Source organism: Semicossyphus pulcher, unplaced genomic scaffold (genome assembly GCF_022749685.1).
Source record: "Semicossyphus pulcher isolate SPU_LCO1_2020_fin unplaced genomic scaffold, fSemPul1.0.p SCAF_14, whole genome shotgun sequence".
NCBI classification, from domain to species: Eukaryota; Metazoa; Chordata; class Actinopteri; order Labriformes; family Labridae; genus Semicossyphus; species Semicossyphus pulcher.
The window spans coordinates 1,810,017-1,871,699 of NW_027211648.1; the positions used below are offsets into that span (position 1 = coordinate 1,810,017).

General features: G+C 42.2%; 1 protein-coding gene across 2 annotated transcripts; it reads left to right on the forward strand.

Moving 5' to 3' along the window:
• The first annotated feature begins 8,693 nt into the window (after positions 1 to 8,693).
• Positions 8,694 to 60,150, forward strand: LOC138590817 (protein NLRC3-like). Of its 2 annotated transcripts, XM_069661202.1 has the most exons (10): positions 8,694 to 8,762; positions 9,071 to 9,239; positions 9,537 to 9,656; positions 12,510 to 12,745; positions 14,114 to 15,917; positions 18,578 to 18,751; positions 20,594 to 20,767; positions 23,781 to 23,954; positions 26,968 to 27,141; positions 35,838 to 37,455. In XM_069661202.1, the coding sequence occupies exons 2-10, from the start codon at positions 9,109 to 9,111 to the stop codon at positions 36,055 to 36,057; spliced, it is 3,207 nt and encodes a 1,068-aa protein (XP_069517303.1). In that variant the 5' UTR covers positions 8,694 to 8,762; positions 9,071 to 9,108; the 3' UTR covers positions 36,058 to 37,455. The 2 variants fall into 2 exon arrangements, with proteins under 2 accessions (XP_069517303.1, XP_069517302.1); XM_069661201.1 differs by lacking the exons at positions 20,594 to 20,767; positions 23,781 to 23,954; positions 26,968 to 27,141; positions 35,838 to 37,455 and adding exons at positions 55,468 to 55,641; positions 59,480 to 60,150.
• Positions 60,151 to 61,683: the final 1,533 nt, after the last annotated feature.

Genomic DNA, 61,683 nt, shown 5'->3' on the forward strand with positions numbered 1-61,683 from the left:
TCGTGGCTCTTGATGTTAGAGGTTCAATTGTGGTTCATGAGTGTCAGTCAGCTTGTCTGGGTGTGTTCAGTCTGTCACACCTGCACTCATATTACTTCTTCACTATAATCCCTTTTTCCACCGCAGGACCTCGGAGGACGGCTTCCGTCTGGAAAGACGAGTTCTTTAGATACTGGAACGACCATGGAGATCATTCTGACTGCGCTGACAATATGTGCATAACATATCAACATTCAGTCTGAAATTTAAAAAAAAAAAACTCTTAATGTGACAAAAGGTAATGCAATGGCCTTAGATAGAAAAGTACTTAATATAAGGACACAACATTTCAATTAATGAGAAAGGTTTTAGTTATTTGACAACCAAAGACCCTGCAGATAAAACATCGAGTCCTATCTAATATTGCAGAAACAATAAGACCGCCACAAGAAAACAATACAACAAAATCACTGAATTAAAATATGATGCTGAAGTGTAAAATCACAATGACAGTGCTGTCCTCTACGTGGGCGCTGTCGTACCCCTTTCCCACCAAAATTAACGTGTTGTCGCAGGTTTTTCAGAACCGGGAAGACCCGCTAATAAATGCAGTGTCTTTTTTTCCTATGGCCAGTGGAGTTTACTACTTTCGATCTCTTTTCTGCTGCGTCACCGTCTGATCACAAATGCACCAGACAGGGTTAGTAAACAGTGAAGATGTTACGGTGGTTACGTCTTTATTGTAGCTATTACTCATTCAGTCTGTGTATCAAACTCGGCGGCGACAAATTTGGAACGATGTTGGAGCGTTGCTCGGACGGAGACGTGCGGAATTTGTGCCAGAAAGGGGGCGGAGATTAGCGTGTCGATTAGGGGTTTTGTGTTCCCATCAATGCCGATCAGAGCTGAGGCGATAATTACCCGGGTCTACTGCAGAGTCATTTGACCCAGGACTGAATGCCGATCGTAGCCTTTCACACTAAGCTAAAGAGCCAGGTGTTAGCGGTTGTAAGCTGTTTTTTTGACCAGTGGGAAAGCGGCTTTGGAGGAAGAATTGGTTTGTGTTTTTCCTCTGCAAAACTTAAGCTAGGTTTTAGCTTAACTTAAAACTCTGCTCATATCTCACCTGCTTATTGAACTGGTCTCACAGTCAATATTCAACATGTTCTAGTGATTGGCTGAAGACTAAAAGGGAACACTCGGCTTGTTCGAGTTGAGCGAGGCCTGCGCAGAATCGATCGCCGCCTTGCCAAGCATGTTGCATGACGGTTAGATTGTTGTCCGACTTGCTCTGAAAACCTGACTGCGTGAGGCTTTGACGTCCCGCAGGAGCAAGGCGGCCGCAGTTTTCAGGGCCAGGCGCCGCAGTTGCTCTCCACCGACTGCACAACGCTGTGCATGATGGTAAACGACTTGCTCTGGTTTGAATGAAGCACCTGTTGGCTGAAAAAAGCTTTGACACCCCCCACAAGGAAGTGATGAGACTTCTGTCTGATTCATCATTATTCATTAAACTTAATGAAGTGTCAGACAGACACCAAACGGGTTTATCAAAGTACTGTCATTCACATTGTAATGCTTTACTCATTCTTCATGAACGTTATCTTAATAAACATAAACACAACGACGTTTATATCAAAAGCCCTAAATAAAGTATAAGGATAACTTAATATTAAATCCAATTAAAATAATAATGATAGTAATAATAATAATAACAACAACAACAAATGAAGACTTTATTCACTTCAATTTACAGTGAGGTGTTGGTATTATACATGCTTGACGAGGCGAGCAGCAAACTTGTCAACAAAGAAGTGTCCGACTTTATGACTCCTCCCCCGACTGCAGTCAGCTACTCTCGCCTGTTGTCGAGGCGAGCCGGCAGTCATCTCGAACAAACCTATGTATAGGGGTTAGGCCAAACCAACTCAAACACAAGGGGTAAACAAAATGGACACTAAGTTAAACTTAATGCAAAGCTATACTAACTAAACCAAAATCCCCCCATGACATCAGAGCATTTGGTATCTTCCAATTAGCTGGCTCCAGCATGAGAGAGTTCACAACCCTTGGCCACGCCTTTTGCTCCAATCAGGAAGTGCCATCCCCCAACAGTCAGGTAACTCAAAGACAAAGAAAAAATGTTTAGTTTAACAGAAATGTGTGTCTCATCTTACAGGGTAGAAATGTGCGCGCTAAATTTAAACTATGTAAGATTAAATAAAAATAAACTAATACCAAATCAAACTAAGTGTATACATTGTTTGTGTGGTTGACTACAAATAAAAAATGAACAGGTTCTGTTAGAAAACCAGTGGGGTGAGAGGTGAGAGTGTATGTGAAGGGGAGGGTGATATTACCCTTGTGTGGCTGTGGCCATCACCGTACCTGTGGGTCAATTTAAAACGATCACATCTGCCTTTGTGCGTAACTGTTTTTAATTGTGTTGTTGCCATTCTTTTTGTATTTGTGCATATTGATTTTGTTTTGTTGTACTCTCGACATCATTGAAAATGAAGGTAGCCCTTAATGATTCCTCGAGATTTAAATAAAGTTTGAATGAATGAATGAAAAAAACAACTGGAATGTTTTTGCTCGGCCTCAGTGGGCGGCTAGTGTCTGGTATCGGGGATATTCTTGAGAGCTTGGTGTGGACCATCTTTTTACCTCTAGGTGATGGAGTTTTGTGCTACCGTTAGCTGTTAGCGTGAGAGCTACCGTTACCTGCCAAGAAGGAACAGGGCAGCCTCTGCGTGGCTTCGCTCTTCAGCCTCGTACACTCCCACTCGTCTGATCGCTCTTTTTATTAAGGGCTCTCTTTGTAGCATTTTTCTCCTCCAAGCTCTTCCTTCTTTTTGCTTCTTTAGCAGGATATGCCGTTGTCGTCAAAGGAGGAACCGGAAATGTACCGCAAGTTGCCGTAGCTCCTGTCTGACACAACCTCTGCGTAAATTGCCAACAGAAACTACAGTCTTTACAATACACATGTGGTCATGGACGCACTCAAACTAAAAAAAGAAACGCATCAACTGAAACTTGGACAACAACAAGAAATCTGTGCACGCTACAAATCTGATTGATTTAAAGAGGAGAAACACTGAATTCCTCTTATTATCGCTGTTTACTTTATTGTTGATCTGTTAATCACTGTTCTATTCTCTTTCTCTTAACCTCTTAATTTCTTCTTGTCATTACAGTTATACATTTTTATAAAAGGGAAATAAAGTGGACGGCTAACAGGTTTCAGCACAGAAACGCGTTAAATATTGGATTTAGTCACCGTTATGATTTTAAGTCTCATTAAAGACACTGCTGTAAATTGAGGATGGCTTAGGAAGCTCATGAAAGACAGACGGATGATTGGTCAAACTTGCAGAAAAGTTGCGGCAATTGGCCTAAATTGCAATGTTGAGGAAAAAGTTGCTGCAATTGGTTGAATGTGGATGAATTGGCGGGAACCTAACATCGCAACTTCCTGGAGGGACTGAAAGAGGGCCCTCTGTGTTTGGTGCTTTAGTTGAGGTGGTCCAATGCATCCTCTTTTTTCTCTTCACTCTGTTTTTAGTGTTTCTTTCCTTGTGCCTTTGCTTTGGTTTCCCCCGTGTGTTTTTTGTGATCAGAGGCTGGGTGTGGCCTTCAGGTGCTGGAGCTCCCTGCATGCACACCTGTGCCTCATCACTCAATCACCGGCTGCAGTACTTCTACACTGGCTCTACTCTTCCACACTGCCAGATGATTTCCGCTTTCCCAGTGCCTCCTCCTGCCAGGCTTCAGTGCCTCACCGCCCAGTCTCTCTGCTCCTTCGCCTCACCTTCCCTTCTTTGACGCCTCGGCTTCGAGCCAGCCTGTCCATTCAGTGCAGTCTTTTTTACCCAGCTCCCTTAGTCTGCCGGTCTTGCTTGCGGGTCCAATTAGCAACCTTAACATTAGTGTCTTCGGGTGCAGTTCTTTTAATGGAGGTTTGATGGTGTTACCAAGAAAACTGAGGCTGTATTGAAGTGAGAGGAGATCCTGACTTCCTGTATCTCTAGGAGCACAAGAGGCAGCCTCATCTTTTCTTCTTTGAGAAAATAAAATGTAATTGTGTTCTTTTAGGAGGCAATCTATTTATGATTCTTCTCCTGTTTAGTCTGTGTCATTAATTAAAAGCTCATCGAATATAAGGATGCAACATGAAGGTGTTCTTGTATTTAAAGACACTTTTTCAGAGTGGACAGGTTCAGGTTCAGATAGTAGAAAGTAAATCAGATAATTTACTTCTTTTTTTTTATTCAGTATGCAAGAGGCGCCCTCTGCTGTTTGTCCTTGGAAGTGCACAGCACTGGAAAATCCTGCTGCATTAAAGGGTCATTCAGCTCATATTTATCCTACTTTACTTCTCACGCAACATTCACTCTGCTTGCAGGTCTGATATGACAAAAATCATGAATTAAAAGTTTCATCATCATCTCATGTACCTGCATTAATGTTTAGTTTTGTGGCTTTTTAATGCTATAAACATTCATGAATTTTCAGTATTCGTATGTGCAGTACAAAGTGAGCAAGGAGACATGTTTGTGTTTGCCTGTTTTGGATAGAACAGTAAGTTTGATGTTTTTTTTAATCAACTCAAACAAATAAATATAAAGAATTAATAAAAATTCCTGACGTCATCATTCACATTAGAGACAAGACACATGTACATGGCTTGTTTTGTTTACATATAAATTTCATAGATTTTTAGAGCGCACATCAGGGGTCCGTTTCACAAAGCAGGTTCAACAAACTCTGAGTCTAACCCTGAACTCTGGGTCGATCTACTCTGAGATAGGAAACTCTGAGTTTTCGGTTCCAGAACAGCTGATCAGAGTTAGTTCAATCAACTCTGAGTCGGTTCAGCCGGAGTTAAGTGCGTGCACGCTGACTATAAAAGTCAGCATTCATGGAGCCCCGATACCACGATTCACCATGGCAACGGTACACAAAAAGAGGTCCTCCTACGTCACACCAGTGGAGCTCTAAATCCTCACGCGGACGTTCAGCGAATACGACCATGTTTTTAGAAACATAAAGTAACACGGCTGCAGCTGCAAAAGAGAGAGAAGCGGCGTGGGAAGAAACTGCTGCTCGAGTTAATGCGCTAGTTTAAACTGGTCTATTTATTTAATACTTAAACACGACCGGAAGCTAAAATTTATATTAATTTAGGAGCAATGCAGCGGGAGAAAAAAAACATACATGGAAGCACTTCAATCATATTTTAAATATTAAACTAATTAAATATAATTCAGTGGCTGTTTTAATGTGCATTAGCTTTATCCCTAACATGATGCTGACTTCGCATACATTATAATTCATGTTGATTAAACTGAATGTGTTAGTTTAAATAAATAAAAAAAATCCAATAACTTAAGGTGTCTTATTTGAGCGCTCTCGGCAGTGGTGTTGGAAAATCTAAAAATGATGACTTTGACACAGATTTGTTTTTTGATTTTTTTTATCATAATTATAAAAGACTTTTGCAAAGGGGTCAGAGCAGCACAGAGACGCTACGTTTCTTCTTTTAATTCGGTAACCGCTTAAACACACGCGTGAGACGGGCTGAATGAATGAGGAAGTCGAATTGATAGAATATAACAGAGGGAGGAGACAGAGCGAAACTCTGAGTTTCCTGAAGAAAACCTGCTCGCGACCAGGTTAGGTTCATAGAGTCTGTTACTACGGTAACTGACCGAGAGCTTAAATTACCTCCCTTTGTGAAACGGAAAACTCAGAGTTTCCCTCATTTCAGGGTTAACAGACTCAGAGTTTTCAATAAACCTGCTTTGTGAAACAGACCCCTGTTTGATTATATATATAACCACGAAAACAACAAAATAACATTGATGGAGCAACTTTTACTTTAGCAGAAGTAACAAACCCACAGTGTAGAAATACTCTGGTTCAAGTTAACTTTGACCTCAGTGAGACAACAGAGGTATTAACATCAAAATATACTCATATAAGTCATTTGGCTGCAGTTACTTTATATCGTGCTCGGTAATTTATTCTAATGCAAAATTATTAAACTGTGTTTTGTATTAATATGCTGAATCTTACAAATATTGACTCAGTACATCTTTAAAATAAATTAAGTATAAAGTGCAATATTCCCCTCTGTACTCTAGTATTGTGTAAATATAAAGTACTGTAAGTTGTATTTAGTTAGTATACTAAGTTAAGATCAAGTACGTCAAATTGTTGGTAAGTAGGCCTACAGTACCTGAGTAATTGTCCTTGGTTACTTTCCACCTCTTCCTTTAGAAGAAAAGATGAAAGAATATTTCTCCGACAGGAGTGTCTTCTCTTATGAAATAGTTAAGTTAGTTACTTGCTGTAAATATAATAATAATAATAATAATAATAATAATAATAATAATAATAATACATTTTATTTCTATAGCGCTTTTCATGGTACTCAAAGTCACTTTACATTATTAGGAACAACTAAAGAAACAAAATGAGAACAGAAAAAACACAATAAGAGGAACTTTTAAAACAAGGAAAAAAATCAGCATCAGAGGTTAAAAGCAGTTAAGGTGGGTCTTGATCAGAGCTTTGAAGGAAGTCAGGCCGGTGCAGTCTCGGATGTGTTGGGGTAGAGAGTTCCAGAGGGAGGGGCAGCTATGGAGAATGTTCTGTCACCCCAGGTTCGGAAAGAGGAGGTTTGCATCAGAGGAGAGGAGGCTGCAGGAGGGAGTGTGGCGGTTGAGCAGGGGTCCGTTTCACAAAGCGGGTTTAGTGAAAACCCCGAGTTTGTAAACCCTGCAATGAGGGAAACCTCAGGTTTAGCGTTTCAGAAAGAGAGGTAACTTTGACTCTGAGTTGGTTACTATGGTAACTGTGTCTGTGGACCTAACCTGGTGGGGAGCAGGTTTTCTTCAGGAAGCTCAGAGTTTCGCTCTGTCTCCTCCCTCTAGAATATAAAACCCTCATTACTTCCTCATTCATTCAGCCCGTCTCTCGCGTGTGTTTGAGCGGTTACAAATAAAAAAAACGTAGCGTCTCTGTGCTGCTCTGACCCCTTTGCAAACGTCTTTTATAATTATGATAAAAAAATCAAAAGACAAATCTGTGTCAAAGTCATCATTTTGAGATTTTCCACCACCACTGCCGAGAGCGCTCAGATGAACTCAAACTCAAAAGACGCCGTAAGATATTGGAAATGTTTTAAACTAACACATTCAGTTTAATCAACATAAGTTATAATGTATGTGAAGTCAGCATCATGTTAGGGATAAAGCTAATGCACATTAAAACAGCCACTGAATGATATTTCATGAGTTTAATATTTAAAACATGACTGAAGTGAGGTTCAGCCATGAGCCTGTTCTGCCTGAGCCGCACCTTTGAATGATGTTCTGGTGTTTTATTTTTATCTGCTTCCATGTACGTTTTTCTCCCGCTGCATTGCTCCTAAATTAAGATACATTTTAGCTTCCGGTCGTGATTAAGTATTAAATAAACAGACCAGTTCAAACGTACGCGTTCACTCGAGCAGCAGTTTCTTCCCACGCCGCTTCTCTCTCTTTTGCAGCTGCAGCCGTGTTACTTTATGTTTCTAAAAACATGCTCGTATTCGCTGAACGTCCGCGTGAGGATTTAGAGCTCCACTGGTGTGACGTAGGAGGACCTCTTTTTGTGTACCGTTGCCATGGTGAATCGTGGTATCGGGGCTCCATGAATGCTGGCTTTTTATAGTCAGTATGCACGCACTTAACTCCGGCTGAACCGACTCAGAGTTGATTGAACTAACTCTGATCAGCTGTTCTGGAACCGAAAACTCAGAGTTTCATATCTCAGAGTAGATCGACTCAGAGTTCAGAGTTAGACTCAGAGTTTGTTGAACCTGCTTTGTGAAATGGACCCCAGGTCTGTGAGTTCTGAAGGGGCCTGGTTATGCAGGGCTTTGTACAATATAAACATTGATCCTACTTAATGAAGATAGTACGTTACACTTAATTTACACTCTGTACATTTGACTTGTTTCGCTGAACAATATGTAAGTACGTAATTTTTCCGAATTAGCAACACGAGTATGTGCTACTATGCGCATGCGCATCAACGGTCAGCGTAGCGCGCGGCCATTAACCACTTGAGTTCAACTCCTTCAACTGCTCTATAAACGGTTTATAAACAGTTTCAATCGGCTCTGATGGTAATGTTGGTAAGTGTCGAGATTTGGCGTGTGATATTGGCAAAGACTTGTTATTGTTATTATAAATTATACAGAAACAGATGAAAGCTGAAAGTTTGAGCTAACGTAATGCTAGCTCTAACTTTAGCTAGACTGCTGTAGAGTTGTTTCCGTGACGACCAGCCAAGGAGGAGAGACTCGTTTTGATTCAGGTAACGTTTAAGAATGTGACATATTCTACCTGGCTTGTCACCTGTAGTTTCCTGAAAGCCAAAGCTCTGAAGACTTGTATAAGGTGTAGGATCGGTCCTTTCACTTCTTGAGATTTCTGCACAGAAAAGTCTCTTTTGGACTTTTTTGATGATGTAAATTTAACACCATATAAGGGGATTCTGACTTGTTGCACCTGTTGGGTTTTGGATGTAACTACTTGTGGACTACCTGCTCCCAGTCATTGTGCTCCCTTTGTTGACACTCAGCTTATTTCCTGTAAGTGGAGATGGGAGGAGCGACCTGGTCATGTGATCCAGGCTCATGAGAACAGGGCGGGAACATGAAAGTGAAAGTGTCTCTTCAGACTCCATTTTGAGTCTACGCAGCAGAATAACAAACTGAAGGCTGCGGCAGGGTGAGTGGTCATAAACATTTGTATCATTTGACTGTTAAAGTCTGTGAGTCACGTTTCTACCTGCGGACTGTAGAGGAAAGAAAAGTTAGAAAAACTCGACAGTTTTTCATCTGTGGACACAAAGTCTGGATTGGCTGAATAATTGACATTAAAGCTTCAGTAACTCAAGAAAACAAGCAGAGATATAAAGAACACCGAGCAGGAGGAGCGCTGACTGGTTTTATTATTGGTTTTAACTGTATTCTCTCTCTGTCTCTCTCTCTCTGCCTTTTCCTCTCTCTGTGTCACTTCCTGTTCTCTCGTCCTAGCGTGTGACTCTTGAACAGACGTGTTTTTTCTTGGTAAGATGAGTGTTTGTGTGGAGGAAGAGGAGGACAGAGCAGAGTCTGTAGTATTCAGCTGTCTGTCTCTGAAGAGTGACTGGTCCAAAGATGAACCTCTAAACTTCAGTAATGAACCTGGACCCTCAGACACAAAGTAAGAGAACTGACACTAAATAAATTAAATGTTTTATTTCAGTAACATCTGAAACACCATGTTTTCTGTAGATTTTGGGTTGGTATATTAAACAGTTCCATTAAAATGTTGTGACATTCAGGTAGATCATTTTACCAGTTTTTTGTTAAAAGATGATAAAAGAATTCAAAAGGTTAATGAAACGTTTATTATCAACAGCAGCAGTAGTTTGAGCATTTAGATCTTCTTAAATGTTTGGTAGTCTGAGGATTTATCAGGAGTCATGTGATAAGAATAAAAACATGTTGTGTGTTGCAGAGTTCAGCCCAACAGACAGAGAGCAGAGTCTGCAGTATCCAGCTGTCTGTCTCTGAAGAGTGACAGGTCCAAAGGTGAACCTCTAAACTTCAGTAATGAACCTGGACCCTCAGACACAAAGTAAGAGACTGTTTTTACTGTAAACTGACCTGACAGACGATGATGCATTGAGGAGGAATATTAAATGTTTTGCTAATAGATTTATATTCATGATGCAGAAACGGTTTCACACTAAGGTGGATGAGGGCTGCTTCTCATGTCTCTTTTTTGATATCTCCTCGCTCCTCGCTCGAACCGGAAGTAGTTCCGGAGACGGCATATTGAGGATCGTCTCAAAGCTCTTATCGCTGCTCCGAGGAGCGAGGAGAGAGGAGCGAGGAGAGAGGAGAGAGGAGGGAGACGGGAGAGAGGAAGGAGTTCAAAGGAGCGATAAGCGAGGATACACGAGAGCAGCCTCCATGGAAGTCTTTTACTGGCCGACACGCCCCCTTATTAGATATCAGTTAGTGATTGGACGCTGCAGCAGATCAGACTCATGTAAAACTTCACAACATCACCGGAGTTTCATATCGCAGAGAGGAAGAAGCGGACCTTTAATCAGACTTTACAGGGCGCCTTGAAACCGACTATAAACAACGTCGGTATAATGAGTTGGTATTTGACAAGCTGTGATCGTTTAGAAGGAAATATTGATCATAACTTGTCGTAAAATATATAAAACGCAGTGAATAACTGCAGATTTGATTTGTTTTCTGAGTCAACATCTGAGTAAAAATAAGTGAATTGTGTAAAAATCAAAAGCAGCAAAAACAGATTCATTTCTATTAAATGTAATAATTAAAAAACCCTCTAGTAATGATCAGTTATTCCCCTGCTCACTTTTAACACGGATGAATGAATGAATTCAGAGGGAGCAGGAGAGTCTCTCTGTCAGCAGGTAACACTACGTGTGAGAGTGATCATCAGTGAGGTCGGGTTTGATCAGCGTGACGTGATTTCTATTTATCCTGAAACTTTGAGCCTAATCAATAATGTTCATAGTTCATGAGCAGACAGTATTTGGGCTTATTAAATAATGAATTCAGATCAGATGATCAGTGATCGAAAATGTAAATAATGGATGAATAATATAAAGACATAGTGCTGGTAAGAAGTGTCCGTATGGCTCTGCAGCAGGAACACAGACTGCAGCCTGTTCTTCATGTGCAGGTGTTTGTTACACAGGTAACAGGACACAGAGAGGAAACACTGTTACTGTGTGTTTATTAGAATGAATACAGAGCACATGTGTGCAGACACAAACAGCTGTTAAAACAGACTGACAGCTGATCCAGCGGTGATCAGCTGACGCGATCATCACAAACGGACGTCGCTGCACGTGACGCTTCATCGTCTCATGTCTCTTACAAAACATTCCCTCGTTTCCTCTCTCCTCTCTTGGTTTCCTCGCGTCTCTCCATGCATCTCTGGTGGGAGGGACTAAGACGCAAGTGAACGACGCAAGTGAAGGAAGCATGGATGCAACTTAAGAGACATGAGAAGCAGCCATAGTCTGAGTTTTACATCCACAAACGATGTTTTTCTTCCAGAAAATATAGGATTCATTACCAATCAGAATGTTTGGCTCTTTTCGTATCAGCTGTTCTGATCTACCAGGTGCCATCTTGAATCAGTTCATATAATAACATTGTAGTGTGCTGTGTTGGCTCCAATGATCACATGAGAGAGGTGAACACACGTCTTTACTCAGGTCATAACAGCTCACAGCAGGTTACAGCGTGTGTAAGCAGAGGACACTCGCTTATATGTTGGCCAACCATAAAGTAACATCACAGCTGCATGTGCGCATGTAAACCAGCAGGTGGCGCTCTAACACTCTGATACAAATACTTTGACTGTCAGTGTCGACAGTTTGCTGTTTGTATTTAGTTTTCTGAATTGTGGTTTTCTGGATTTATGATTTAAACTGTTTCTTTGATAATGTCTGTGCATTCAGATAAGACGAGGCATGTGCAATATTTCCAATCTGTTTTGAATCATTAGTTTTATGTGGTTTGTTGTGTTAGCAGATCATCAATACAGTAAGAGAGCGATGAGGACACAGCATTTAAGGACACTGGATCACATTTTTATGTTTGGTGTGAGATTCCTGCCCAGTCCGTTTTACACCATGACATTGATTAGTCTGTAGGTATTTATCACAGATTAAATCAAATCAATAAATGAATCAGAATTCTGTTTGGCCAAACACTAAAGTTATTTCCACACATGTTTGATGAAGTGAAAGTATCCGACCTAACTGCAGCTCCTGACTATACAACTGAAATCATGTGTATCATTGTTACAGTTTAAGAGTTGTGCTGTGTGTAGTTGTTGCATTAGAAATAAACAGGAGGCACCGACAGCGTTTCATGTGTTCAAATAAATACATTGATTTATGTATTAACACAATATATTTCTGCTGCATTTCTCTCTTGTTTTATTCTTAGCAGCAGTGTTGTTTTTTACCGTAATAACTTTTATATATTCATCATCACTTCTCATTGAAACAGTGTGACTGAAGCAGACGGCTGATGATCGCTCCTATAAGGGCGGAAGAAGCTTCGTAGTTCAGCCCTCTGGTCTACTTCAGTTTAATTTAGGCCCCTTCTGACCTCAGCTCAAACATGACTCACTCGAGCTGAGCCGCCCACAGTGACGTTAAAACAGTAAAGGACATAATGAGCTGTCTTTAATGGAAGGCTTTTACTGTGAAGCAGCTGCAGAAAGTGTTGAGTTTGTATTAATAACAAACTACAGGCAGATCACAAAATGTTTAATAAGACTGTCAGACAGGAAAGCAGTTAATGAAAGGACAAACACTCTTACTGCTCTCTGTGAGCTCTCACAGCTTCTAGACAGTGTCGATCACATGGTGATATTTTTCTAGCAAAGTCAACAAATCATTTTAGTCATAAAGAAATGTCTTCACAGAGAGAAGAAGAGGAGTCATGTTTCTGTGGAGGAGCAGCCGTCCTGCTGTGCTGTGTGTCAGGACGTCCTGAAGGATCCAGTCTCTACCAGCTGTGGACACTGGTTCTGCAGACAGTGCCTCCCCTCATACTGGGACCGGTCTGGTTCATCAGGAGACTCCTCCTGTCCCCAGTGTGGAAAAAGATCCAGAACCACACCTGGACTGCAGACAGCCAGTCAGACCAGCACTTTCCAAAGTAAGAGCGTCCATCAGTCTGCTGATGTCATCACGTCTGAAAACACGGCTTGTTGTTTTAATACAGAGACATTTGTTGTGTCATTCAGCACCAACATTAAGATCTTTATAAATACCATCACATGTGAACTGATTTGTTCTGCTCCAGCAGACATATCTGCTCTGTGTCACGTGTCCCGTGTTCTCCTTTGAGGAACAATCTCATTTCATTTATATTTAACATGTTGTGATTTTATTGTAGCGCCCCCTGTCTTTGCTTAAAAACATTACAGTGCTGCTTGTGCTCCATCAGGATTGATGGAAATGGACCTTTTAAACCGCTGATGTTCACCATAGACTGTATATAAGAAGAGGGACGTAGCCACCGTGACATTTTGTTTTGAGGCCATGCTAAGCTAACAAGCCAGGTATTGTGTAGACAGACCTCTTAGACGGCCTGTTGGTACAATGAACCGCACAGCAAGACATTTTATTTGTGTGATAATTGCATGAAAAATCCTCCAGAAGGCACCAACGTGGAAACATGGCAGAGAAGTTTATTTCATTGATGAAAATGAGCTAAGCTGACGGCCAGCAGGCAGCAAGCAGCATCCACCTGTCACTCAAAGAGTTCAGGCCCTCAGTGATGCAAAATGATACTAAATATAATTACAATGGGTGAGTCACATAAAGATTCCCACATACAGATGTCATAACGAAATGAGCTGTAAAGAACAAATCAGTTTTTAGTACCAGGCTGTAAACATGTTTATCTCTGCTGTAAAGTTGGGATTGTAACATGGGCTCTATGGGGATTGACTCACTTCAGGAGCCAGCCTCAAGTGGTCATTATGGGAACTGCAGCTGCTTTTGGCACTTGTGTTTTGGTTGAATCTTTCAGCTCCTGAGGTTTCTGTCTGATATAAACACAACATTTCCTGTTGCTGCTGCTTCACATGAAAGTTTTCCATCAGCAAACCAGCAGGAGGCTTTTATTTTGGAGCAGCTACAGGAAACGCAGTGTATTTGTTCCAGAGATTCTCAGTGCTTTGTTAGTGGTTGTAATCATTAAAAGAAGATCTACACAACAAGATGTGAACATGTTCTGCAGGATTTTATCAGTGGATCAGTTTTAAATGTTGCAGTGATGAAGAAACAGCCACAGTGAGCTGTTTAGATGAAGAGCTGCAGACGAGCTGCTGAGGATCAACCTGTTCTCTCTGCTGTCAATCAAACACGTACACTGACACACAGTCAGAGGCTGATTTGGACTTTATAACCTGTAACTCTTTATATTTTCTTACATTGATCTTTTTCGGCAGTAAGATAATCACCAGACTGTCAAATGTTCTTGGTTTCATCTCACACTTTTTTCTCTTTTGTGTGAAAGGTGGTCTGCAGGAGGTTTTAGATCAACATAAGATCAGTCTGAGGACGAGATGTGAACGTGTGACTGAAGGAAGTGATGAAACAGGAAGTGGAACCCTCCTCAAAAGCATCTACACTGAGCTCTACATCACTGAGGGACAGAGTGAAGAGGTTAACACCCAACATGAGGTCAGGCAGCTTGAGACAGCTTCCAAGATGGAGACCCTCCATGACACTCCAATCCAGTGCCAGGAAATCTTTAAAGCCTTAAAACCTGACCAACAGAGACGCATCAGAGTGGTCCTGACGAACGGCGTCGCTGGTGTTGGAAAAACCTTCTCAGTGCAGAAGTTCACTCTGGACTGGGCAGAGGGCTCGGAGAACCAAGATGTCAGTGTGCTGATTCTGCTTTCCTTCAGGGAGCTGAACCTGATCAAAGACCAGCAGTACAGTCTTCTCAAGCTGCTCCATGTTTTCCATCCAACATTACAGAAGCTCACAGCAGAGACGCTCGCTGTCTGTAAACTGTTGTTCATCTTTGACGGCCTGGATGAAAGCAGGCTTTCACTGGATTTCACCAACCATCAGGTTGTGTCTGACGTCTCTCAGAAGTCATCAGTCAACGTCCTGCTGATGAATCTCATCGAGGGGAAGCTGCTTCCCAAGGCTCTCGTCTGGATAACTTCCCGACCTGCAGCAGCCAATCAGATCCCTCCTACATGCGTTGACAGGTTAACAGAAGTACGAGGCTTCACTGACGCCCAGAAGGAGGAGTACTTCAGGAGGAGGTCCAGGGATGAAGAGCTGTCCAGCAGAATCATCTCACACATGAAGACATCCAGGAGCCTCCACATCATGTGTCTAATCCCAGTCTTCTGCTGGATCACTGCCACAGTTCTGGAGCACATGTTGACCACAGGCCAGAGAGGAGAGCTGCCCAAGACCCTGACTGACATGTACTCACACTTCCTGCTGGTTCAGACAAAGAGGAAGAAGCAGAAGTATGATGAGGGACATCAGGTGAGTCCTCAGGAGCTGATGGAGGCTGACGGGGAAGTTCTTCTGAAGCTGGGGAGGCTGGCGTTTGAACATCTGGAGACAGGAAACATCATGTTCTACCAAGAAGACCTGGAGCGGTGTGGTCTGGATGTCACAGAGGCCTCGGTGTACTCAGGAGTTTGTACTGAGATCTTTAAAAGAGAGAGTGTGATCTTCCAGAAAACCGTCTACTGCTTTGTTCATCTGAGCGTTCAAGAGTTTCTGGCTGCAGTCTACATGTTCCACTGTTACACCAACAGCAACACACAAGTACTGAAGGCTTTCCTAGAAGAGGACAAACACATCTATGATAGACAGAACACATCCCTGGATGACGTTCTGAGGAGCACCATGAAGAAATCCCTTCAAAGTAAGAGTGGTCACCTGGACCTGTTTGTTAGCTTCCTTCATGGCCTCTCTCTGGAGTCCAACCAGAGACTCTTAGGAGGCCTGCTGGGCCGGACAGACAACAGTCCACGAACCATCCGGAGAGTCATCAACAACCTGAAGAAGATGAACAGTGATGAGATCTCTCCTGACAGAAGCATCAACATCTTCCACTGTCTGACTGAGATGAACGACCACTCAGTACATCAGGAGATCCAAGAGTTCATGAAGTCAGGGAGCAGATCAGAGAAACAACTCTCTGATATCCACTGCTCTGCTCTGGCCTACATGCTGCAGATGTCAGAGGAGGTTCTGGATGAGTTGGACCTGGAGAAGTACAACACATCAGAGCAGGGACGACTGAGACTGATTCCAGCTGTGAGGAACTGCAGAAAGGCTCGGTAAGTCCAGATGTGATTAACGTTATAAATCAGCGTTCATAAGTAGTTTAGTTCTTTAAATATCAACATTATAATATTTGTATTACTCTGAAATGTATTATGAAATAAATATTTAAAAATGTGTTTATTTTAAAAATGATCTGTTAGTTTTATTCGCTCACAGACGTTCTTGAGCTGTTTCAAATGTTTTGAATACAAAAATGTTTTTCACTCCGTTTTGTTTCTCGCCGTCAAGTTCATGAAAGAAAAGCTTTTCTATTGATTTCTAATATGTGTCACATTGGACATTTTCTTTACTATACAGCATTGGTTAATGAAGGCGACACGCAAACCTGGTGCAACAAATACAGGACTTAAGAGTTTGTTGTTGAGCTTTTATCACAGCAGCATTGAATCACAACATATAGCAGTATTTTACAGTTATCAGGGAAATGATTACTACATGAGTAGATTGTGCAAGGTGTGCTATATAATCACTAACTATAACCACTGTTCTTAAACGTTTAAAATAAGATCAGTTTCATTTTCTAAAGCAGATTTCTGAAGACAGAGAGAATTACTTTCATGCAGTTATTTCTGTCATGTTTCTGGTGATGGTTTTGGATCCATTTCAAAGTGAGGACAGAGGATGTTCGAGGACGCAACACTCTGCTTTCATTTTCTATTTCTACAGTGCACTTTATTTGATCTTGTGATGCTCTGTATATATCCAGTATTTCTGTTGTCAAAGCACTTTGTCAACTTATTTCTACAAAGTGCTGTAGATAAAGGAGAAGTGTTATTAGTGTTATTCAGATTGAGTATCTCATGTTTGCTGCAGCTGTTGAAGAACATTTTGAAACTTTGGGATCAAATGTTTTCAAGTTTTATAGTCAAATGTTTTGTAGTAAGTTTTTATAATCCAATGCTTTAATGCTCTCAAGTAGAATCTTGAGCTGAGCGACTCGCTGGGCTCATTATAAAGCCAGGTGCTGATAAAGGGGTGGGAAGCCAGCTGTCTTATCTGATCTAGAGATAAGAAACCAGGTGTCCCCCGCTAAGGAGCCCCCCCCTTATCTGATGTACAGCGTGAGAACGCGCCTAATTAGCGTTTGTATGGAATTGTCCTGCTGAAAAGTTGTAACTGTGTCCAACAAAAGTGAAAGGAAACCGCCTGAGGGCAGAGAGCCAAAGTTTGGGAGCTGAGTGCCAGCAGGAGGTGACACAAGTCTGTCTTTAGCAACATACTTGAACTCATTAGGCAGAGGACTGACGATGAGAAGAAGTGTGTCCAAGCCCAGCGAGGGAGGGGCTTCAGAGTGTATAAGACCGAGCGGCGAACATGTTTGCAGTCTCATCTGGATGACACTCATTGATTTATTGATGTATCAGTTTATCTGTGCTCAATAAAACTTTTGCTGCATCACATTTTGCTATATCTCAGATTCTTTTTGAAAGTTTTTTTGACCTATTTTGAAGAGTTTTTCTAGCAAGTTTCACGATCTATTGGAGATCAAATGAAGTTGCTGACAAGAGGGTTTTGGGAGCTTTTTGGCCACAACACAGCCGCTGTGGCCACAGGTGCAAACTATGGGATCATGTTGAGTGCTGTAACACAGTGATTTGGTAGCACGAGCAGAGAATCGTCATCAGACCTGCAAACTGATTCAGTGATGTCAGTTACACAACAATATCTCTGTACAGTTTGCTAACATTAGCTAACATTAGCTTCTGTAAACTGCTGCTCATACGACAAAGACTGTCACAGTAACACCCCTGAGTGTGTTGAACTGAGCTGTGGTGCATTTAGTTGCTCATGAATTCCACATTGTAGAGAGGGAGGTTGTGTTACATGGCTGTGTTTGAAGTGTTTCCTTATATTCTGTTACTCACAGAAAGAAGCTGACAGGTGTTTCTCTCTCTTGTTGCTGTAGAGAAGAGTAGGAGCAGGAAATGCACAGCTTCCACCAATATTTAAGGTGTGATGAATATCTCAGAACATTCTGGTCAAATTCACACTTTCTAAGAGATCGTATACACACCAATGTTATTTCTCTTAATACTGATACACTGAGAACATCTTTCTGAGGACATCATGTTCACAATAATGAAACCTTACCGGTTTGTTAACTGTGTTTGTTTGCTGAATAAGTTCTTCAGATGCTCACAACAGAATGTAGACGACAAAACTTCATGCACTCAGCTGTCACACACATCAAAATGTTTGATTATAATATTATTTAAATATGTTCAGGTCTAATACTGTTAATAGTTTCCGTTCGTTTCTTGACACTTGACAGCAGTCACTGAATTTTCCCACGCACGCAGGTGAACCTGAAAGCAGCAGGTAGCCAGCAAAGACAGATCGTCTTTCTCGACTGTAAATCTGAACTAAGTTTTAAAAATGGTTTCTAATCAAGACGGCCTCATGCTAACTTTTTGGAGACAGACATTTTCTCCTCCTTTATCTGCATATTAAAGCAAATCAAAGGTTCAAAGTGTGCAGGTACGAGAGGGAGTGAGGAGGAGGATTGTTTCATGTCAAACACAGATCAGATGAGCTGAACCCTGAGGTGAACAGCACGTTTAGATTATTTAGTCTGATGTGTCAAACTGTCATGAAGTCAACACAAAGTGTCTCTTTCATTATAACATATCATGTCATTTATGTGTCATAACAGACTCTCTAAGTGTGGACTGTCAGAGACTCACTGTGAAGTTGTGGCCTCAGCTCTGAAGTCCAACCCCTCCCATCTGAGAGAGCTGGACCTGAGCGACAACAAGCTGCAGGATTCAGGAGTGAAGCTGCTCTCTGCTGGACTGCAGAGTCCAAACTGTAGACTGGAGACTCTAGAGTAAGTTTACTGACTGTAGCATGTAGTTGTTGGTGTTCAATTCATGTCCTCGACTGAGGTGTTAAAGTTTTGGTTCATTCATCTTCAGGATCGACCTGATCACAGATCTGAAGAATTGTTTTCAAAAATGTTCTGTCTTTCCAAACGGCTGAACGACAAGTAAAGAAAAGAAAAGAGAAATTCAACGTTTGAAAGTTTCCACTCGACTCACATTGGTGTCGATCACACAGTGAAGATGATGTCAGTACTGACGAGGCTGTAGTGTGTGTGAGGGACGTGAACGATGTCGTAGATCTGATGATGGCAGATGAAAACAGGCTGCAGAGAGTTTGAGCTTCTGTGTGAACAGACAGAGAGAGGGGGTCGATAAAGAAAAGAGAGACATGAATGCAGAGCTCAGTAAAGCTGAAGGTAGGAACTGTGATGATCTTCATGGTATCAGAAGCTGACAGCCCACACAGCTGCTGTGGTGTGGTGTGCATCAGAGCAGAGCTAAGAGTAATAAACAGCAGCCTAACAGCAGCCACAACAACACAACAGAGCAGGATTCAAGGTCTGTTTGAAGGGTTAAAAAAGGACTCTGATGTAATGAGGACAAAACTATCAGTCATAGTGTTTGTGATTGACAACATGAACAGACTGTAAATAGATTTTATTGATCAAAGTTCAGTCAAACTTTAGAAGCTGGATAAAGATGAAATGACACATCAAAGTCATTTGAACAGGTCAAAAGGTTCAGCATCCTTCAGATAAACAAGTGTTACAGCTGCTTAAAGCCACATGAAGTGATGATTCTGAGTGACAGCATTAAGTTGGAGTTATCTAAGGTTCTATATTATTTCCTGTTATTCTTTCTAACAGATCAAAGTGTTGCTTTGTTTTCATGTCAGCATTGAGGAATTCTCTGAAGAAACAGACCTTTAGATTTCAGCTCAAACAAATCAATAGTGTGCACCAGAAACATGTTTGTCTTAATGCAGAGGTTCATATTGATTCAAGTCAGTCTCAATACAACACTCCCATTCCCACATGCACATATATTTCTGGAGTGATTTAATGTCTGTCATCATTCCTTCTGTCCATACTGTCTGTGAAGAAGTCCTCTTCTAACCTGACTCCAGTGTTACGAGATGGAGGACAAACATTCACAGTGTGTCACTTTACAAAAATGACTTTTACAGTTGAGCTTAAACTAATAAGAGGCTTCAGCAGACTGAGCGACACATATCAAGTGTTTAGTGTTTGACTGTCTGCTTGTTGAGCTGCAGTGGAGGAATAGTGACTCAAAGAGTGAATTTGGTTGTGAATAGTTTGAAACGTTGGTGGACACACACTTGATTTGGCTGACTCAGACTGCTGAAGCTTCATATTAGTTTCACATGAACTTATGGAGTTTCTCCTGCTGTGTAGTTTTGTTAGGAAGGGACCACTTCACACTCACTGGGGACAGTAGGAATCATTACTGCCACTAATGAGTCTTTAATGTGCAGAAAGCATGTGGCTGTTATTTTAAGACTTCAACAAATGTGGACATGTCCTTTTTATTCCATAGACCTACTAAGCCCCAAATACAGTAAGAAGAAGGTCATTTAATAAATGAATGAATGAACAGTGTTTAGTCCAACATGTGTGATGTGTTCATGATTCTCTAATTACAGACGTGACTGAGATCAGCAGCATGTTATGAACCTGTGCTGACATGAAAAGGTGTTTGAATGTTCTGTTGACATTTGGATGATGACTGCAGAAGGCTGACGTTATGATGATCCACATAACACACTGGAAAAGTCACTCCACTCATTTGAAGGAAAATCTGCATTTTTATCTTCATTATTTATTCAGATTGTGGTGCTGCAGGTTGTCAGAGATGAGCTGTGCTTCTCTGGCCTCAGCTCTGAAGTCCAACCCCTCCCATCTGACAGAGCTGGAGCTGAGCCACAACGAGCTGCAGGATTCAGGAGTGAAGCTGCTGTGTGGTTTTCTGGAGAGTCCACACTGTAGACTGGAGACTCTGAGGTCAGAAACCATGTTTTACTTCTGTGCTGAGATTAATATGATGTGAAAGTTGTGTTGACACTAAAGTGCAGACATAAGGCTGATATTATACTGATCCACACTGAGTATCTTAATGCTAAAGTCTATTTTCTTCTTCACTGCTTTAGTCCATTGACTGTAGCAGAGCAATGTTGAGTTCCACATTTAAAAGCTTGATAGAAGAAGAAAAATCCTACACTGTATAATTCACTGTGAACCTCTGAAACACCTGATTTCATCTTTTATTCCACATCATGTTTTGAAATCAATCAGTAATAGATACATTTATTAATGATTTCAGTTTGTAGCAGCAGAAAATAACAAATATATTCAGTATTTTCTTTTCCAACATTTAGATGCAAATATTTGTTTGTTGTAACGACTGAAAAGTTTAAAGTGAAGATGCTTTGAGTTTCTGGCTCCACTATTTCTAAAAGAAATACTGTCCATGTCTTTGTTCACATTCCCCAAAATTCATTGGGACATATTTGGCATCTTGGAAACTTTAGTATTTTGAGTGGACTCTTCAGTTGTTTTCTGCTGCTTTTGATTGTATTTCTTGTTTATTGTGTTTGGCTGCACAGCATGAGTTTGTATAGATGGAGCCACTGGTGCTTCTTGTGTTCCGCCCTGAACAATGAGGAGAAATAATCCCACAGTGATTGGGTGATGTTTCCTCAGAGACATCTGGAGTGAAATGAGGAAAGTGCTGTGATTTCCCGGTACGAGGGTGGACACAGAAGCAAACCATCTCACACTTTCAAATGAAAAGACCCTGAAATGTTTGAAATGGGTCAAAGTATGAGGCCACAGTGGCAGTTTTTCTTGAAGCACTATTTTTAATGATCAGTCACAAGGGGTAGCAGGTTTCTGGATGTTTCACAGAACAACCTAAAACCAATAGGTTATCAATATCAGATCTTCATCATTCTTTCTACACATATAGTGTAGACTCTTACAATCTCTCTTCAAAAAGAATTCTGATCATGCATTAGTTTGTCTTTTTCCAGTCTTCATATTTTGCAGATATTAGTGACATTTTCTCTGGTAATGTCAGCTGCAGCTGATTCAGAACGCTGCTGCTAGAGTCCTCACTAAGACCAAGACAGTAGATCACATCCCTCCAGTTGTGAGCTCTTTACACTGGCTCCCTGTCTGCCAGAGAATAGATGTCAAAATACTACTGTTTACAAAGCGCTGATTGGTGTGGGGCCAAAATACATTTGTGATCTACTGACACAGTACGAACCATCCAGACCAGTCAGGTCGTCCGGGACAGGTCTGCTTTCTGTCCCCAGAGTCAGAACCAAACATGGAGAAGCAGCGTTCAGTTTTTATGCTCCGTATATCTGGAACAAACTCCCAGAAACATGCAGGTCTGCTGAAACACTCACTTCTTTTAAACCAAGGCTGAAGACTCACCTGTTCACAGCTGCCTTTTGTTACATTATTTTAATACATTTATTTGAATCACTATTTTTGATATATATTATTTATATCTGCACTGTAACTTCAACTCTGATATTTTAACCTTAAATTCTTTGACTTTAATTGATATTTATTGACTTTTAATTGATCGTATATTTGAACCTATCACTTAATTCTTTTAGCTGAATCAATATTTAATTAGGAAGGTCAGGCGAAGGTCAAATATAGCAGCAGCAGCCTAACAGCAGCCACAACAACACAACAGAGCAGGATTCAAGGTCTGTTTGAAGGGTTAAAAAAGGACTCTGATGTAATGAGGACAAAACTATCAGTCATAGTGTTTGTGATTGACAACATGAACAGACTGTAAATAGATTTTATTGATCAAAGTTCAGTCAAACTTTAGAAGCTGGATAAAGATGAAATGACACATCAAAGTCATTTGAACAGGTCAAAAGGTTCAGCATCCTTCAGATAAACAAGTGTTACAGCTGCTTAAAGCCACATGAAGTGATGATTCTGAGTGACAGCATTAAGTTGGAGTTATCTAAGGTTCTATATTATTTCCTGTTATTCTTTCTAACAGATCAAAGTGTTGCTTTGTTTTCATGTCAGCATTGAGGAATTCTCTGAAGAAACAGACCTTTAGATTTCAGCTCAAACAAATCAATAGTGTGCACCAGAAACATGTTTGTCTTAATGCAGAGGTTCATATTGATTCAAGTCAGTCTCAATACAACACTCCCATTCCCACATGCACATATATTTCTGGAGTGATTTAATGTCTGTCATCATTCCTTCTGTCCATACTGTCTGTGAAGAAGTCCTCTTCTAACCTGACTCCAGTGTTACGAGATGGAGGACAAACATTCACAGTGTGTCACTTTACAAAAATGACTTTTACAGTTGAGCTTAAACTAATAAGAGGCTTCAGCAGACTGAGCGACACATATCAAGTGTTTAGTGTTTGACTGTCTGCTTGTTGAGCTGCAGTGGAGGAATAGTGACTCAAAGAGTGAATTTGGTTGTGAATAGTTTGAAACGTTGGTGGACACACACTTGATTTGGCTGACTCAGACTGCTGAAGCTTCATATTAGTTTCACATGAACTTATGGAGTTTCTCCTGCTGTGTAGTTTTGTTAGGAAGGGACCACTTCACACTCACTGGGGACAGTAGGAATCATTACTGCCACTAATGAGTCTTTAATGTGCAGAAAGCATGTGGCTGTTATTTTAAGACTTCAACAAATGTGGACATGTCCTTTTTATTCCATAGACCTACTAAGCCCCAAATACAGTAAGAAGAAGGTCATTTAATAAATGAATGAATGAACAGTGTTTAGTCCAACATGTGTGATGTGTTCATGATTCTCTAATTACAGACGTGACTGAGATCAGCAGCATGTTATGAACCTGTGCTGACATGAAAAGGTGTTTGAATGTTCTGTTGACATTTGGATGATGACTGCAGAAGGCTGACGTTATGATGATCCACATAACACACTGGAAAAGTCACTCCACTCATTTGAAGGAAAATCTGCATTTTTATCTTCATTATTTATTCAGATTGTGGTGCTGCAGGTTGTCAGAGATGAGCTGTGCTTCTCTGGCCTCAGCTCTGAAGTCCAACCCCTCCCATCTGACAGAGCTGGAGCTGAGCCACAACGAGCTGCAGGATTCAGGAGTGAAGCTGCTGTGTGGTTTTCTGGAGAGTCCACACTGTAGACTGGAGACTCTGAGGTCAGAAACCATGTTTTACTTCTGTGCTGAGATTAATATGATGTGAAAGTTGTGTTGACACTAAAGTGCAGACATAAGGCTGATATTATACTGATCCACACTGAGTATCTTAATGCTAAAGTCTATTTTCTTCTTCACTGCTTTAGTCCATTGACTGTAGCAGAGCAATGTTGAGTTCCACATTTAAAAGCTTGATAGAAGAAGAAAAATCCTACACTGTATAATTCACTGTGAACCTCTGAAACACCTGATTTCATCTTTTATTCCACATCATGTTTTGAAATCAATCAGTAATAGATACATTTATTAATGATTTCAGTTTGTAGCAGCAGAAAATAACAAATATATTCAGTATTTTCTTTTCCAACATTTAGATGCAAATATTTGTTTGTTGTAACGACTGAAAAGTTTAAAGTGAAGATGCTTTGAGTTTCTGGCTCCACTATTTCTAAAAGAAATACTGTCCATGTCTTTGTTCACATTCCCCAAAATTCATTGGGACATATTTGGCATCTTGGAAACTTTAGTATTTTGAGTGGACTCTTCAGTTGTTTTCTGCTGCTTTTGATTGTATTTCTTGTTTATTGTGTTTGGCTGCACAGCATGAGTTTGTATAGATGGAGCCACTGGTGCTTCTTGTGTTCCGCCCTGAACAATGAGGAGAAATAATCCCACAGTGATTGGGTGATGTTTCCTCAGAGACATCTGGAGTGAAATGAGGAAAGTGCTGTGATTTCCCGGTACGAGGGTGGACACAGAAGCAAACCATCTCACACTTTCAAATGAAAAGACCCTGAAATGTTTGAAATGGGTCAAAGTATGAGGCCACAGTGGCAGTTTTTCTTGAAGCACTATTTTTAATGATCAGTCACAAGGGGTAGCAGGTTTCTGGATGTTTCACAGAACAACCTAAAACCAATAGGTTATCAATATCAGATCTTCATCATTCTTTCTACACATATAGTGTAGACTCTTCCAATCTCTATTCAAAAAGAATTCTGATCATGCATTAGTTTGTCTTTTTCCAGTCTTCATATTTTGCAGATATTAGTGACATTTTCTCTGGTAATGTCAGCTGCAGCTGATTCAGAACGCTGCTGCTAGAGTCCTCACTAAGACCAAGACAGTAGATCACATCCCTCCAGTTGTGAGCTCTTTACACTGGCTCCCTGTCTGCCAGAGAATAGATGTCAAAATACTACTGTTTACAAAGCGCTGATTGGTGTGGGGCCAAAATACATTTGTGATCTACTGACACAGTACGAACCATCCAGACCAGTCAGGTCGTCCGGGACAGGTCTGCTTTCTGTCCCCAGAGTCAGAACCAAACATGGAGAAGCAGCGTTCAGTTTTTATGCTCCGTATATCTGGAACAAACTCCCAGAAACATGCAGGTCTGCTGAAACACTCACTTCTTTTAAACCAAGGCTGAAGACTCACCTGTTCACAGCTGCCTTTTATTACATTATTTTAATATATTTATTTGAATCACTATTTTTGATATATATTATTTATATCTGCACTGTAACTTTAACTGTGATATTTTAAACTTAATTTCTTTGACTTTAATTGATATTTATTGACTTTTAATTGATCATATATTTGAACCTATCACTTAATTCTTTTAGCTGAATCAATATTTAATTAGGAAGGTCAGGCGAAGGTCAAATATAGCAGCAGCAGCCTAACAGCAGCCACAACAACACAACAGAGCAGGATTCAAGGTCTGTTTGAAGGGTTAAAAAAGGACTCTGATGTAATGAGGACAAAACTATCAGTCATAGTGTTTGTGATTGACAACATGAACAGACTGTAAATAGATTTTATTGATCAAAGTTCAGTCAAACTTTAGAAGCTGGATAAAGATGAAATGACACATCAAAGTAATTTGAACAGGTCAAAAGGTTCAGCATCCTTCAGATAAACAAGTGTTACAGCTGCTTAAAGCCACATGAAGTGATGATTCTGAGTGACAGCATTAAGTTGGAGTTATCTAAGGTTCTATATTATTTCCTGTTATTCTTTCTAACAGATCAAAGTGTTGCTTTGTTTTCATGTCAGCATTGAGGAATTCTCTGAAGAAACAGACCTTTAGATTTCAGCTCAAACAAATCAATAGTGTGCACCAGAAACATGTTTGTCTTAATGCAGAGGTTCATATTGATTCAAGTCAGTCTCAATACAACACTCCCATTCCCACATGCACATATATTTCTGGAGTGATTTAATGTCTGTCATCATTCCTTCTGTCCATACTGTCTGTGAAGAAGTCCTCTTCTAACCTGACTCCAGTGTTACGAGATGGAGGACAAACATTCACAGTGTGTCACTTTACAAAAATGACTTTTACAGTTGAGCTTAAACTAATAAGAGGCTTCAGCAGACTGAGCGACACATATCAAGTGTTTAGTGTTTGACTGTCTGCTTGTTGAGCTGCAGTGGAGGAATAGTGACTCAAAGAGTGAATTTGGTTGTGAATAGTTTGAAACGTTGGTGGACACACACTTGATTTGGCTGACTCAGACTGCTGAAGCTTCATATTAGTTTCACATGAACTTATGGAGTTTCTCCTGCTGTGTAGTTTTGTTAGGAAGGGACCACTTCACACTCACTGGGGACAGTAGGAATCATTACTGCCACTAATGAGTCTTTAATGTGCAGAAAGCATGTGGCTGTTATTTTAAGACTTCAACAAATGTGGACATGTCCTTTTTATTCCATAGACCTACTAAGCCCCAAATACAGTAAGAAGAAGGTCATTTAATAAATGAATGAATGAACAGTGTTTAGTCCAACATGTGTGATGTGTTCATGATTCTCTAATTACAGACGTGACTGAGATCAGCAGCATGTTATGAACCTGTGCTGACATGAAAAGGTGTTTGAATGTTCTGTTGACATTTGGATGATGACTGCAGAAGGCTGACGTTATGATGATCCACATAACACACTGGAAAAGTCACTCCACTCATTTGAAGGAAAATCTGCATTTTTATCTTCATCATTTATTCAGATTGAGTCGCTGCAGTTTGTCAGAGATGAGCTGTGCTTCTCTGGCCTCAGCTCTGAAGTCCAACCCCTCCCATCTGAGAGAGCTGCAGCTGAGCGACAACGAGCTGCAGGATTCAGGAGTGAAGCTGCTGTGTGGTTTTCTGGAGAGTCCACACTGTAGACTGGAGACTCTGAGGTCAGAAACCATGTTTTACTTCTGTGCTGAGATTAATATGATGTGAAAGTTGTGTTGACACTAAAGTGCAGACATAAGGCTGATATTATACTGATCCACACTGAGTATCTTAATGCTAAAGTCTATTTTCTTCTTCACTGCTTTAGTCCATTGACTGTAGCAGAGCAATGTTGAGTTCCACATTTAAAAGCTTGATAGAAGAAGAAAAATCCTACACTGTATAATTCACTGTGAACCTCTGAAACACCTGATTTCATCTTTTATTCCACATCATGTTTTGAAATCAATCAGTAATAGATACATTTATTAATGATTTCAGTTTGTAGCAGCAGAAAATAACAAATATATTCAGTATTTTCTTTTCCAACATTTAGATGCAAATATTTGTTTGTTGTAACGACTGAAAAGTTTAAAGTGAAGATGCTTTGAGTTTCTGGCTCCACTATTTCTAAAAGAAATACTGTCCATGTCTTTGTTCACATTCCCCAAAATTCATTGGGACATATTTGGCATCTTGGAAACTTTAGTATTTTGAGTGGACTCTTCAGTTGTTTTCTGCTGCTTTTGATTGTATTTCTTGTTTATTGTGTTTGGCTGCACAGCATGAGTTTGTATAGATGGAGCCACTGGTGCTTCTTGTGTTCCGCCCTGAACAATGAGGAGAAATAATCCCACAGTGATTGGGTGATGTTTCCTCAGAGACATCTGGAGTGAAATGAGGAAAGTGCTGTGATTTCCCGGTACGAGGGTGGACACAGAAGCAAACCATCTCACACTTTCAAATGAAAAGACCCTGAAATGTTTGAAATGGGTCAAAGTATGAGGCCACAGTGGCAGTTTTTCTTGAAGCACTATTTTTAATGATCAGTCACAAGGGGTAGCAGGTTTCTTTTTTTTTTTTCAATAGATTTTATAGATTTTTATCGAAACCAAACATAAACAGCATACAAGTGCTCTCTGTATTTACAAAGATGTCAAAACAGGAAAATAAACCACCATCCAAACCAAAAGGACTTCAGGTAGCTCACGACTGTCCTCACCCCAAAAGATAAAAAAAGAAAGATACAAGTTCACGAGAAGATAACAGGGTGGATGACGTTAATAAAAATAAATAAGTAAGCAAAATAAAAACAGATGAACAATAAAATTAAATTTAAAATACCTAAATTAATTAAATAATGCCATCAATACAACAAAATTATATATACAATTAAATATTCAGGTAAAACCAAAGCAAAAGCAGAGAAGGGGAGATCCAGGGGCTGGCAGTAACAGATATAATAACACAAATCATCCAGTGGAAGTATACCAGTATAAAGCATATTTACCCTTATTTACAGTGTCCCGGAGGGGCGGGGGTAAGTACCTCAAAAAGGCCGACCATGTTCCCTCAAACAAACTATCATCCCCTTTCATTCGCGCAGTAAGTCTTTCTAAGGGTAAAACTTTATACGTGTCTTGGTACCATTGTGTGACAGTTGGAGGTTTGTCACTTATCCACTGCTTTAAAATACATCTCCTAGCCAGAAACAGAAGTTTGTCACAAAGTTTGAAATCTGTTCTACTCAGAGATAGTGTTTTGGAAGGCAAGCTTAATATGAAGAGGCCAGAATCCTTTGTAACTTTAAGTGAGAAAATCTTACTCAATTCCTGGGCTACGTTGCTCCAAAACCTTGTAATCAAACGACACTCCCAGAAGCAGTGAATGTATGTCCCAACACACAATTTACATTTGATGCAAAGGGGAGAGGTCCAGTTATCCATCTTGTTAAGTATGAATGGTGTTATGTGGGATCTATGGAGTATCTTATATTGTGTTTCTCTCATTCCGTTGCAGATAAATGTGGTTTTGGCCGAGACTGTTGCCTCATGCCGGTCATCTTCGATAAATTGCCTGCCAAGATCGCGTTCCCACTTCTGTATCACCTTCCTTATATCTGATGGATCTAAGGAGTAGAACAGCGAATAGGAATGAGATAGGAAATGTCTTGTGTCTTTTTGATTCAGTACAAATAAATCTATATCACTGAGAGAGGGAGTGCCTGTGCGGAGATTTTTCACCTTTGACAGAATAAAACTACGGAGTTGAAGAAACCATAATAGTGTTCAGATGCAATGTTGTATTTTTGTTGAAGCTGTTGGAAGGACATCAGTGTATTGCCCTGGTATACATCCCAAATAAGCCTGATGCCTTTCTTATGCCAACTATCAAACACACTATAATTAATTCCTGGGGCGAACTCTTCATTCCTAGTCAGAGGCGTTAATGCAAAGGATGAAGTGTTTTCCCCAAAATGCTTTGTAATGTCTCGCCAGACTCTGATAGTGTTGTAAATAATAGGGTTACGCTTAATGTGTGGTGACCTCTTTTTTCCATAATTAGTGAGTTTACTCAGCAGGGAGTAGGGAGAAGAGAACCCTTCATCAATACTCGCTTCAGATTTTAAATGAGACTGGAGCCAGTCCCAGACTATTCGGGTGTGGCAGGCCCAGTTCTAAAATCTCAGATTGGGTAGGGCTAGGCCCCCTCGTTCCACCAGCAGTTGCAGCGTCTGAATTCTGATTCTGGGTCTTTTATTGTGCCAAATAAATCGTGAAAAGGCCCTTTCTAGATCTAAGATAACCTTCTTTGATATCCATAATGGTAACATCTGCAAAGGGTAAAGCAACCTGGGGAGTATGTTCATCTTTATGAGACTGATTCTGCCCATCCAGGAGAGAGGAAGGTCACGCCACCTCTCGAGGTCATTCTTAACTGTTCTGATTGTAGGCACAAAATTAAGTCTCCTCAGGTCCTCAACATTAGATGACACTTTAATACCAAGATAAACAAAGCCTGAGGTGGCCCATCTGAATGGAAAGTTTGTATCTGAGCTTGTTCTACTATAATTCCCCAGGGGCATGGCCTCACATTTTGTGTAATTTACTTTGTAGCCGGATATGGAGCCAAATGAGTTTATAATTGACAGAGTGGCCGGTTCTGATACCTCAGGATTTGAAAGAAAAAGTAAAACGTCATCAGCATATAATGCTATCTTGTGAGTAGTCCTGCCTAAAGTAACACCGTGTATATCCTTACTATTCCTGATGCGTTCCGCTAGTGGCTCTAAAGTGAGGGCGAAAAGGAGGGGGGAGAGCGGGCAGCCCTGTCTTGTCCCTCTACCGAGCGGGAAGGGAGAAGAACGCATGCCATTGGTCAAGACACAGGCCTCTGGTGATTGATAAATAAGTTTTATCCAGTTTATAAACTCCTCTCCTAATCCGAACCTGCTCAGGACATCCCACATGAACCTCCACTCCCCCCTATCGAACGCCTTTTCCACATCCAATGATATAGCTAATGCCCGGTGTTGCATCTCCGAGGATATATCTATCGATATATATATATATATATATATAAAAAGTACAAAATTAGATAACAAAATATATAAAATATACACTCTTAGAAAATATACAAGTAAACAGTGGGTAATTGACCTGGTATTTAGTTCGATTAAACTAAATTAGGTTATTGCACTGTGGTATTAGGATTTATAAGTGAGGGTAAATAATTCTCCAATCTTCTGGCCAGTACTTTAGAAAGTATCTTGCTGTCCACATTTATAAGGCTAACAGGTCTATAAGAGCCACATTCCTCTGGTGGTTTATTTTTCTTCAGGATTAAAGAGATATTGGCTAAATTTAGAGAGGGAGGGAGACATCCATTCCTGAAGGAGTCCAAAAACATATTGGTCAGAGGGCCCGCCACAACTGGCCCTGGTGCTTTCCCACTTTGAAGTGTGCGGATAGCCTCCAGGACCTCTTCCCTGGTAACCGGTCTATTCAGGAGCTCCTGTTGTTCTTCCGTAAGAGAGGGGAGACTGATTTGATCCAGGAAGGATTTTCTTAGATCATCCGATGTATTGCATTCGGTGGAATATAACTTGTAGTAGAACTGTCTCATAATGTACATTTCTTTTGATTCATGAACTTTGTCTCCATTACTATCTTTAAGTTATGATATTAAATTAATGGCATTTCTGCCCTTTGCCAGACGGGCAAGAAGGCGGCCAGGCTTATTGCCGTGTTCATATAACCTCTGTCTGGCAAAGAGGATAGAAGCCTCTGCTTTGCTTGTTAATAGTTGATTAAGTGCCGATCTTGCTGCTTCTAAGTTTTTGAGATTATGTTTAGACGGAGACCCTTTAAACTTGTTCTCTAAATCCTGGATCGCATGTTCCAATTCCAATTGCTTCCTGCTTGTATCCCTCTTATGAGCTGCTGTGTAAGATATAATGGACCCCCTCATAAACGCCTTAGCAGTTTCCCATAACAGGGAAGGATTTATACCTGGTGTGTTATTTGTTGCCAAAAAAAGTTCCCATTCCTTCTCCAGAAAATCCAAAAATGGGGGACTACTTAAAAGTGAGGAATTAAGTCTCCAGTGGCGTGTGGAGGGATCGAGATAGGGGTGGGGTATAGTCATAGATACCAGGTTATGATCAGACAATGTACATATTCCAGTTGAGCATGCTTTGACTCTATCTACTACATCTCTAGACACCAGAAAATAGTCGATTCTTGATAGAGATTGGTGGGGGTGGGAGTAAAAAGTGTAGTCTTTTGCCGTTGGATTTATAATTCTCCAAACGTCAAAGAGACCCAGATCCGCACACAGCCCCTTCAGCCTTGTTGTCTTTTTTGATATAAAAGCAGGTTTTGATGGAGATTGGTCCACACTAGCATCCTGAACACAGTTAAAGTCTCCTCCGAATACTGTGAAGGGGGTCAAACGTGGGGATGCCGCTGCGAGCAGTCTAGAAAAGAAAGAGGGCTCGAATGCGTTAGGGCCATAGACAGAGCCGATGAGGATTCGCTCCCCATCAAGGAAACCTGAGATAAAAACAAATCGTCCCTCATCATCCTTAATAACCTCGTCCAGAGTAAACGGTAGTTTCTTGTGAATGAGAATGGCTACTCCTCTACTATGTGAATTGAAGGATGAATAGAACACCTGGCCTATCCAGCTTCTCCTTAATTTAATGTGTTCCAAATCTGTCAAATGTGTTTCTTGTAGAAGGGCAATTTGTGCATTGTCTCTCTTCAATAAAGAAATAATCTTCTGCCTTTTTACAACATGGCCGACCCCCTTGACGTTTAAAGAAATAATCTTAATGTCACTCATGGTTGTTATATGAAGATAAGATATACGCCAATAATGCACAGGCCCGATAAGGTTCAGGGTCGTGAGCAATGCTAACATAGTAGCTTTATATTCCCAAGTTGTAGCGAAGATGAAAACAAAATAGTAAAAAAATAAACATAAAAGAATACATATATATTCAGCAGAATTCAATGTTGGTGAGGAGGTAGTCTTACATTTCAGAGCACTGCGAGCAAAAAATCTGCCTCTGAACAATGGGCCTTGAACACTGAAATAGACCTCAACAGGCCTAAGAAAGAACAAAAAACACAGCCATAATAACCAGGTTTGTGTAACGGTTACAAGCGGTTGTATGACGCTGAAAGCGCAGGTAACACCGAAGAAGAGCAACAACCTCAATCTCTTCAAAAGACTCCCGCCCCCACGACCTAGATAGATTCATATCCCTTTAGAACCCGAAAATAATAATTAAAGAGGGATTATGTCAGACCCCTTGCTCCTCAGGGGATATGATGCTTTAGCCACAGCTCCAAATTGCAGACATCCCTTTTTTTTCAGACTAGGCTTAGTTCAACTTTTAACCTTTTGAGTTAACATCACTAAGTGCAGTGTGGCTATAATTTAGACTACAATACAGCAGTTCAAACTTAAATTACCGAGTGACATCCGTCAGAAAAAATACTGTATATTTACCCAGTGGTAATCGTTGCACAGTTCACGGCAGTCCATCCGCAAATGCCTGCGCAGCTCGGGGGGACTGGAAAGCATGTTTCTCTCCGTTGTACGTGAAGGTTAGGACGGCGGGGAACCTCATGAAGAAGCGGATGTTCAGTCCGATCAGACGTTCACACGCCTTGTTGAAGCTGCGCCGCTTCTCCTTCACTGCAGCCGAGAAATCCTGCTGAATGTACAGCTTATGTCCCTCATGAGTCAGCTGCCGTCTATCCCTCAGTGCAGCCATGATCCGTTGTTTCTCCCCGGAGTTGTGCAGCTTGATGATGACGGGTCTGGGGCGGTCGCCGCGGGCGGGTCCAAGCCCTCTGTGCGGCCGGTCGATTTTGATTATGCCCCGTTTAGTATCCAAGTTCAGTATTTTCGGCAGCCAGCGTTCAAAGAAAGCAACAGGTTGCTCACCTTCAGCTCCTTCCTTTAGGCCCACAACCCTGATATTGTCCCGTCTCGCCCTGTTCTCCATATCGTCTGCTTTTTCAGTGAGAGTTTGTAACTTCTTCTCAACTTCCCGGAGCTTGTTTTCGGAGGTAGCGAGCGTGTCTTGCTTGACATGGTTAGGAAGCTTAGAACGGTCAGCAAGATATAAAAATGCCAGTCTGTGGTGCGTCAAATTTAAATTACGGTCGATGGGAGCGGGAGCTCAGTGCCAGTCCGACCTCTCAGCTCAGTGAAGTCATACCACCCCCCAGCAGGTTTCTGGATGTTTCACAGAACAACCTAAAACCAATAGGTTATCAATATCAGATCTTCATCATTCTTTCTACACATATAGTGTAGACTCTTCCAATCTCTATTCAAAAAGAATTCTGATCATGCATTAGTTTGTCTTTTTCCAGTCTTCATATTTTGCAGATATTAGTGACATTTTCTCTGGTAATGTCAGCTGCAGCTGATTCAGAACGCTGCTGCTAGAGTCCTCACTAAGACCAAGACAGTAGATCACATCCCTCCAGTTGTGAGCTCTTTACACTGGCTCCCTGTCTGCCAGAGAATAGATGTCAAAATACTACTGTTTACAAAGCGCTGATTGGTGTGGGGCCAAAATACATTTGTGATCTACTGACACAGTACGAACCATCCAGACCAGTCAGGTCGTCCGGGACAGGTCTGCTTTCTGTCCCCAGAGTCAGAACCAAACATGGAGAAGCAGCGTTCAGTTTTTATGCTCCGTATATCTGGAACAAACTCCCAGAAACATGCAGGTCTGCTGAAACACTCACTTCTTTTAAACCAAGGCTGAAGACTCACCTGTTCACAGCTGCCTTTTGTTACATTATTTTAATATATTTATTTGAATCACTATTTTTGATATATATTATTTATATCTGCACTGTAACTTTAACTGTGATATTTTAAACTTAATTTCTTTGACTTTAATTGATATTTATTGTCTTTTAATTGATCGTATATTTGAACCTATCACTTAATTCTTTTAGCTGAATCAATATTTAATTAGGAAGGTCAGGCGAAGGTCAAATATAGCAGCAGCAGCCTAACAGCAGCCACAACAACACAACAGAGCAGGATTCAAGGTCTGTTTGAAGGGTTAAAAAAGGACTCTGATGTAATGAGGACAAAACTATCAGTCATAGTGTTTGTGATTGACAACATGAACAGACTGTAAATAGATTTTATTGATCAAAGTTCAGTCAAGCTTTAGAAGCTGGATAAAGATGAAATGACACATCAAAGTCATTTGAACAGGTCAAAAGGTTCAGCATCCTTCAGATAAACAAGTGTTACAGCTGCTTAAAGCCACATGAAGTGATGATTCTGAGTGACAGCATTAAGTTGGAGTTATCTAAGGTTCTATATTATTTCCTGTTATTCTTTCTAACAGATCAAAGTGTTGCTTTGTTTTCATGTCAGCATTGAGGAATTCTCTGAAGAAACAGACCTTTAGATTTCAGCTCAAACAAATCAATAGTGTGCACCAGAAACATGTTTGTCTTAATGCAGAGGTTCATATTGATTCAAGTCAGTCTCAATACAACACTCCCATTCCCACATGCACATATATTTCTGGAGTGATTTAATGTCTGTCATCATTCCTTCTGTCCATACTGTCTGTGAAGAAGTCCTCTTCTAACCTGACTCCAGTGTTACGAGATGGAGGACAAACATTCACAGTGTGTCACTTTACAAAAATGACTTTTACAGTTGAGCTTAAACTAATAAGAGGCTTCAGCAGACTGAGCGACACATATCAAGTGTTTAGTGTTTGACTGTCTGCTTGTTGAGCTGCAGTGGAGGAATAGTGACTCAAAGAGTGAATTTGGTTGTGAATAGTTTGAAACGTTGGTGGACACACACTTGATTTGGCTGACTCAGACTGCTGAAGCTTCATATTAGTTTCACATGAACTTATGGAGTTTCTCCTGCTGTGTAGTTTTGTTAGGAAGGGACCACTTCACACTCACTGGGGACAGTAGGAATCATTACTGCCACTAATGAGTCTTTAATGTGCAGAAAGCATGTGGCTGTTATTTTAAGACTTCAACAAATGTGGACATGTCCTTTTTATTCCATAGACCTACTAAGCCCCAAATACAGTAAGAAGAAGGTCATTTAATAAATGAATGAATGAACAGTGTTTAGTCCAACATGTGTGATGTGTTCATGATTCTCTAATTACAGACGTGACTGAGATCAGCAGCATGTTATGAACCTGTGCTGACATGAAAAGGTGTTTGAATGTTCTGTTGACATTTGGATGATGACTGCAGAAGGCTGACGTTATGATGATCCACATAACACACTGGAAAAGTCACTCCACTCATTTGAAGGAAAATCTGCATTTTTATCTTCTTCATTTATTCAGATTGAGTCGCTGCAGTTTGTCAGAGATGAGCTGTGCTTCTCTGGCCTCAGCTCTGAAGTCCAACCCCTCCCATCTGAGAGAGCTGCAGCTGAGCCTCAACGAGCTGCAGGATTCAGGAGTGAAGCTGCTGTGTGGTTTTCTGGAGAGTCCACACTGTAGACTGGAGACTCTGAGGTCAGAAACCATGTTTTACTTCTGTGCTGAGATTAATATGATGTGAAAGTTGTGTTGACACTAAAGTGCAGACATAAGGCTGATATTATACTGATCCACACTGAGTATCTTAATGCTAAAGTCTATTTTCTTCTTCACTGCTTTAGTCCATTGACTGTAGCAGAGCAATGTTGAGTTCCACATTTAAAAGCTTGATAGAAGAAGAAAAATCCTACACTGTATAATTCACTGTGAACCTCTGAAACACCTGATTTCATCTTTTATTCCACATCATGTTTTGAAATCAATCAGTAATAGATACATTTATTAATGATTTCAGTTTGTAGCAGCAGAAAATAACAAATATATTCAGTATTTTCTTTTCCAACATTTAGATGCAAATATTTGTTTGTTGTAACGACTGAAAAGTTTAAAGTGAAGATGCTTTGAGTTTCTGGCTCCACTATTTCTAAAAGAAATACTGTCCATGTCTTTGTTCACATTCCCCAAAATTCATTGGGACATATTTGGCATCTTGGAAACTTTAGTATTTTGAGTGGACTCTTCAGTTGTTTTCTGCTGCTTTTGATTGTATTTCTTGTTTATTGTGTTTGGCTGCACAGCATGAGTTTGTATAGATGGAGCCACTGGTGCTTCTTGTGTTCCGCCCTGAACAATGAGGAGAAATAATCCCACAGTGATTGGGTGATGTTTCCTCAGAGACATCTGGAGTGAAATGAGGAAAGTGCTGTGATTTCCCGGTACGAGGGTGGACACAGAAGCAAACCATCTCACACTTTCAAATGAAAAGACCCTGAAATGTTTGAAATGGGTCAAAGTATGAGGCCACAGTGGCAGTTTTTCTTGAAGCACTATTTTTAATGATCAGTCACAAGGGGTAGCAGGTTTCTGGATGTTTCACAGAACAACCTAAAACCAATAGGTTATCAATATCAGATCTTCATCATTCTTTCTACACATATAGTGTAGACTCTTCCAATCTCTATTCAAAAAGAATTCTGATCATGCATTAGTTTGTCTTTTTCCAGTCTTCATATTTTGCAGATATTAGTGACATTTTCTCTGGTAATGTCAGCTGCAGCTGATTCAGAACGCTGCTGCTAGAGTCCTCACTAAGACCAAGACAGTAGATCACATCCCTCCAGTTGTGAGCTCTTTACACTGGCTCCCTGTCTGCCAGAGAATAGATGTCAAAATACTACTGTTTACAAAGCGCTGATTGGTGTGGGGCCAAAATACATTTGTGATCTACTGACACAGTACGAACCATCCAGACCAGTCAGGTCGTCCGGGACAGGTCTGCTTTCTGTCCCCAGAGTCAGAACCAAACATGGAGAAGCAGCGTTCAGTTTTTATGCTCCGTATATCTGGAACAAACTCCCAGAAACATGCAGGTCTGCTGAAACACTCACTTCTTTTAAACCAAGGCTGAAGACTCACCTGTTCACAGCTGCCTTTTATTACATTATTTTAATATATTTATTTGAATCACTATTTTTGATATATATTATTTATATCTGCACTGTAACTTTAACTCTGATATTTTAAACTTAATTTCTTTGACTTTAATTGATATTTATTGACTTTTAATTGATCGTATATTTGAACCTATCACTTAATTCTTTTAGCTGAATCAATACTTAATTAGGAAGGTCAGGCGAAGGTCAAATATAGCAGCAGCAGCCTAACAGCAGCCACAACAACACGACAGAGCAGGATTCAAGGTCTGTTTGAAGGGTTAAAAAAGGACTCTGATGTAATGAGGACAAAACTATCAGTCATAGTGTTTGTGATTGACAACATGAACAGACTGTAAATAGATTTTATTGATCAAAGTTCAGTCAAACTTTAGAAGCTGGATAAAGATGAAATGACACATCAAAGTCATTTGAACAGGTCAAAAGGTTCAGCATCCTTCAGATAAACAAGTGTTACAGCTGCTTAAAGCCACATGAAGTGATGATTCTGAGTGACAGCATTAAGTTGGAGTTATCTAAGGTTCTATATTATTTCCTGTTATTCTTTCTAACAGATCAAAGTGTTGCTTTGTTTTCATGTCAGCATTGAGGAATTCTCTGAAGAAACAGACCTTTAGATTTCAGCTCAAACAAATCAATAGTGTGCACCAGAAACATGTTTGTCTTAATGCAGAGGTTCATATTGATTCAAGTCAGTCTCAATACAACACTCCCATTCCCACATGCACATATATTTCTGGAGTGATTTAATGTCTGTCATCATTCCTTCTGTCCATACTGTCTGTGAAGAAGTCCTCTTCTAACCTGACTCCAGTGTTACGAGATGGAGGACAAACATTCACAGTGTGTCACTTTACAAAAATGACTTTTACAGTTGAGCTTAAACTAATAAGAGGCTTCAGCAGACTGAGCGACACATATCAAGTGTTTAGTGTTTGACTGTCTGCTTGTTGAGCTGCAGTGGAGGAATAGTGACTCAAAGAGTGAATTTGGTTGTGAATAGTTTGAAACGTTGGTGGACACACACTTGATTTGGCTGACTCAGACTGCTGAAGCTTCATATTAGTTTCACATGAACTTATGGAGTTTCTCCTGCTGTGTAGTTTTGTTAGGAAGGGACCACTTCACACTCACTGGGGACAGTAGGAATCATTACTGCCACTAATGAGTCTTTAATGTGCAGAAAGCATGTGGCTGTTATTTTAAGACTTCAACAAATGTGGACATGTCCTTTTTATTCCATAGACCTACTAAGCCCCAAATACAGTAAGAAGAAGGTCATTTAATAAATGAATGAATGAACAGTGTTTAGTCCAACATGTGTGATGTGTTCATGATTCTCTAATTACAGACGTGACTGAGATCAGCAGCATGTTATGAACCTGTGCTGACATGAAAAGGTGTTTGAATGTTCTGTTGACATTTGGATGATGACTGCAGAAGGCTGACGTTATGATGATCCACATAACACACTGGAAAAGTCACTCCACTCATTTGAAGGAAAATCTGCATTTTTATCTTCATCATTTATTCAGATTGAGTCGCTGCAGTTTGTCAGAGAGGAGCTGTGCTTCTCTGGCCTCAGCTCTGAAGTCCAACCCCTCCCATCTGAGAGAGCTGAGGCTGAGCAACAACAAGCTGCAGGATTCAGGAGTGAAGCTGCTGTGTGGTTTTCTGGAGAGTCCACACTGTAGACTGGAGACTCTGAGGTCAGAAACCATGTTTTACTTCTGTGCTGAGATTAATATGATGTGAAAGTTGTGTTGACACTAAAGTGCAGACATAAGGCTGATATTATACTGATCCACACTGAGTATCTTAATGCTAAAGTCTATTTTCTTCTTCACTGCTTTAGTCCATTGACTGTAGCAGAGCAATGTTGAGTTCCACATTTAAAAGCTTGATAGAAGAAGAAAAATCCTACACTGTATAATTCACTGTGAACCTCTGAAACACCTGATTTCATCTTTTATTCCACATCATGTTTTGAAATCAATCAGTAATAGATACATTTATTAATGATTTCAGTTTGTAGCAGCAGAAAATAACAAATATATTCAGTATTTTCTTTTCCAACATTTAGATGCAAATATTTGTTTGTTGTAACGACTGAAAAGTTTAAAGTGAAGATGCTTTGAGTTTCTGGCTCCACTATTTCTAAAAGAAATACTGTCCATGTCTTTGTTCACATTCCCCAAAATTCATTGGGACATATTTGGCATCTTGGAAACTTTAGTATTTTGAGTGGACTCTTCAGTTGTTTTCTGCTGCTTTTGATTGTATTTCTTGTTTATTGTGTTTGGCTGCACAGCATGAGTTTGTATAGATGGAGCCACTGGTGCTTCTTGTGTTCCGCCCTGAACAATGAGGAGAAATAATCCCACAGTGATTGGGTGATGTTTCCTCAGAGACATCTGGAGTGAAATGAGGAAAGTGCTGTGATTTCCCGGTACGAGGGTGGACACAGAAGCAAACCATCTCACACTTTCAAATGAAAAGACCCTGAAATGTTTGAAATGGGTCAAAGTATGAGGCCACAGTGGCAGTTTTTCTTGAAGCACTATTTTTAATGATCAGTCACAAGGGGTAGCAGGTTTCTTTTTTTTTTTTCAATAGATTTTATAGATTTTTATCGAAACCAAACATAAACAGCATACAAGTGCTCTCTGTATTTACAAAGATGTCAAAACAGGAAAATAAACCACCATCCAAACCAAAATGACTTCAGGTAGCTCACGACTGTCCTCACCCCAAAAGATAAAAATAGAAAGATACAAGTTCACGAGAAGATAACAGGGTGGATGACGTTAATAAAAATAAATAAGTAAGCAAAATAAAAACAGATGAACAATAAAATTAAATTTAAAATACCTAAATTAATTAAATAATGCCATCAATACAACAAAATTATATTTACAATTAAATATTCAGGTAAAACCAAAGCAAAAGCAGAGAAGGGGAGATCCAGGGGCTGGCAGTAACAGATATAATAACACAAATCATCCAGTGGAAGTATACCAGTATAAAGCATATTTACCCTTATTTACAGTGTCCCGGAGGGGCGGGGGTAAGTACCTCAAAAAGGCCGACCATGTTCCCTCAAACAAACTATCATCCCCTTTCATTCGCGCAGTAAGTCTTTCTAAGGGTAAAACTTTATACGTGTCTTGGTACCATTGTGTGACAGTTGGAGGTTTGTCACTTATCCACTGCTTTAAAATACATCTCCTAGCCAGAAACAGAAGTTTGTCACAAAGTTTGAAATCTGTTCTACTCAGAGATAGTGTTTTGGAAGGCAAGCTTAATATGAAGAGGCCAGAATCCTTTGTAACTTTAAGTGAGAAAATCTTACTCAATTCCTGGGCTACGTTGCTCCAAAACCTTGTAATCAAACGACACTCCCAGAAGCAGTGAATGTATGTCCCAACACACAATTTACATTTGATGCAAAGGGGAGAGGTCCAGTTATCCATCTTGTTAAGTATGAATGGTGTTATGTGGGATCTATGGAGTATCTTATATTGTGTTTCTCTCATTCCGTTGCAGATAAATGTGGTTTTGGCCGAGACTGTTGCCTCATGCCGGTCATCTTCGATAAATTGCCTGCCAAGATCGCGTTCCCACTTCTGTATCACCTTCCTTATATCTGATGGATCTAAGGAGTAGAACAGCGAATAGGAATGAGATAGGAAATGTCTTGTGTCTTTTTGATTCAGTACAAATAAATCTATATCACTGAGAGAGGGAGTGCCTGTGCGGAGATTTTTCACCTTTGACAGAATAAAACTACGGAGTTGAAGAAACCATAATAGTGTTCAGATGCAATGTTGTATTTTTGTTGAAGCTGTTGGAAGGACATCAGTGTATTGCCCTGGTATACATCCCAAATAAGCCTGATGCCTTTCTTATGCCAACTATCAAACACACTATAATTAATTCCTGGGGCGAACTCTTCATTCCTAGTCAGAGGCGTTAATGCAAAGGATGAAGTGTTTTCCCCAAAATGCTTTGTAATGTCTCGCCAGACTCTGATAGTGTTGTAAATAATAGGGTTACGCTTAATGTGTGGTGACCTCTTTTTTCCATAATTAGTGAGTTTACTCAGCAGGGAGTAGGGAGAAGAGAACCCTTCATCAATACTCGCTTCAGATTTTAAATGAGACTGGAGCCAGTCCCAGACTATTCGGGTGTGGCAGGCCCAGTTCTAAAATCTCAGATTGGGTAGGGCTAGGCCCCCTCGTTCCACCAGCAGTTGCAGCGTCTGAATTCTGATTCTGGGTCTTTTATTGTGCCAAATAAATCGTGAAAAGGCCCTTTCTAGATCTAAGATAACCTTCTTTGATATCCATAATGGTAACATCTGCAAAGGGTAAAGCAACCTGGGGAGTATGTTCATCTTTATGAGACTGATTCTGCCCATCCAGGAGAGAGGAAGGTCACGCCACCTCTCGAGGTCATTCTTAACTGTTCTGATTGTAGGCACAAAATTAAGTCTCCTCAGGTCCTCAACATTAGATGACACTTTAATACCAAGATAAACAAAGCCTGAGGTGGCCCATCTGAATGGAAAGTTTGTATCTGAGCTTGTTCTACTATAATTCCCCAGGGGCATGGCCTCACATTTTGTGTAATTTACTTTGTAGCCGGATATGGAGCCAAATGAGTTTATAATTGACAGAGTGGCCGGTTCTCTTTCAAACATTCGTTCGGTATCTCACTATGGGGTACCCCCCTCTGCGTAGTCCTCAGAAGCCCAATAACATTACGCCAGCCACATTGGCTGGCAGTCGTGACGACTGCATCAAGAGGAGGGACATCCTCTCCCTACAAAGGGGCTGATGCAGTCTCACCAGATCATTCAAACACCTCTTCTCGCTTCTATCTCAGGAAGCCTTATCTCCCAATACGACTGCCAACGGGATTACTAGTTTAACGGTCCACAGATTGAGCTAACCACTCGATCGCCGGGCGCTAATTTTTCCGTGTCGTGTACGGAACCCCGATTTCTTCACCATAGAAATCGAGGGTTTCACGGAGTAATAAAGAAGCTACTTTTGCTGTCTCCATACAGCTAACTGTAGCTCACCTGTTAGCCTGTCACCAAACAGTAACACCAAGCACCTTAGCCAAGCTAGCCACCTTCCTAGCATTAGCTAAGCCTGCCTCCACATTAGCTACAGCAAAGCTAGCCTCCACACTAGCACCCCGCGTAGCTAATCACTACTTCGGCTACAGTTCTGACATCGACCCGCTCACCATGGCTCAGTCGAAGCTCACTGTACCGCCCGACAGCGCACAAGCCACACCGTTATTCACGCCTGTGCTAGCAGTTAAACCCCCTCCACAGGACTGTGTATGCGGGGCTAAGATATCGGCTATGGACACTCACCCAATATGCGTTGCGTGCCTCGGAGTGCAGCACGCCCGGTCAGCGCTGGATATACCGGGCTCATGTGAGCACTGTAGCCGCTTCACTCTTAAGAGTCTCCACCGGAGGCTGTCGCGCCAGGCAAGCCTCGGTATACAGGACCCGCTGTTAGCAACGGCGGCGCCCCTGATGGAATATGATGACTCGGCCACGCCAGGTACGAGCTGGGGTGACACTCCCGTGCCCGAAGGGTTTGATGATTGCATGCCGGCGGACAATTTCGGCTCGCTGTTAGGCGATGATGGAGAGTCTGATAACTCGGACGTCTCGCCCGACATTCTCCTCTCCGAGGGAGATGACGATGATGATTCATCTTTCTCATCGGCACAAATACCGCAGACTACGGCGTTAGCTGCGGGAGGAGTGACGGACAGGGCTCCATCCCCGCTCATCAGAGGCATGGATCTGCATGAAGTATGCAAGAGGGCAGCTGAGAAGCTGGATATCCCATGGCCGAAAGTGCAAGCTGAGACCTCCTCATCTCGTTATGAGGGGAAAAGGTTACCAAAGGCAAAACGGGCAGCCAGGCAGCTTCTACCCATTTTCCCTGAATGTTTGGAGGAGACAATGTGTTGTTGGAAAACTCCATTTTCTGCTGTGAACCCGGTCCAGGGGGGGTCAGCCTTTGACTGCGTGGACATGAAAGAAAAAGGCATTTACAACATGCCCACAGTTGAACCCCTGGTTGCCTGTCACCTGCACCCAACTCAGAAGTTATCTATGTCTTCCTCTGGCCCCACCCTGCCCGCCAAGGCAGATTGTCTACAGTCCTCCATGACTGATAGAGCTTATAAATCAGTTGCCACATCTGTTAGGGCTCTCAATGCATCCTCTCTTCTCCTGGCTTATCAGGCTGAACTGCAGGAGCAGATGACTGCTCTACCAGCAACTGAGTTATGGGAGGAAATTTGTGTCATCACCGACCACTGCCTCAACCTCACCAAGTGCGCTGTGCAGTCAGCGGGGAGGGCCATGTCCACCATGATTGCCTAGGAAAGGGCCCGGTGGCTCAACCTCTCTGACCTGTCTGACAAGCAAAAGCGTGACATCCTGGATGAGAGCGTGGATCCAAGTGGGCTGTTTGGCTCGGCTGTTGCGACCATGCAAAAGCGGTGTGAGGAGAAAAAGAAAGAGGGAGAAGCCCTGCAGCTTTGCCTTCCCAGGAAAACTCAGGCCTCTGTCACTCCTCGCCGAACCTTCAACCCAACTGTGACTCAGCAGGCCAGTGGCACAGCCTTCAAGATTCCCAGGCGCCCAGCCCCCCAGCCTCCAGCGCAGAGTCAGCCAAGGCCACCAAACAAGGGACCCTGGCCGAAGAAATCCTTCGCCTCGGCGGCTGCTCAGGGGGGTCCTCCTGCCCCCGGCCCCTCCCAGGGAGCAAGGAGGAACAAGCGGGCCTAGCAACTCACTGATGCCATGTTGCCCTTCTTCAGCTCTGTTCCTGAGCCTGTTCCAGAGTGCAACCTTCATGCAGCGTGCAGGGCCCAAGTTGGCGTCCACAGCTCAACGCCCCATGAAGAGAAAGAGAGACTGTTGACCTGTGGTAGCTGTTCACATGCTCCCTGTATGTCTCACAAGCACTCACATGTGTCCCACATCCATAAAGTTGCCCCCAGTGCAGCCAGGCATGTTGCCAAGGGCACTGGGGAATAAAAAAAAAAAAAATACACTGTTGAAAAACAATGTAAAAATAAAACACTGTGTGTCCCCTCTATTAGAGGTGACAGGCCATATAAGCACTGCATCAGTGCAGGCCTCCCACAGTGTTCCCCTTGCGGTCTGCCACACCGCTCCTCCACAGGGGGGCGCAATTGCACCCCCAGTGGCAGGAGCTACTGTGACAGCAACTCTTTCTGCAAGGAAAGAGAGCTGGGAAAGTTGTGGAGCATCGGCTTGGGTCCTCGGGACAATAAACAGAGGATACAGGCTCCAGTTTGCCATTGCCCCGCCCAGCTTCACAGGGATTGTCTTCTCCCGTGCGCAGGGGAAATCAGCACTGATACTCAAGGAAGAGATATCATTGTTGTTGAAAAAAGGAGCAATACGAATTGTGCCTCAAGAGCAGAGCCAATGCGGCTTCTACTCGAGGTATTTCCTCGTACCAAAAAAGGGGGGGACAGGGCTCCGCCCTATCCTCGATCTGCGAGCTCTGAACAGACACCTAAGGTCATACAAGTTCAGAATGCTGACACACGCTGCGCTGCTGTGTTTTGTGCGCCCCGGTGACTGGTTCACTTCAGTCGACCTGAAGGACGCATATTTTCACATACCAATATATGCTCCTCACAGGAAATTCCTGAGATTTGCCTTCCAAGACACAATCTACGAGTATACGGTTCTACCTTTCGGGCTTTCCCTAAGCCCTCGGGTATTTGTGAAGTGCACAGAGGCAGCTATTGCTCCTCTCAGACAGCAGGGCATACGCATAGCCATGTACATCGACGACTGGCTTTTGGCTGCAGAGTCCCACCAGGGTGCGCTAGAGCACACAAGGTTACTCCTGCAACACCTGGAGAGCTTAGGGTTCAGAGTGAATCAGGAAAAGAGTGTGCTGACTCCAAGTCAAACAGTCTCTTTCATTGGTCTGTCTCTGAATTCGGTTTCACTCAGAGCCCACCTGTCAGCGGAGAGAGTGAGGGCATTTTCAGCATGCCTAGCCCTCTTCCGCAGGGGGAAGTTGTTACCCTTCAGGACATGCCTACGTCTTCTGGGACTGATGGCATCAGCCATAGTGGCTATACCATTAGGCCGTTTGTACATGAGGGGTTTTCAACGCTGGGTCGCATCCCTCGGGCTGGATCGCATCCCTCGGGCTGGATCGCTCACTTCACAGAAATCGCTTTGTCAGGGTTTCAGTGGACTGTATGGCAGCACTTCACCAGTGGAAACTCCCCCTATTTTTGACACAGGGGAGTCCAATGGGACCTGTCCTATCCAGGAAAGTGGTCACGACAGACGCATCCCTGCAGGGGTGGGGGGCCACCCAAGAGGGCAGAATTGTGAACGGGTGTGGGCTCCCCACCTTCGTTTGACCCACATAAATTCCCTGGAACTCCTAGCAGTTTCCTTGGCACTGAAGCACTTTCTCCCCTTTATAAAGGGTCATCACGTGCTTGTAAGGTCAGACAATACGACTGTGGTCAACTATATCAACAGACAAGGCGGACTGCGATCCCTTCAGTTGCACACATTGGCTCACAGACTGATTTTGTGGAGCAATGTGCATCTCCTATCGTTGAAAGCCACCCATGTGCCGGGAGTACAGAATTGTGGGGCAGACCTACTCTCCAGAGGCAACCCTCATTACGGAGAGTGGAAGCTCAATCCAGAGGTAACAGAGCAGGTTTGGGCGCTTTACGGTCGCCCGGAAGTCGACCTGTACGCCTCGAGAGAGAACAATCAGTGCCCCATGTTCTTTTCCCTGAGAGACCAGGAGGCACCAATGGGGATAGATGCACTAGCCCACGAGTGGCCGCAGGTTCTGCTTTACGCATTCCCCCCTCTGGCTCTGATCCCACCGACGCTGGCCAGAGTGCAAGAGAGAGGCTTAACACTCATCCTGATAGCCCCTCATTGGCCGGGGAAGCTTTGGCTGGCAGACATCAGCCGACTTCTTTACGACCGGCCATGGCCCCTCCCTTTACGCAGAGACCTGCTATCACAGGCGCGAGGGGAGATATTTCATCCTCACCCAGAGAGGCTGGCGCTCTGGGCTTGGCCCGTGAGAGGCTGAATCTGGATGCAGTTGGACTTCCACAGAATGTCATTAAGACCATTCAGAGTGCTAGAGCCTCTTCCACCAGGTCACTATATGATTGCAAATGGCGTGTGTTTGAGGACTGGTGTTCAAGGTCACAGGAGGTGCCTTTCCAGGCCTCAGTTCCTATTATTCTCAGCTTTCTGCAAGATTTGCTGGATAAGGGAAAAGCCTTCTCCACCGTTAAGGTTTACTTGGCTGCTATTGCAGCATGCCATGTAGGTATTGGTGGTAAGGCTGTGGGACAACATCCCCTTGTCAGCCGTTTTATGAAGGGTGCTCGTCGTCTGCGTCCGGTGTCCAAACAGCTGGCCCCATCATGGGATTTGCCAACTGTTTTGGATGCGCTGTCTCACCCCCCCTTTGAGCCTTTAGATCAGGTATATCTTAAGGTTTTATCACTTAAGACGGCCGTGTTATTGGCACTGGCGTCTGCTAAGCAGGTCAGTGATATCCATGCATTTTCAGTGCATCCTGACTGTCTTCAGTTTGCCACAGGATATGCACGTGTGGTGCTAAGGCCAAATCCAGTTTTTGTACCAAAGAATCCTACTTTGGTGTGTCTTCCACTTGACCTAGCTGCCTTTTCACCTCCTCCTTTTTCCACCTCGGAACAGGAGCAGTTACACAAATTGTGCCCAGTGCGTGCCTTACGCATTTATGTGGACAAAACAAAAGGTTTTAGGAAAACTGATCAGCTGTTTGTGTCATGGGCAAAACCTCATACTGGTAAGCCTATTACAAAACAACGGCTTTCTCATTGGATAGTCGGGGCCATTTCTATGGCCTACAGCAGCAGGGGGCTTCAAGCCCCAGCTGGTTTACGCGCTCACTCCACAAGGGGGATGGCAACATCCTGGGCCCTGTTTAGAGGCGTGTCTATCCAAGATATATGCTTTGCGGCCAGTTGGGCTTCACATCATACCTTTGCAAGGTTCTATGCACTGGATGTCACTGCGCTCTCTCTAGCGCATACTGTGCTGAGTGTGGGCTCCTCTGAGGGCCGTGAGTCGTCAGCCTAATTATTGGCAGTCGGTCTTCAAGATAAGCTTGTCTAGCAATACGGGAGTCAGTATATCCCCATAGTGAGATACCGAACGAATGTTTGAAAGAGAACTTTAGGTTACAAAGGTAACCCCGGTTCTCTGATAACATGAGTGAGGTATCTCACCAGACCACCCTCCTTGCCTGAAGCGAGGAAGAGGTGTGCTTATTTTGAATGATCTGGTGAGACTGCATCAGCCCCTTTGTAGGGAGAGGATGTCCCTCCTCTTGATGGAGTCGTCACGACTGCCAGCCAATGTGGCTGGCATAATGTTATTGGGCTTCTGAGGACTACGCAGAGGGGCGTACCCCATAGCGAGATACCTCACTCATGTTATCAGAGAACCGGGGTTACCTTTGTAACCTAAAGTTCTGATACCTCAGGATTTGATAGAAAAAGTAAAACGTCATCAGCATATAATGCTATCTTGTGAGTAGTCCTGCCTAAAGTAACACCGTGTATATCCTTACTATTCCTGATGCGTTCCGCTAGTGGCTCTAAAGTGAGGGCGAAAAGGAGGGGGGAGAGCAGGCAGCCCTGTCTTGTCCCTCTACCGAGCGGGAAGGGAGAAGAACGCATGCCATTGGTCAAGACACAGGCCTCTGGTGATTGATAAATAAGTTGTATCCAGTTTATAAACTCCTCTCCTAATCCGAACCTGCTCAGGACATCCCACATGAACCTCCACTCCCCCCTATCGAACGCCTTTTCCGCATCCAATGATATAGCTAATGCCCGGTGTTGCATCTCCGAGGAGTACTGCACCACATTAAGAAGTCTTCTCACATTAGAGTACGAGAACCTCCCCCTGATAAAGCCTGTCTGATCGTCATTTATAAGTGAGGGTAAATAATTCTCCAATCTTCTGGCCAGTACTTTAGAAAGTATCTTGCTGTCCACATTTATAAGGCTAACAGGTCTATAAGAGCCACATTCCTCTGGTGGTTTATTTTTCTTCAGGATTAAAGAGATATTGGCTAAATTTAGAGAGGGAGGGAGACATCCATTCCTGAAGGAGTCCAAAAACATATTGGTCAGAGGGCCCGCCACAACTGGCCCTGGTGCTTTCCCACTTTGAAGTGTGCGGATAGCCTCCAGGACCTCTTCCCTGGTAACCGGTCTATTCAGGAGCTCCTGTTGTTCTTCCGTAAGAGAGGGGAGACTGATTTGATCCAGGAAGGATTTTCTTAGATCATCCGATGTATTGCATTCGGTGGAATATAACTTGTAGTAGAACTGTCTCATAATGTACATTTCTTTTGATTCATGAACTTTGTCTCCATTACTATCTTTAAGTTATGATATTAAATTAATGGCATTTCTGCCCTTTGCCAGACGGGCAAGAAGGCGGCCAGGCTTATTGCCGTGTTCATATAACCTCTGTCTGGCAAAGAGGATAGAAGCCTCTGCTTTGCTTGTTAATAGTTGATTAAGTGCCGATCTTGCTGCTTCTAAGTTTTTGAGATTATGTTTAGACGGAGACCCTTTAAACTTGTTCTCTAAATCCTGGATCGCATGTTCCAATTCCAATTGCTTCCTGCTTGTATCCCTCTTATGAGCTGCTGTGTAAGATATAATGGACCCCCTCATAAACGCCTTAGCAGTTTCCCATAACAGGGAAGGATTTATACCTGGTGTGTTATTTGTTGCCAAAAAAAGTTTCCATTCCTTCTCCAGAAAATCCAAAAATGGGGGACTACTTAAAAGTGAGGAATTAAGTCTCCAGTGGCGTGTGGAGGGATCGAGATAGGGGTGGGGTATAGTCATAGATACCAGGTTATGATCAGACAATGTACATATTCCAGTTGAGCATGCTTTGACTCTATCTACTACATCTCTAGACACCAGAAAATAGTCGATTCTTGATAGAGATTGGTGGGGGTGGGAGTAAAAAGTGTAGTCTTTTGCCGTTGGATTTATAATTCTCCAAACGTCAAAGAGACCCAGATCCGCACACAGCCCCTTCAGCCTTGTTGTCTTTTTTGATATAAAATTAGGTTTTGATGGAGATTGGTCCACACTAGCATCCTGAACACAGTTAAAGTCTCCTCTGAATACTGTGAAGGGGGTCAAACGTGGGGATGCCGCTGCGAGCAGTCTAGAAAAGAAAGAGGGCTCGAATGCGTTAGGGCCATAGACAGAGCCGATGAGGATTCGCTCCCCATCAAGGAAACCTGAGATAAAAACAAATCGTCCCTCATCATCCTTAATAACCTCGTCCAGAGTAAACGGTAGTTTCTTGTGAATGAGAATGGCTACTCCTCTACTATGTGAATTGAAGGATGAATAGAACACCTGGCCTATCCAGCTTCTCCTTAATTTAATGTGTTCCAAATCTGTCAAATGTGTTTCTTGTAGAAGGGCAATTTGTGCATTGTCTCTCTTCAATAAAGAAATAATCTTCTGCCTTTTTACAACATGGCCGACCCCCTTGACGTTTAAAGAAATAATCTTAATGTCACTCATGGTTGTTATATGAAGATAAGATATACGCCAATAATGCACAGGCCAGATAAGGTTCAGGGTCGTGAGCAATGCTAACATAGTAGCTTTATATTCCCAAGTTGTAGCGAAGATGAAAACAAAATAGTAAAAAAATAAACATAAAAGAATACATATATATTCAGCAGAATTCAATGGTGGTGAGGAGGTAGTCTTACATTTCAGAGCACTGCGAGCAAAAAATCTGCCTCTGAACAATGGGCCTTGAACACTGAAATAGACCTCAACAGGCCTAAGAAAGAACAAAAAACACAGCCATAATAACCAGGTTTGTGTAACGGTTACAAGCGGTTGTATGACGCTGAAAGCGCAGGTAACACCGAAGAAGAGCAACAACCTCAATCTCTTCAAAAGACTCCCGCCCCCACGACCTAGATAGATTCATATCCCTTTAGAACCCGAAAATAATAATTAAAGAGGGATTATGTCAGACCCCTTGCTCCTCAGGGGATATGATGCTTTAGCCACAGCTCCAAATTGCAGACATCCCTTTTTTTTCAGACTAGGCTTAGTTCAACTTTTAACCTTTTGAGTTAACATCACTAAGTGCAGTGTGGCTATAATTTAGACTACAATACAGCAGTTCAAACTTAAATTACCGAGTGACATCTGTCACAAAAAATACTGTATATTTACCCAGTGGTAATCGTTGCACAGTTCACGGCAGTCCATCCGCAAATGCCTGCGCAGCTCGGGGGGACTGGAAAGCATGTTTCTTTCCGTTGTACGTGAAGGTTAGGACGGCGGGGAACCTCATGAAGAAGCGGATGTTCAGTCCGATCAGACGTTCACACGCCTTGTTGAAGCTGCGCCGCTTCTCCTTCACTGCAGCCGAGAAATCCTGCTGAATGTACAGCTTCTGTCCCTCATGAGTCAGCTGCCGTCTATCCCTCAGTGCAGCCATGATCCGTTGTTTCTCCCCGGAGTTGTGCAGCTTGATGATGACGGGTCTGGGGCGGTCGCCGCGGGCGGGTCCAAGCCCTCTGTGCGGCCGGTCGATTTTGATTATGCCCCGTTTAGTATCCAAGTTCAGTATTTTCGGCAGCCAGCGTTCAAAGAAAGCAACAGGTTGCTCACCTTCAGCTCCTTCCTTTAGGCCCACAACCCTGATATTGTCCCGTCTCGCCCTGTTCTCCATATCGTCTGCTTTTTCAGTGAGAGTTTGTAACTTCTTCTCAACTTCCCGGAGCTTGTTTTCGGAGGTAGCGAGCGTGTCTTCCAGTGTGGACACTCGGCCCTCTGCTTCGTCCAGTCTTTTACTGTTGCCTTCCACCCGGGCTGTCATAACTTCCAGTGCGTTCGTAAATTTGACCAGCTTCTCCTCTAACATCTTGCCGATGCTCTCGGTAACTTCTTGAACTAGCTGTGAGGAGTAGCCACCAGCACCCGCGCCGCCATCTTGCACCTCGACATCCTGTCGGCCCCTCGTTGTTCTTTGAGATTTACTTGTTTTTTCAGGCGGAACCGAGCCACTTTCCTTGCTTGACATCGTTAGGAAGCTTAGAACGGTCAGCAAGATATAAAAATGCCAGTCTGTGGTGCGTAAAATTTAATTTTCGGTCGATGGGAGCGGGAGCTCAGTGCCAGTCCGACCTCTCAGCTCAGTGAAGTCATACCACCCCCCAGCAGGTTTCTGGATGTTTCACAGAACAACCTAAAACCAATAGGTTATCAATATCAGATCTTCATCATTCTTTCTACACATATAGTGTAGACTCTTACAATCTCCATTCAAAAAGAATTCTGATCATGCATTAGTTTTTCTTTTTCCAGTCTTCATATTTTGCAGATATTAGTGACATTTTCTCTGGTAATGTCAGCTGCAGCTGATTCAGAACGCTGCTGCTAGAGTCCTCACTAAGACCAAGACAGTAGATCACATCCCTCCAGTTGTGAGCTCTTTACACTGGCTCCCTGTCTGCCAGAGAATAGATGTCAAAATACTACTGTTTACAAAGCGCTGATTGGTGTGGGGCCAAAATACATTTGTGATCTACTGACACAGTACGAACCATCCAGACCAGTCAGGTCGTCCGGGACAGGTCTGCTTTCTGTCCCCAGAGTCAGAACCAAACATGGAGAAGCAGCGTTCAGTTTTTATGCTCCGTATATCTGGAACAAACTCCCAGAAACATGCAGGTCTGCTGAAACACTCACTTCTTTTAAACCAAGGCTGAAGACTCACCTGTTCACAGCTGCCTTTTATTACATTATTTTAATATATTTATTTGAATCACTATTTTTGATATATATTATTTATATCTGCACTGTAACTTTAACTGTGATATTTTAAACTTAATTTCTTTGACTTTAATTGATATTTATTGACTTTTAATTGATCGTATATTTGAACCTATCACTTAATTCTTTTAGCTGAATCAATATTTAATTAGGAAGGTCAGGCGAAGGTCAAATATAGCAGCAGCAGCCTAACAGCAGCCACAACAACACAACAGAGCAGGATTCAAGGTCTGTTTGAAGGGTTAAAAAAGGACTCTGATGTAATGAGGACAAAACTATCAGTCATAGTGTTTGTGATTGACAACATGAACAGACTGTAAATAGATTTTATTGATCAAAGTTCAGTCAAACTTTAGAAGCTGGATAAAGATGAAATGACACATCAAAGTCATTTGAACAGGTCAAAAGGTTCAGCATCCTTCAGATAAACAAGTGTTACAGCTGCTTAAAGCCACATGAAGTGATGATTCTGAGTGACAGCATTAAGTTGGAGTTATCTAAGGTTCTATATTATTTCCTGTTATTCTTTCTAACAGATCAAAGTGTTGCTTTGTTTTCATGTCAGCATTGAGGAATTCTCTGAAGAAACAGACCTTTAGATTTCAGCTCAAACAAATCAATAGTGTGCACCAGAAACATGTTTGTCTTAATGCAGAGGTTCATATTGATTCAAGTCAGTCTCAATACAACACTCCCATTCCCACATGCACATATATTTCTGGAGTGATTTAATGTCTGTCATCATTCCTTCTGTCCATACTGTCTGTGAAGAAGTCCTCTTCTAACCTGACTCCAGTGTTACGAGATGGAGGACAAACATTCACAGTGTGTCACTTTACAAAAATGACTTTTACAGTTGAGCTTAAACTAATAAGAGGCTTCAGCAGACTGAGCGACACATATCAAGTGTTTAGTGTTTGACTGTCTGCTTGTTGAGCTGCAGTGGAGGAATAGTGACTCAAAGAGTGAATTTGGTTGTGAATAGTTTGAAACGTTGGTGGACACACACTTGATTTGGCTGACTCAGACTGCTGAAGCTTCATATTAGTTTCACATGAACTTATGGAGTTTCTCCTGCTGTGTAGTTTTGTTAGGAAGGGACCACTTCACACTCACTGGGGACAGTAGGAATCATTACTGCCACTAATGAGTCTTTAATGTGCAGAAAGCATGTGGCTGTTATTTTAAGACTTCAACAAATGTGGACATGTCCTTTTTATTCCATAGACCTACTAAGCCCCAAATACAGTAAGAAGAAGGTCATTTAATAAATGAATGAATGAACAGTGTTTAGTCCAACATGTGTGATGTGTTCATGATTCTCTAATTACAGACGTGACTGAGATCAGCAGCATGTTATGAACCTGTGCTGACATGAAAAGGTGTTTGAATGTTCTGTTGACATTTGGATGATGACTGCAGAAGGCTGACGTTATGATGATCCACATAACACACTGGAAAAGTCACTCCACTCATTTGAAGGAAAATCTGCATTTTTATCTTCATCATTTATTCAGATTGAGTCGCTGCAGGTTGTCAGAGATGAGCTGTGCTTCTCTGGCCTCAGCTCTGAAGTCCAACCCCTCCCATCTGAGAGAGCTGCAGCTGAGCAACAACAACAAGCTGCAGGATTCAGGAGTGAAGCTGCTGTGTGGTTTTCTGGAGAGTCCACACTGTAGACTGGAGACTCTGAGGTCAGAAACCATGTTTTACTTCTGTGCTGAGATTAATATGATGTGAAAGTTGTGTTGACACTAAAGTGCAGACATAAGGCTGATATTATACTGATCCACACTGAGTATCTTAATGCTAAAGTCTATTTTCTTCTTCACTGCTTTAGTCCATTGACTGTAGCAGAGCAATGTTGAGTTCCACATTTAAAAGCTTGATAGAAGAAGAAAAATCCTACACTGTATAATTCACTGTGAACCTCTGAAACACCTGATTTCATCTTTTATTCCACATCATGTTTTGAAATCAATCAGTAATAGATACATTTATTAATGATTTCAGTTTGTAGCAGCAGAAAATAACAAATATATTCAGTATTTTCTTTTCCAACATTTAGATGCAAATATTTGTTTGTTGTAACGACTGAAAAGTTTAAAGTGAAGATGCTTTGAGTTTCTGGCTCCACTATTTCTAAAAGAAATACTGTCCATGTCTTTGTTCACATTCCCCAAAATTCATTGGGACATATTTGGCATCTTGGAAACTTTAGTATTTTGAGTGGACTCTTCAGTTGTTTTCTGCTGCTTTTGATTGTATTTCTTGTTTATTGTGTTTGGCTGCACAGCATGAGTTTGTATAGATGGAGCCACTGGTGCTTCTTGTGTTCCGCCCTGAACAATGAGGAGAAATAATCCCACAGTGATTGGGTGATGTTTCCTCAGAGACATCTGGAGTGAAATGAGGAAAGTGCTGTGATTTCCCGGTACGAGGGTGGACACAGAAGCAAACCATCTCACACTTTCAAATGAAAAGACCTTTTTGCAGATCACAGATCAACTCTAATGCAGTTCAAATGCAAAAATACAAAATGATTTTAATGATGTAAAATTAAAGTCTTTCCTCATGTTGATCTATTTTAAGTGTGTTACAGTATTTTAAAGCTTCTCTTATTTGAATCAGTCCTCATAAATGTTTGATCTTTTGAACCTGATCACAGATTTGAACATCATAACAGACCAAGCAGCACTAAACTTTAACTTGTATCAGACTGAGAGTGTATTATATTTGTCACACTTGCAGAGTTGAAGAGGTGAAGTCACTGCGTCTTTATTGAAGTAGCAGCATGTTGTCATTAATATTAATGAGAGCTCTTTTTCACTTTGTGTATTTCACACATTTGAACCTGCATCCTGTTGTGTTCAGGTGTTTGGAGTTTCCATTTTCTGAACTTTGACCTTCTTCACCTTCTTCAGCTCTGAACACATTATTAAACATTCAAGGATTTCATGCAGGAACATTGTATTCTAAAGTCACATCATTTATTCTTTATTCAGATTGAGGAGCTGCAGTTTGTCAGAGAGGAGCTGTGCTTCTCTGGCCTCAGCTCTGAAGTCCAACCCCTCCCATCTGAGAGAGCTGGAGCTGAGCGACAACAAGCTGCAGGATTCAGATGTGAAGCTGCTGTCTGATCTGGTGAAGAGTCCACACTGCAGACTGGAGACTCTGAGGTCAGTCCATGTTGGTTTCAGCAGTATTGTACTAAACACAGTTATTATCACAGCAAAGATCCAGTATTGTCTGCTAAACCTCCAACCCTCCCAGTGGCTGCTTTCCTCAGTGAAGCTGTGAGAGGAGAACAGAGACAGGCTTCAGGATTGGACAGAAACACAGAGAGAGAACAGACAGCCAATCAGATCAGCACAAAGCGTGTTGTGATCACATGTTGGATTTGATGTTAAGACAACTGTGGTCCGTTTCAGAAAGCAGGTTCAACAAACCCTCAGTCTAACCCCGGACTGTGGTTTGACTTACTCTGAGTTAAAATTCGCTGGCTCTTTGGTTCCAGAACAGCTGATCAGAGTTAGTTCAATCAACTCTGAGTCGGTTCAGCCGGAGTTAAGTGCGTGCACGCTGACTATAAAAGTCAGCATTCATGGAGCCCCGATACCACGATTCACCATGGCAACGGTACACGAAAAGAGGTCCTCCTACGTCACACCAGTGGAGCTCTAAATCATCACGCGGACGTTCAGCGAATACGAGCATGTTTTTAGAAACATAAAGTAACACGGCTGCAGCTGCAAAAGAGAGAGAAGCGGCGTGGGAAGAAACTGCTGCTCGAGTGAACACGTACGTTTGAACTGGTCTGTTTATTTAATACTTAATCACGACCGGAAGCTAAAATGTATCTTAATTTAGGAGCAATGCAGCGGGAGAAAAACGTACATGGAAGCAGTTAAAAATAAAACACCAGAACATCATTCAAAGGTGCGGCTCAGGCAGAACAGGCTCATGGCTGAACCTCACTTCAGTCATGTTTTAAATATTAAACTCATGAAATATCATTCAGTGGCTGTTTTAATGTGCATTAGCTTTATCCCTAACATGATGCTGACTTCACATACATTATAACTTATGGTGATTAAACTGAATGTGTTAGTTTAAAACATTTCCAATAACTTACGGCGTCTTTTGAGTTTGAGTTCATCTGAGCGCTCTCGGCAGTGGTGGTGGAAAATCTCAAAATGATGACTTTGACACAGATTTGTCTTTTGATTTTTTTATCATAATTATAAAAGACGTTTGCAAAGGGGTCAGAGCAGCACAGAGACGCTACGTTTTTTTTATTTGTAACCGCTCAAACACACGCGAGAGACGGGCTGAATGAATGAGGAAGTAATGAGGGTTTTATATTCTAGAGGGAGGAGACAGAGCGAAACTCTGAGCTTCCTGAAGAAAACCTGCTCCCCACCAGGTTAGGTCCACAGACACGGTTACCATAGGAACCAACTCCGAGTTAAAGTTACCTCTCTTTCTGAAACGGACCCCTGTTGTTGTGGTCATGTGTACAGGACATGAAGCTGGATCACAGCTGACAGCATCACAAGATGTTTAGAGACAGTGGTCGTCGTTCATCAAACTGTCGTTCATCAAATCTGATCTCAAAGTGTTCGTTCTCTCATTTCAGCACTAAACTATTGATCAGTTCATCTTTGTCACAGCTCTGAGATCAGTCTGCCTGAAGCCTGTAAATCACTGTCTGTTATTACACAGAACCACAGTTACATTTAGTAACCATGGTCTGTGTACAGAACAGAGCCTCTGCTGAAGTCCAGAAATCACAGCTGATGTTTCTGCTCTTCAGTCTTTGCATGAACATGAAGGACTTTTAACATCATATATAGTTTATATATCTGTCCATGTGACGGCAGCTTGTCCAAACATTTCTGTGACAGACACCATTTTTACACACTTTATGTGATATTTCTCATTTTAAGCACTTCTACTGAAGTAGTTACACCATGTTCTGGGTGAATACTCTTCTCTGATTGGCTGCAGGGTGTCAGTTACTTCCTGACAATGGACACCTTTAAGTAGTTCTGGATACGTATACGCTGGCTACGTAGCATCAGCCTGTTTCTACAAGGACTGACCATGGCAACGGGTACAAAGTCAAAGCCTGTGTTTACAGTTAATGCAGCTTGGTAACGAGCTAACATCGAACCACAACAATGAGGGACTTCAACAGCTCTTTGACCTTATTGGGAGGATCTGAGAACTTTGCTGACTGGGATGCAGCTGAAGAAAAGAGAGAAACTTTGATTTACAGCACTGAGGAGGGAATTCACTAAGAATGAATTACGGGGCTGATAGCTCCATAAACTGCGCATCATTTGCACCCGCTATCTGCTGCGTCTCAAGGTTCCATTCACAAAGCAAATTGCTCTGATGATATTCAAGCACAAACACGCCCATGAAGTTTGGCAGCTCCGTGCAGTTTGCTCTTGTTTTGTGTCTGATTGTGAAGAGAAGCTGTCTGCACCTCCGCTCTCTGCTGCGCCGTGCTGCGCTCTCAGGCATTAACTGAGCTCCACACTGACGGATCTCAGCTCCATGCACAGATCGTTGATGAGCAGGGAGAGGAGGGGGCAGCTCTTTTTACAGCGTATTGTAAACTCCAGACTCGACAGGTGTTCACTAGTTTCACTCACTGTAACGCAGCTTCAGTTCTTTAGACGAGCGCGCACCAGCAGCTCGTCCATATAATAATCCCCGTCACGTGTAACGGCTCCAGACCGTCTGCACACATGTGGAAAGTGTGCCCGTGTGCAGGGGTTGAGCCTCGCACGGCCCCGGACTGATTGATCTTCCGATTATAATAATAATGACAGAAACATGACATATAATACTGCTTTCCTATAATAGAGGGAGAGACGGCGCGGGACAGAGACAGATGACCCAGAGTGTGATCTACAAGCTGTTTAGTGGAATTTATAACAATGTGATCCAGCAGTGAGCAGTTTATAATCCTGCAGCGCAGCGAGGACACAGATCTGTGTGTGGTTCTCAGGCTCTGCCTCGGACTCAACAGGGTCGCGATCGCTCCCGTATTTCCGCGCACAACCTTTCTAAAGAATAAAATACGTCTCCACAAGCTGTGAATGAGATGAGCAGGAGGTGATCCATGCGTAGTTTATCAGAGTTATCATGAGCGCTCGGGGAGGAGACGGACGTTAGGAGAGGAGCAGATATGACACAGATGTGTGTGTTTTGCTGCTCTGTACCTGAATCAATAACGTGGCGATCTGTCCGTATTTCAGCGCACGTTTAAAGTATAAACTTGTCTGTCATGCTGTCATATGTCCATATGCTGTGTAGTTCATATATTTCACAAACACAGAGCTGTGGAGGCATCAGGCTTCATGATCAAACAAAGTTGTTCGTACAAATCCTGATGTTGATTCCGGGACAATGACTCGGCTGGTTAGCTACATAGTCTTGTTGTTAATGTCAAATGATATTTACTTTATGTCAACTGTTAATCATGTTGTTGACTTTAAGTCTTGCTAGCATACCGTTAGCTTTCTCGCTCACAGAGAAAATATCTCCTGTTTCCAGGTCAAATCTGAGACCTGTTCTGTTTCCGTTTTTATTGCATAAGAACCTTATTAGGTTGTAATGACTGTTCCAGGTATTAGTCAAACCCTCAGGTGTTAGCGGCTCTGGCCTCCATGAGTCCACAGATTCCTGATAACGGACACGTCGTCGGGCGTTATCCAGAAAAAATGTCACAGAGAAACTGATTTGAATCCTGAGAGAAGTGAATCCATCTTTACAGTGAGCAGTGAATATGTCTGTGTTGCTGCAGTCATGATGCGTTCAGGGTCTCTGAGCAGTGAAGTTCCACTGTGTAATTAAGTCCTGTTAAGACTTGTGGTGTGAACAGACTGAAGTCTCTGCTGGTCTTTAAACTGGATGTGCTGCATCGCTGACTGACAGCTGATGAAGGGACTCTCTGTAAACACTGATGTATGACTTCTGTTGTCTGTCTTCTTCTCTCATCAGGTGGAGGTATTGATCTCTGTCAGAGTGTGAGCGATCAGGTCGATGGTCGTGTTGTCAGAGGATCAGCTGTGTCCTGATGATCCAGAGGGTGAAGCAGCAGCATCAGCTCGTGTGTGTGGAGGCTCTGACTGGGCCATGTTACTGGGAGGTAGAGTGGAGAGGAGAGCTTCATCCAGCAGTGACTGACAGAGGACTCACACCCAGTGGAGACGACTCTCGGTGCTGTAGTCTAAACTGCTCTGAGATCAGCTCCACTGTCAGACACAAAGTCCACCATCATCCCCGTGTGTTCCTCTGGCTGTGACAGAGTATCATCACAGTATGTGGACTGCTCTGCTGCTGCTCTGTCCTTCTACACAGTCTCTGCAGACACACTGAGACTCCTCCACTCCTGCTGCTCCACCCTCCACCACCTCCTCCACCCTCCACCTGGACCTGGACTTTATGTAGTCTTAATTTCTGAACCAAAGTGACTCTGCAGGTTAGTTCTTTTTAGGACACATTCATCACTCATTTAAAGTGCACACAGGTGACATGACTGTGATCTGGTGTGCAGCCTTTGGTTATCTGTTTTTCTCTGTGTCATACCTGCACACTGTTGAATGATGGAGAACATTATACTCTATCGAACAGACTGATCACATTATGCATGAGAGTGACATTATGACTCAGTGTACATTTCTCTTCTGTATGTTCACATTCTTGTTTCATATGAATAAACCGTTATATTCTGTAACAGACGGCATTATGAGCAGAAACCAGTGAGCTGACACCACAACCCTGATGAAGGTGTTAGAATGGAGATAAACTTCACATCACTTTCTCTTAATGCCGCACGTTGAAATAAATGAGAAGGGCTCCAATAAGATCAGCGAGCCTCTAAAATGTCAGAGCCCCCGCCTGCATCAACATGTGAGCTGAATGTTTCTTTCCTCTGTGCTGAACAAACAATATTAAAGACAGTGTTGTTATTATTCCAGCTGATTCTTAGGCCCTGTTCACATTTGGTATCAGCATGTGGTTTGTGTGATCCGATCACAAGTGGTCAGCTCTAAGCACAGCTGTTCACACCTGGCGTTAACGAGCCTCTCGTCTTCAGTGACCACTTGTGATGGGATCTCACTTTCCCGCTCTGTATGCAAATAAACACGGAGCCTCATTCACCTTCATTAGACTTTAAAAAACATCAAATAATAAGAAAAAACATGATGCAGACTCACAGCACAGAGAGGGGGGGGCTGCTGAGCACGAGCACAGAGGGAGGGAGGGAGCGGGTGAGTACGGACTGAAGTGATGACGTGATATAAAACTGTGTTTGCTCATGAAGCCTGATGCTCCTCTGCAGCTCTGTGTTTATCAGTGAAATATATGAAGCACACAGCAGACTGGAGTCTCTGTTAACAGTGAAGAAACAGACAGAAAGTTCTGCGTGATGAACACACAGATCCACGTTATGAAACCTCTGTCTCCTCCCCGCGCTGCGTTATTATAAACTGTGATGAGCGGCTCGCGGGCACAGACTGTACAAAGATATATACATACATACTTTACATATACAGTCATTTATATAGCAATAGCAATTTTATTTATAAAGCACATTCCATTACAGGTAAGCTCAACGTGCTTTACACTGGGGGTAAAACAGGAATGCAAAAATACAACCATGAACAACATAAACATCAAAGCAGTTAAACGGTCATCAAATGTACATTAGACACACCACATAGCAACCAAACACACACACACACACACACACACACAACACTGCACAGGTGATCACATGTACACACACACAAAGTAACTATTCACACGCTTGGGAGAATAGATCGGTTTTGAGTTTGGTTTTAAAAGTAGAGTTGTGATGGACCTCAGGTCAGCAGGCAGCTTGTTCCAGAGAGAAGGACCACAGTAACTAAAGGCCCGCTCACCAGACCTAGATCTAATGCTAGGTAGAGCTGAAAGACCTCCACCTGATGACCTGAGGGGCCGGATTGGGTTGTAGTCGGTGAGCAGGTCAGAAATATATACGGGAGCTGAACCATGACGTGCTTTGTGGACTAATATTAGGATTTTGAATGGGATTCTGTATTGTACAGGGAGCCAGCGAAGTGTTCTGAGTACTGGAGTGATGTGTTCAAATGTTGTCGTACGTGTGAGGACTCATCACTTTGGATGAGCTGGAGGCGTCCTGCTGATTGTTCGGA

Coding starts and splice junctions, on each gene's coding strand:
- LOC138590817 (XM_069661202.1), top strand. CDS start 9,109: ATGAGTGTTTGTGTGGAGGAAGAGGAGGACAGAGCAGAGTCTGTAGTA. Junction 9,240..9,536: donor CCTGGACCCTCAGACACAAA/GTAAGAGAACTG, acceptor TGTGTGTTGCAG/AGTTCAGCCCAACAGACAGA. Junction 9,657..12,509: donor CCTGGACCCTCAGACACAAA/GTAAGAGACTGT, acceptor ATGTCTTCACAG/AGAGAAGAAGAGGAGTCATG.